The sequence below is a fragment of the Hirundo rustica genome, chromosome 8, assembly GCF_015227805.2.
Source record: "Hirundo rustica isolate bHirRus1 chromosome 8, bHirRus1.pri.v3, whole genome shotgun sequence".
NCBI classification, from domain to species: domain Eukaryota; kingdom Metazoa; phylum Chordata; class Aves; order Passeriformes; family Hirundinidae; genus Hirundo; species Hirundo rustica.
The window spans coordinates 29,246,718-29,318,806 of NC_053457.1; the positions used below are offsets into that span (position 1 = coordinate 29,246,718).

General features: G+C 41.5%; 1 protein-coding gene across 3 annotated transcripts; it reads right to left on the reverse strand.

The window, feature by feature from the left end:
* Positions 1-1,591: 1,591 nt before the first annotated feature.
* On the reverse strand, positions 1,592-54,493 carry HSPA12A (heat shock protein family A (Hsp70) member 12A). Of its 3 annotated transcripts, none has more exons than XM_040071087.2 (13): positions 54,415-54,493; positions 42,475-42,634; positions 40,642-40,727; positions 38,645-38,772; positions 32,145-32,331; positions 31,228-31,332; positions 29,247-29,363; positions 14,080-14,251; positions 11,018-11,104; positions 10,383-10,487; positions 9,704-9,962; positions 7,975-8,078; positions 1,592-6,730 (listed from the first exon to the last, which is right to left on the reverse strand). In XM_040071087.2, the coding sequence occupies exons 2-13, from the start codon at positions 42,488-42,490 to the stop codon at positions 6,096-6,098; spliced, it is 2,001 nt and encodes a 666-aa protein (XP_039927021.1). In that variant the 5' UTR covers positions 42,491-42,634; positions 54,415-54,493; the 3' UTR covers positions 1,592-6,095. The 3 variants fall into 3 exon arrangements, with proteins under 3 accessions (XP_039927021.1, XP_039927023.1, XP_039927022.1); XM_040071089.2 differs by lacking the exon at positions 54,415-54,493 and adding an exon at positions 49,148-49,166; XM_040071088.2 differs by lacking the exon at positions 54,415-54,493 and adding an exon at positions 47,655-47,673.
* Positions 54,494-72,089: the final 17,596 nt, after the last annotated feature.

Sequence of the window (72,089 nt, forward strand, 5' to 3'; positions counted from 1 at the left end):
AAAATGTTTGCAGTTAACTGACTCAATATATGGCATAAGGATGGCACAAGATGGTTTTTGCTGTAAGAAACTGACCTTTGCATCTGTGAACTGCATAGGCTGTGGTGGAAATTCCTTCCTTTTTTTGGAATTCTCACATTTAAGTCTCTAACTTGAAGGAAAAAATTACAATACCTTATCGTGACTCTGCATTGATTCCACCACAAAAATGTTTTTGATTGTTAGAAGACAGCAAGGCATGAATGAGAACTAATAAAACAGAATTTATTTAAAAAAAAAAAGGGTACGTACCAGACTGGCAAAAACCAGGCCTGAATTCCAGTCACACAAAGCATCTGCACTTCTCACTGATTTATCCACGCTGCACCTCTTGAAAATCAAACGGTTCTTGCACTGAGTAAATGAGCTCTGAATCCACGGTCCCTAAGACAGAGCTGGACATTGCTGTCAGGGAGGCACTGTTACAAGTTGTTTTATTCCACAGCTATTCACAGGAATACAAACTGCAGATTTCAGTAAGGACTGACGTGATTTTGTAGAACCAACAACTTACACAACACCCCTTCTATCAAGATGGGGCTGTAGCTTTAAATATAAACACACTTCCATGAGAAAGCCTCAAAATTTAGAAAAGTTCAGTGTAAGGACCAAATTCTGAATGCACACACATGAAACTCCCCTGGAATCTTCAGCAGTGTGGTAGAACACCGAAAGCAAAATTTGGTTCTTAATGTGTCTCTGAAGACTGTAATTATATTTCCCATTGTACTAGTAACATTAATTGAATGTTTAGCTGAAATCAAGTTCATTACAAGTTAAATACAGTACCTAGCCTATTAGGATGGTGTTTATAATTATAGTCATAAAGCACTTGTAAAACACCTTCATTGCAGCAAATAGGTGGAAGCTGGGTGTAGTGGCTGCTAAAGCATCTCAGTTCACTCTCTGCGTCTTTGCAGTATCGTGGACCAAGGTCACCTGTGCCACTGAATCACCCCCAGAGCTTGTGCCAACACTGCTGAATTTCAGAGGGATACTACCTACAGCTGATAGCAGAAAAATGTAATTCTGCACAAACTGCAATGCAAGGGTTTTTTTCTCAGTGCAGCTGGACCTTACTGAACATCCTGAGATCTATAAAGAGGAATATTCTCATGCTAATAGCTGGTTATTGGCCAGCTTCTCGGCCTGACAATGCAATTTTAACAATAAAACAGTTTTCAATAATACAAGACCTAAGACATTACAGTTCTCTTTGATATTTCAAATTTTGTGTTTGATTTCCTGGCTCTCTGAGAGCATCATTACAGAAAATACCTGATCTGCTTTTGGTATTGCCCAAATTCTTTCTCTGAACTCCACCAAACACCTTACTCAGAGAGAAACACTGGTTTTGCTGGAAGCTGAGTCATGAGCAGCAGTGAAATTCCAGCTTGGGCACACAGGTGAACTAAAGCTGTACAGATGGTTGGTGTCACACACATCACAACCACAGGCCAAGCACAACCACTTGGCCTGTCTCACTTTCATAATAAATTAGCTTTCTTTTTATGGCCGTTTTCGTAAGAATAGCAGCACCCAAAAAGAGAAATTTGGTTTTAAGGTATTTTATTTGACATGATTGAAGACACAAGAACACTCAAGATACAATCCAGACAAGTTGTGAACAGCTCCAAGTATCAGTGAAATCTGAATTTATCTTGCACAGAGGTGAACAAGACCACAATGGTTGGTTTTATAATATAGTTTAAGATTATTTCAAGCAGGTGAGTACTGTGACATTATGCCCAACAACTTTTATACTATTCATCTGCTTAAGCCACTTCGTATCATAAATATGCAGCTTAACTTGGCTATTAAATCTCTGCAATATATAATTAGCCTTCTCATAATAATGCATTAAAACTCCTGTATATGAATATTGGTATACTCATACCAGCACAAACTGTCCTAACCACCACTGCACATTTATCATATTCTAGCACAATTAATCATGCCATCACAATTAGCTGCTAAATTTCAGCCTAGAGTTCAGTAACTCAGACCCAAACTTGCAAGTTGCTGCTTAGAGCAAAACTCCTGCCAAGACCTTCTGCTTTCCCTATGGATAGCTGGCCTTGTTGTCTTTTCAACATTAGGTTGCACAATGTCATCTGAAACCCCTACCAAAAAAAAAAAAAAATGCTCTGCAGGGGAATGTCCTGCAAAAGTATCACAACTACAATTCTAAAAATGCCTCATTTCCTAGTAAATTTCATATAAATTTTACAGCCTAACATCCTTTATCGAAATGGGCATCCACATGCCTCTTACAGTGTGAAGTTGTTTAATTGGGTTATAGTCTACAGACCACAGCATAATATTCTACTTAACAATCCTAATTCCTTAGAGGGACGAGCTAATTTTCCACTCTGAAAGAGGGCAACAAGGACAGCTGGGAGTTTGTTCAGTAGTTCAGTGCTCTGCAAAGACAAGTGATAGTGTTCTCATCAGACTGAAGGAGGCAGTGCAAAAAATATGTAAACCACGTTTTACAGTTACAGGGATTTCAGCAACAAGCCCCTGCTTGGATCCGGATGGGATCTTACAAAAGGTGACTCAGAAAGGGCAGAGGATCGCTGCTGTGCTTCAGAAGAGCTGCAGAAGCCACCTGTAGCTTTCCCTGCAGACAGGCTGGAAACAGCACAGAAATCATGGGCCACCTGATCTTGCAGGTCACCTCCTCCTCACAGGGGAGTGGCAGCAATTTATTAGACCAAATCCTGTGTTAAGGCCACTGAAAACAAATCTGTGCAGAACTGGACAGATTCAGCTTAACATAGCATGCAAAGACAGCAAAGCCTATTTTTCTGTAAGAATTTTGTGTTTTGGCAGATGGAAGTAGTAGACAGACTGTGTCTTACCTGCAGCTACAATACAAGAGTGTTGCCTGGCTTTGGAAGGTAGTTTTTCATTTGTTGTTGTTGTTTTTTAAACTAGAGAAGATCCTTATCAAAACCCCAAAACCTAGTCAAGAAGCTGTACACCCAGATTTTACAATCTGATTTTTTGTTTTACAGGAGGATTCATCCATTATTATGAAGAATTGCTGGAGATGGAATGGTCACCATCTGAAACAAAGAAATTAAAACCCCAGCAACAGACAATTGCATTTGTGTGATGTGCTTGGCTGGCATGACTTGCATTGCAGGAAGAATGCTGTATTCTCAGACACACCAACCTTTCTTTCCTATTATTATGAGATCGGCCTTTTACATTTCATATCTTACCATCTTCAAAAGCCTATAATTACAGAAGCTGATTGAGAAACTGTGTTATTTAAAATTAACAGCTGAATGAAATCAACAGAGGCAAAGTGCATTTTTATACAAGAAAATAGCACTGTAGAAAGAAAGAGTCTGTACAATATTTAAATATTGTATATACATAAAATTATATTGTTCATAACTCATCTTAAAGTTTCTCTTGTTTGTAAACCATGGAAAGCAACACGCACAAAAAAATTCCCAGTATTTAGCTTTTAAAGCATTTAGCAGGCAGCAGGAAATCGACTGCTAGCAAGCACACTTTGTAATTATAGAAAGTATCCAGCAGGATACTGGGACTAGCATTCTCCATAGTCCTTCATTTATTTATTTATTTTAAAGCTGAATGCAGAACACATTTCCCATTCAACCAGGGAATTCTGCAGGAGACACAGAAAACTCAATGACAAAATGCAGTGGATCAGTTCTGCAGCTCTTCTACTGTGGCAAAACTCCAGGATAAACACAGAATGTTTAAGTGCAGGATGGGAACATGAATTAATGAAATAACTGATAAAGCTTTCATCTCCCAAAAGTGTCAGTAATGGATTTAACTCATGCTCAACTTTTTAGAAAGGAAGGTTTAGATTAATAATTAACACTGCAAAGTTTTGAACATGTCATGAATTCCAGCAGGTAATCAGGCATGCTTTGGAAAGTGTCAGCATTTCAGGGTGATTCTACAGGTTGGTACCAGTCTGCTAATTTGGAGTGGAATTAGGATTTGAATCTGAAACTGTCAGTTCATGGCAGACACAGAATGTAGGTTTCAGAAGATTTCCTCCTGTAGCATTTTGCAAAATAAAAACTATTCTAGTTACAAAAGAAATTTGCCAGGTGAGCATGCTTAAGGAAACATTTCCACAAAGTTGTTATTTGGAAAACAAGATGCTACCATGGCCATCAGTGCATTTCTCCTGTGTCAAGAGCTCTATGATCACTTCCAGGAAAGGTAAACTTTATTTAATGCTATTTGTAGTTTCATTCTATTCACTTCTGCCTTCCACTTCATTGGCCATTCAATTCAACCCAGCAATATATTTTACTGAATTAAAATGCTTGCTACAAAAAATATATTATGGTACTTTTGATCTGAAAGTTTTGTCACTTCTGAATTGTTTAAATGTTTCTGAACAGCCACCATCCAGCTGTTCTTTCAATCTTAACACAGGAATGAACAAGAAAAGAAATATAATCACTTGAGGGAAGTGCTTGATAAAGCAGATGGGTCAGAGGGATGTTTACAGGCTGGAGAAATGTGCAGACAGGAACTTCCTAAAGCCCAGCAAAGCCAAGTGCAAAGTCCTGACGCTGGGCAGGAATAACCCCACGCAGCAGGAGCAGCTGTGGCCCAGCTGTTTGGGAAGCAGCTTGGCAGCACAACAACGCCCTGGCATCGTGGCAGACACGAAGCACTGTGCCCCTGCCACACAGAACACCAACAGCCTGCTGGGCTGCACAGGGAACAGCACTGTCAGCAGGGCTGGCAAAGTGATTATTCCCCTGATTCAGCCCTGCTGAGACCACGTCTGAGCGCCAGGTCCAGTTCTGTGCTTCCCAGGACAAGAGAGACATGGACACACAGCACCGAGACCAGCAAAGGGTCATGGAGGGGATGAGGGGATTGGGGGATCTTCCATGTGAGGAGAGGCTGCGAGAGCTGGGGCTGCTGGGCTCAGGGAGGCTCAGAGGTGCTAGGAATGTGTACAAATGCCTGAGAGCAGACAGGGAAGAGGATGGAGCCAGACTTCTCAGAGGTATTCAGTGAAGGAGCAAGGAAGAGGCAACACGCACAAATTTGAACTCAAAAAATTCCTTTGAAGCTTAAGAAAAAAACTTTTGCAGCGAGGGTTTTCAAATAAGTTGCCTTGAGTTTAGGGATCTTCATTTTGGAGATAAGAAGAATTGGAAAAAGCAACTTGTTCTGACTGATACTGCTTAGAACAAAGAGGTTTTATCAGATAGTCAATGGATGTCCCCTTCAAGCTCAACTACTCTGTGATTCCGTGGTTTCAGATGGAGACTAATTAAAATAAGTTTAGAAGACCCAAAAGAGATATAGGTTTGTTCTTCATATTATTTCCCAAAGCATAATGCTAGCTAATTAATCTGACAGCTTGTTCTGAGGGCTTTGACAACAAAGGCCTTGTTTTCATACTGGAGCTATCAATATTAGGCCCCCAAAACACATCTGTATTTCCTAAATATAATTTTAAAGATTTCTGGGTATTTTCCTTGCTCAGAATTTAAGTAATTTAGATCCTATTTCTTTGAGTCATTCATTTTCAGCACTTTAAATTCTGAAAGCACTGGGCAAAAATCAAAATAATACAATAAGACTACTAATTTGTTCCCATTGCCAGAGGATGGTGCTGTTTAAACAGATTTCCCACACAGATACACCCCCTACAACAGCCACGTGGGTTAGTGAGTTTTCAGGAGGAAGACGAAGAAGAACAAGGCAAAGAGATTACATTTTGGTGTTTTTTTAACTAACTTTCAGGACCCAGCAATAATCAGTGTTTTACTTTATAAAGGTAGATCTTTAAGCATGCTTGAGTAACTTGGTAACTTTTACTACCTCTGGAACTTTTGCTCCCGAAACTTTTTAAAGGTCTTTCAATTTGCAGTCCTCGGTCACCAAAGGACACAAACAGAACCTACCCCACCTTGCTAGCTGTTCTCATATAGCCTGCTGAAATTCAAGGTGATGACACGACAGACGAAATCCAAAAAATGGGACAGTGGAATATCAGTCTCACAAACAGGCTGCGGTGGGGGAAAGGGCCGTTAGTAGTTTAAGAAATCAATACCGACTTTGACACTTTTAGAGGTCGCAACGTCAATGGCCACGGCCTTGATTTCAGTGTCCCCAAACTGCATCAGTGTTTTGATCTCGCGCCGGTTGGGCACGGAAGCGTCAGTTCCCGTGAGGTCCAAGCGCAGCGTGCCGCACTTCTTCACGCCGGGCTCGGTGATGAAGCTGACGTTGTCTTGCTCCGAGCTGTAGATGTTGATCACTATTACTAACTGAGAAGGCTTGGCAGGCGTGTAGCTGCGCGTCACAGTCTCTCCCAGGGCCACAGACTGGTCGGCTGAGATAAATTTGTCGAAGACGTCGGTGCACCAGCGCGTGCCGTCTTTGACGAGGAGCTTCTCCGCGGGATGCTTGCCCTCCACGAAGCGATTGAGCACCCCGACGCCGTAGGTGAGAGGGGAGCGCCGCACCTTGATGACAGCAGGGTCGAGGCCAAAGAGAACGGCTCCTTTGAGGATGGTCAGACCCACATCCTGGGGAATGATGACCCGGCACCGCGAGCCAAAAGCGCTCTGGACGGCTTGTTGGAGCAAGGGGGATTCGGCGAAGCCGCCCACCAGGAAGAGAAACTTCACATTGGTCACCTCCGGCTTATCAAACACTTCACCTGAACGGAAACAGAGACCATTCCATAAAATCCATTCTAACAAGGCAATGCGAGCGAAAATGCCAATGTCTGAGTGCACTGAGCGCTCCACGCACGTGATCTGAAACTGCCAGGTCTGTGCCCACACTGCCACCCTCAGCGTGCACCAGTCCCACTTCTGTTATCTCCAGTGTATTTCACTTTGAGTTCACTCACCTCAAGCCATACAACATTTCTGGAGTGGCATTTAAAACTGACCCTTTATTGCATTCCAGATAAATCACTCCATTTCAAATTCACGTATTATTTCTGACCCCAGCATCTTAACCACAATAAATGCCATCTGCAAAATAATCCCTCTTTACATTTTTACAGATTTTCCTTCTTAGCTTGAGCCCACATCTCCTACTTTCAAAAAAACCATGCAGTTAACTTATAGGCTCAATTTTAGCTCAAACAAGTGAGTTACCTATCCAACTGCTGCAGCCCTAGGTGTCTCCCTCCCTCCCTGCTCACATATAAGCTTCTCTATACTTGTCTTATTAAGTTCCAGAATTTAGCTAATAATCCCTCAGGTATGATTGAGCAAAGGTGGATATTTATTCCAGATAGTGCTTTGTAATGTGTAGAAAGCAACACTTTTCTCACCACAAGCGTTATACTCTACTTGATACAGATTTCATCTTCCGCCAGGAAGACCTTAAATAGTAACTCCCCCAATAAGCACATGCCATTTTCCATTACTGGACAAATAAATTCACTGCAGCTTAAGCCATGCCTGGAAGTACTTTTACCATGATGCATCATTTACTATTTGTGCTTTAGAGATGTCAGTGATTTGGATGGTCATGAACCAATGTGACCTTCCACTAGACAGGAATGAACTGGAGGTCTTAATAGCTGGAACAGTCAGAAACGAGTTACAGCTCTGGCATAACTTAATTGTTGTCTGAACCAGGAAAAAGAAAGGCAGGATCTGGGTTTCTCAGTGCATGTCAGCCCTCTGAATGCTTGCAGCCCTGGAAGCACAGAGTAATTGAAGCTTAGGCAGTAACCAGCACTAGAGCTGGGCAGGAACATGTGCCCAGGACAAATCCCTTACTTTTATTATTTTTCTAGCTGACTTGTAGAGAGCTGCAATTTTCAGAACTGAATTCCTTGTCCACAGCTGGTGCATACCAGGAGGGTTGTTACTGGGTTGAAATGGGTGAGCAAAGCTCCAGTTTCAGCTCAGCCAGGAAGTGGAATCACACAGAGATACGTACTCAGGTGCTCAACGATCTGGTCAATCGTAGGTTTGAAAAGAGCATTCATTGCATCCGGGCTCATCCTCAGCATTCCCTGGGAGGACCACTTCACAAAGTCCACACTGCAAAGGAACAGTGAGAAAAAACATTAAAGCACTGCAGCTGAGCTGCAAAACAACCACCATTAATTAAATCAATAAATGAGCTTACAGAATTCTGCATGAGTTTTCCTTGGAAGGAAGTGCCCCACCTCACCCTAGCCCCATACCAACTGCAGTTATGTAAAATTCGAAGGGAGAATTATTATTTTGGCTTGTCTAATTGTTGTTTTCTTTGCCTGATTGCCTTCTGCAGCATTAGCAATGCTCAACTGCTCTCTGAAACAGCTGGCAGCCAATGCAGTGCTCACTCATCTGAAACAGCACTGATTCATCCCCAGAAGGGCAACATTTAGATTATAGCAGTAGCAGGCCAAAGTCACTGGAAACACACAGGGAAAACTAGCAAGTTGGGAAGCCTCAGGAGGCAGAAGGGAGAACAGCATTTTTAATGAGGCATAACACTTATTAAGTGAACACAGGCATTATGCTATATACACATCTATATAGCTCAGTAATCTCCCTTTCATTCATGCACATTACATGTCAACCTTTACATTCTATCCTGTTATCCAAGTCATTTCATTTCATCTGAAGGAAGCATTTAGCATTTCCTGTAAGATTCACCATTAAGACTACTAATAAAAAGGAGATGGCCTCATGAGGGGGAGTATTTCAAGAGATTTTTAATGATTTCTGAACCTCAGATTCATTTAGAAAGTGACTTTTAACTGGAAGCCAAGCCATTTAATCTTAAGCAGTACATTTACCAATAACTTCTGAAAGAGATGCAGGAGTTCCAGCCTGAATACTACATTCAACACTGGCAAGTTTAAAAAATTAAGGTATAAGTACTAAATATCAAATCTTCTCCTCTCAGATCCTAAGCCTTTTGCCCCAGATTCACAGGTTCTCTTGTTCATTCTCTTTCACACCATTAAACTCCAGGTTTTCTGTAATATGTAACTTCAAAAGATACAAAATGTCCATTTATTTCTGCTCACTTCCTTTTCTACAGCAGCTCACAATCTTGTCATTCCGGGTGACTTCTTGATACTGAAAATCATAATTGAAATCTCTGGAGGGGATTGTGTCTCCCTGCCTATCAAGCAAACGATCAAATTTGTAAAATACTGTAAGAAGCAAAAGCCTGCCATCACTTCATAAGCTGAATGCTTCCCCCTTGTAAAGTTTTATGTAGCAGTGTATGTTTTCTCCAGTGATCTTATACTATTAACAACTTCCCTCAAGCCACGAACATGTTTAGACATCTCACAATCTTGGCTTTTTTCCACGATCCAGGCTACTAAAAATTAAGGTTCTAGGCAACAAATTCCGTGTTTGATCTGACATTCCTAATTAACATGCAAGAGACTCGCAATATCCAGTCAAAGAAAGCGATGCAGTGGAGGCCTAACAGAAGTGCAGAAATCAACACCGGAAGAGTGCAAGTCTGGTACAGAAAAGCTTTTTGCAAGAGATCGATCAGAACTCTTCATTCTGGAAACTGCACCAGGGGCAACCCCATTTTCTCATCCTTGCACTACACTTTTACGCCGTCACCTTTCAGTCCTAACGTAATCAGGACGTTTTAATTATTTGTTACCAGCAGTTGATCCCTCATGCATGTGTTTCAGCTGCCTACTCACTTGCTTTTCCTCAAGGCGTGCTCCACGCTGTGACCTCGGAACTTCTTGTAGTAGTCAATGAAGGAGAAGGGCAGGGTGATGTTCAGGGGGTTGGTCCTGTCGGGAGCTGCCGCCCGCTTGCGCGACTCGAAGGCGATCATCAGATCCACCCAGGCCGCGGGGCGCTTGATTTTAAACTGCTCAATGAAATCTTCCCCAAATATTTTACACAGCAGCTTTTCGAACTCGTAGTCCACACCTAGAGAACCGTATGGGCCACCTGTAGCCCGGGCAAAACACAGCTTTAATATTCTGGCTATTCTTTAATATTCTTATGACATTTCCAGCTGACCGCACACGCATCAGAACAACGCTACCAGGACTGTCACAGGAGAAGGTCCACAAAAAGAGGATGATGTTTCCTAAATGTGATAGTTTGTCTAATACACAACATGATCTCCCCTTTGCCTCGCTGTTTCTCCTGTATCCTCACAGCCACTGTAACACCACCACTATAAATGAGTGATTCAGCCAAGCAGCAGCTGGGTTATACAAATTCTGAGTGCTGGTCTCATTTCAGGAAGAACTGCCAGTAAAACGCAATAAAGGCAAACATTTCCTTCACTGACAAGCCAAAACATTACATAAATACATAATACACCATCTAACCACATAAAGCAAGCAGTGGAAGTGGCATTACCTGTTGCCTTGTAGAGCTCCTTCAGATGTCCTTCAGGGAGCCTGATCTGATGGACAGTCATATCCACTGTGCCCCCTCCGCTGTCAACCACGATGTAGCGATCACCTGGAATGCCAAGGGAGAGGCCAGGGGCATTTACACCGCTGTGTGCACACCAGGAGCAGCTCTCACTGCAAGGAGAGCTCCTGAGGGCACCAGGGGAGATAATGGCCAACAGCCAGCCAGCAACCGCCCTGCTGGACTTGATCTTTGCTAGTAATTATAACACAATGATTGATAACAGATATCAAAGTCACATGTCCAAAGCTACTGATGGGGCACAGCTGAAAAGGGGCACTGCTCATGCTGCTGGTGTACATCCTAGAGAGTTACCAAATATTATATCATATTTACAAAGTCTGTTCTGAGGAAAATATTCTAGTTGCACGGCTTTCCACCATCTCATTAATAAATCTTATTATGCCAGAGCATACAGAATTGCAATTCAGCACTTGTGACTAAGGGCAGCACACAGACTTGTGGTTTTTATCCTTTTTCCATTTATAAGCACTGTGCGAACAATGCAGTGCACAGCACCTTTTGTGGGAAACACAAAACCAGTGAGAGCAAAGTTTGTTCAAGGAAGTTTGTTGTACCTTCCTCCAGCTCAGACCAGATCTCTCCTATGACATTTTCCACCATGAAGGTCCGACTCTGCCGGTTCCGGCGCACGTGTTCCTTCCCTAGTGATTGACAGAAAAAAAAAAGTTACTGAAAATGAAAAAGCATGAAGAAATAAAATCACAAACTGCAGGAAACAAGCGCAAGCAGGCTGAAAGATCTGTATGTATCACTTCTTAACAAAACAAATGTACAAAAATTATTGCATTGGGACCAGGAACATTAGAATGTCACTCCTGGAAAGAAGGAAAAATGGTTTATAGCCACCCTAATCTCCCTTGATATTGTTATATATATTTGTCTTTTAATCTATATTAATTACCTAATACAAATAATGCAAACTAATCATATATAGTAATAATCTAATAAGAAAGCTATAAGCAGGTCTGACTTGCAGTTTTTTAATGCACTCTGGCTTGCAAAGTGTGTGCTGGCAGCAGGGTGGGGGGCTGGCAGCCAGCTGTGCTCACAGCAGCCTCACCAGCAGGTGACAGCCCCAGCCCTCTTCCCAGACAACCCCACAACACCCAGGATGGGAGAACATTCCCACATTTCCAAAGGCCACTGCTCATTTTGAGTGCTCAGGCAAATGCCTCCCAACCTCTCAGGATGTCAGTCTATCTCAAAACCAGCAGCCAGAGGCACCGCTGCTCAGATTAGTAACTGCTTAAGGACACAGTGATCTCCAGGGCTGACCCTCACAATACACCAATTAAAAATCAAGTGTAACCTTGCAGGGTTATTACAACAATCTGCTAACTTGCAAGACTTAACTGCTACTTAGGCATTTAAAAGATGCAGAACAGTCTGTCAAGAGAAAGCAGAGTAGTGAGAACCTCTGCTCTTTATGCTTGTGAATCAACCTCTCTAACTGAATGATCAAAAACCCTACGTTCCCTGTGTTATCATCACTCACCTTCAAAGGCACTTCATAAAACACTACAAGAGAGGCATCCTGGTTTTTTTCTCTGAAAATACCAGCACGCAAATCACAGAATGCACTCGCTTCCTGTTTCTATAGAATCTGAAAATACAGCATCAGCTCCACTTGCTCCTGCACCCTCCCCAAAAAGACCCCACGATGCAGAGAAGCTGCCCCAGCCCCAGTGCACTGACTTGGCAGCACAGGGAGAGCTCAGATGAAGCCTCCCACGACAGAACAAGCTCTAGGTCCAAGCAGGGCCTGTCAAGCCCACAGAAATCAATGGCAATCCTTTCATTCCTTCCTGTGGGCCAGAAGTGAACACAAGAGCCAGTCTTTAACTACAACTGAAGCAAGCTTATCCTTGCTACTATGAACACTAAAATTTTTGTTTTGACTTCACAGCAATAATATGGTCCTTGGAGTGCTTCTCTCTGTTTATATTTAAAGGGTTTTTCTCCTTAATCTGTTCTCAGCTTGTCTTGGGTGCTTGCCATGCCTTTATGAAATTTTAATTCCAACCCAAATTAATTCACTCCAAACTTTGTTTTCATTAATTTTGACATAAAACCTTTCTCATCCCCAATAGCTTTTTACCATACAAAGTCAAGAATGAGAGCAGTACCCCCACCCAAGAAAAAGCCCATTAGCAGAAATCCATGATCTGCCAGATTCTGCCCAGCTTCAAAACCCTAACCAGATAAACTCCTTTATTATTTTCCCAGAACCAAATTACTGTGTTGTCTGAAAGTGAGTTCATGTAAAATCACATGGAACTGGAATAGTTCAGGACACAAATGAGGGGAACAGAAGCCAAGGGGCCCTGAAGGGACTGAATCCTGAAAACAGATTGTGTCCTGTACTATGTGTGGGCTTCCAAACACTGAACACATCTGACAAGTGCTGGCTAGGAGAGCCATGGATTTGAGAGAATGATGCAGTCACTCTGCCTAACTAAAAAAAATGTGCTCTGCTAAGTGCAGGAATAGCTCTACTAGCTTAACCTCCCACTTGCCTCTACTGTTTTGACCTAGCAAATGTGATAAAATACAGACTCTTCTGAAAAACTCCTTCTAGGATAGATTGTCACACTACCATTGGTATCAGGGCAACTGTTACAATTCACAGAGACATAGAGAAATATGCACATTATGCAGCAATCAAATGTTACTGCTGCAGGCCATTTCCCTTTTTTGTTTCCTCTGACTCCCTCCAGTTTCAGTGGGCTACCAAGCTCAAAAAACTTCGGTGATGAAGGATCTTCTGTCAAGTGACTTACAGTGGTCCCATCTCTGTCCCTCCCCTTCAAACAGCGACAGTAGCAACAGATCCCAGCTCAATAAATCAGAATGGCATTATTCTGTTGCTCTTCAACATGCAGATAAATGTATTGCTTCATTCCAATGCCATGTGTTCCACTGAGTGTTGAAACTCATTAACAATATTCCATAAAGTTGACACCAAAAAGCATCTGCCAATACTTTGGAACACCTCAGACTGATTGTTTCACTGTAGATCCAGTTATTTAGCACTGCCTCAATAATGCAGATAATCAAACACATAATTGCTTCCAACAAATTAAATGAATAAAAAAGATCCAACATGAAGTACTAACATAAATTAGGGCAGAAAAATACCATTGTGAAAATACTAAAAGACTCCCACAGCATCCAAATAAAGGCAAGACAAGAAAACTACCTGCATGCTAAAATTCAAGTGTATATTAGAAGAATTGTTCCCTGTGAGGGTGGTGAGGCCCTGGTAGGGGTTACCCGGAGGAGCTGTGGGTGCCCCATTCCTGCAAGTGTTCCAGGCCAGGTTGGACAGGGCTTGGAGCAACCTGGGATAGTGGAAGGTGTCCCTGCCCATGGCAGAGGGTCAGAACTAGATGATTTTTAAGTTTCTTTCCAACTCAAATTATCCTGTGATGTCTGCTGGCTCATCAGCTAAACATGTCTAACTCTGGTTAAGCATCAAAACCGTTCATAAAAGCAAGCCGATGCCAGCCTGAAACGTTTCAAGAGAACAAGGACAACAAGAAATGGTGAGAAACCAGCACTTGGGGACAAAGCAAACTTAGGCATGAGGACGTGCAAAGCGAAGAAACAGAAGTACCCTGTGTAAATCCAGTTCCAATAGTGTCACTCGAGCTGTAGCCATTGACAGGTGCCCTACTACTCAGGTCTATCATCTGGTGCAGGCGCAGCTTTCGGCAGTAGATAGAGGCAGCCTCGGGTTCCAGGGCAATGATCAACTGCTCGGGGTTTTCAGGAGATGCCATTCCTGCCTGCGAGAGAGAAGGGATCAGAGAAGTGGGGTGGGGAAGGCCACAGCCCAGCAGACCCTCTCGGCACAAGGCTCTCCTCAGCTGGGTCACCCCGCAGAGCTCACCCCACAAAGGGGCTGCTGCCAGGGGCTAAAGGCCTGCATCTGGGAACTGTCCTGCCCACACTGTAAAGCACAACTCCACAGGCTCTGACAGGGAGGTTTGCATGCACTTACCATGCTAAGTGTCTAACCGAGCACTTGTGTACATGACAGGTGGAGAAACGAAGAAAATCGGTTTGACACCTGTGATAATTGGCCTAAAACCTGAACTCCTAATTAACCTGTGAATCTGCCAGCTAACAGGGGCCCCAGCCTCCTTTCAGCCTCCTTTCAGCCTCCTTATACCTCTCCTTGCCACAACAATATTTTAAGTATTTCTTTATGCCCCAGATATTCACAGTCCTTGCCAAAATGAAGTTCCTGCACTGTTTAACTGTATAGGAGTATACAATACACTTCACCAGTAATGCATCTTCTGTCTTACAACCAACATTTTCTATTTCAAAATGCATTGCTTAAAAGTATATTTGCTATTACAACGTCTTCAAAATGCTCAGTATACTCAAGGAGACAAAACACAACAGGACAGGTTCCCTAAAATGTAATGAGAACAAGCCTAAAAATAAAACCACATTACAAAATCAGCATTTGCTATTCTTTCGATTTTCTTACTGGATTTTCAGCCTTCAGACAAAGATATTTTCAAAAAGCCACAAGTTCTTATGTAACTACATTGCTCTCAGAACCAGGCTTAAAGAAAAATATTCAAAGAACAGTTCACAAAACTGTTTTAATTTCTTCTTCCCGGTACTTCTGCCTACTGAATGACATTCTGTTAAAACAGACATCTTTCAACTATTTCTGCCAACTTTTGGTGTTACATGCTATTACTTTTCAGTTAAGTGTCTCAGTACTAAAGCTTGCTAGCAAACAAATAAAAGCAAACATTTTTCTGCTTCCACAGTCAGTCTTCCAGCCTTCAACTCATACACACATATACTGTGGTGTCTCCAGAGCATGCCCAAAAGAAGGCAGACTCACATGGAAAGTCTGCAGACCTGGACTAGAATGTGGCTTCTTTCACACAGCCACATTGTGGACTGTGGGAATTGCTGCCTCATTGACACCTGCAGCCAGAAACTCCAAGTAAAGTTGGTTTAAAAAGTAGTACCAGGATAAGACTTGGAAACATGAAACTGTCCTTCATATTTACTGACTCATTTTACCCTCTCCATCCTAATAAGTAAGATAAACAGGTTCTTAAAGAAAGCATCTTCCTCATTGTTGGTAACCAACAAACAAAAAAAGGCAAAACAAGAACAAATAAGTTCTAAAATGAGAAAGAGTTAAACTCTTAAATCATGGTTGCTCATTATTTAAAAGCACACCATGACTGGGATTATGGTCACTTTGTAGCCTTTATTGCTGTTGGGCAAACCTTTCTGCTTCAGTTACATCCACTGGGCTAAACACCATGATCCGAAATTAGCAGAACTGTGTGGGAAAGAAAATATTGTGCAAATACTACAGAATATCAAACCTTGTCAGCTCTGCGGCAACAGATGTTGAAAAAATGCTATATTGAAAAGAATGTTTGCAACCAAACTTTCAAACTTTGGAAAATACAGATTTACAGCAAGGCAGAGTAACCCTAAAATGTATAAAAAGAGTATCAATTAAGCAGAGACTCTGCTGGCATCACAGCACTTGTATGTGAGCATGTTGGCAGATGCAGGCTTAGATAAAGCCCTGGAGCTGCACTGGGGATGAGGATGTGCCTTAGGACAACCCCTCTCCCTCCTGTGACCCATCTGGATGTAGCAGGCACAAGCAGGGCTGGTTTCACTCCAGCTCACTTCAACATCACTTTTCTCCAGCTGAGCTTTTCCACACAGGAAGCTTTGGTTTGCTCCATTGGAAAGAGCAACATTCCAGATCTGAATCAATACTCAGGTCCCTGACAAACTGATTTGTCTGATCTGCTTAAGAATTCCAAAAATTTCTGCACACAAACTGTCCTTGCCTTTGGAGAGTTTTGCTGAAAGCCTGATCCAGACCTTGCTGCATTTCTGAGTGCAACTTCCTGCTCTATCCAATAAGGGCTCGGAGAACAAATAGCTCCCAGCTACTCTGCTTCAGTTTCCACTTGTATTAAATCCATTATCATGTTGTGTGAGAGCTCTGAATCTGAGTAGCAAGTGGGTTTTTTTCCATATCTAGCTATGTGGATGAACCCAAGAGTGCTCAGTCTGCTCCTCGTACTGAGCATGCGCCAGCAGCACTGACAATTCTTAGTCTCAGACCTACACACTTAAAGACAAAATTGTATTTTAGGGAAAAAATAGTTTGTTGCTAAGGATATTAAAATCCAAAGGCTACAACGTAAAGCATTTGCAGAGGTGACAACTGAGTTGCACACACATGGAAAGCACTGGTGCTTCCTGACTGGAGGTGGTGGCGGGGAGAAGATTGTATTAATTGCCAAATCATCTGTTCTAGGGGGAATTTTAGTACTAACTCCCAAGGCTGGTTCTGCTAAAAGCCAACAGTAAACCATTTACAATAACATTTGCTTCCTCCCCTCCTCCAGCAGCAGCCTGAACCATGAACTTTTCACATTGCAGTCAGGAGAGAAGGCAGTGACCTGCAGCGGATGGACTCGGATCTGTGTTCTCAGACCCTCCACGCACAGCAGATGCTATTCTTGCTCCTTTTTTCTCTCTAGCTATGATTTTAACATACCCAAAATATCTCCTGAGGAAAACATCCAACAGAAATGACAGTTTTCAACAGTTCAAAGCACAGCTGATCCTGACAGAACCTCAAGAAGAAAGTGCTGAGGTTTTTAGTTTAAAAGATTTTCTTACAGAGTTTGAAGGTAACTGGTGTTACAATGAAGAATGTGTTGTTTCACATCATAAAAAGACCACAGAGAATCTTTTACAGTAAAAGGTACAAGGCAGCCAACACATATTTTTATATGCAGACACACATATATATGTACATATATGCACACATACATAATTATATATAAATATATATGTAGCAATCAATATTTCATACCTTCTGTATATAGTATTTCTACTTATGAAAGAGAGCACATTACATATATATCTATACATCTACACACAGCACAGAGAAAATGGGGGAAGGGGAGACGATAAAGAAACACGAGCACATAAATACTGCTGGGGAGGAATGGAGCAATGAGGTTGTTTTAATACAAGCTCCAAGAGGAGGACTTGGGCAGTACATCTGTCCCAACATTACGGCCAAGGGACAGATGGGAGAAAAATATTGAGCATGCAGAGAAAGAGGAGTGGAAACAGCAGGCAGCCAACATGAAGAAACAGTGATGCATTTGTTAAAATTATTAATTGCAGGCATTTGGGAATTTGCTGTATTTTACACTTTCTGCTTTCTGTCTGCCTCACTCCGTGTTCTTGCCCACTGCTGCCCAAGAACTGCTATAATAAAGACCAGGGATTGACAAGTTAACAGGCCCAAGCAGGACATATCTAAACAATGTCTCAATATTCAACATTCTAGAGATCATTCTGGCACTGGAACAGACACACCAATTTGCTTCTGCCCAGGGCAGCTTGTAGCAGACTTTAGAACAGAGCAGTGTCTTGATTTCAGCCTGCTAAGGAGATTTTCTTGCTCCCACAACAATCATTAGCAGTCATCACTTATGGAACATGAGGGAAGCAGACAGCAGCTTCCCCAAGAACACAAAAGCGGAAAACTCATCACAGGATTACAAAAATTCTTTGAGCACAAAAAAAATCTTAAATTAATTTGGAAGATATTGCCGCATTTATACACCTGGAAGAAGCAAAGAACACCATGAAAAGAACTGCTCTAAAATTCAGCTTTGCTCATATGCTTGAGGACTAGGATTTAATTTTTTGACAGGAGAACTCCAAAACCTCACTCCCTCCAGTAGCACAGGTCTGTGTGCTGGTGCCAGTGCATTGCTGTTCATTTGCCAAGATGCATCATCAACAGCAAACTTCAGAGTGCTGCAAAGTCTCATGAACTGGAGCATAAATAACTTCACATCCAGGTGCAGGTGAATTCTCACCCTGGCCACCAGCTCTGGTTTTATAGCCAAAGAGGTATCACCAGGAGAGAGTCACAGGTGACCACAACACCTACCTGACTCCCTGAACAGCATCAGCTGCCAATTGTTAGACTTATTCAACACTAGCAAAAATTGGACTGCAGCTCACTACAGCACTCTGAGCACTTAAGAGAACTGTTTTCACTCACTCCACATGCAGAATCACCATTACTACAGATTTAAAGATGCTGCTTTTAAAACCAGCCTCATGTGCCACAACACATAGAAAAAAATAAAGAAAAAAAATATCAATGCACTTTTAATTTTTTTTTAGTATTGTAAAGTATATGACACTAAAGACAGCATTATAACAGAATATTCCATGTAGTCAGTCTTTTTAAGGCAGGCCTAGATGAAAATGTCCCGTCTCAAAATGCTGCTGTAATTACAAGCATCAGCAATTAGCTGCAGTTCTCCACAGCCAGATAGAACACCAGCGTGTTCTTTATTTTTTACACCACAGTGACCTCAAAACAAGTACAATGTTAGGAAATACACCATCATTGACAAGGCACCTGTTTTCTATTTCTATTCTTGCAAAATATTGAAAGCAACAGGTAAAGTTCCTTTTTTGTTTTTTCAGAAAGACAGATCAGAAAAATTTTTAAAGGGGAAAAAAAAGCCTGACCACTGATTTGCAACACAAGGAACATGCCTTACATGGAATGCACCTCTTTTTTTGAGTTATAAAACTTATTAAAAGAACTGATTGGAGGAATTCTACTTTTTTTTTTCTGCTTTGATATATTTTTTAGTCATCTGAGACCAAATTCAGTACTGCTGCAGGGCTGTAGGTACTGCATTCAAAATGAATAAAGCATTTCCAGATACAAAAAATGTAGCATAAATAAAATAAACAGATAAACACGTGAGAGAAAGCCACCCTCATTACACAGTTGGAAAAACAAGGCACAGGAACTAAAAGGCTTTCCTTAGGGTTGCACAGGAACCCACAACAAGGTGGGAATTCCCTCCACAACCCCAGAACTCCAGTTCAGTGTCACAGCCAAATGCTACTCTTCCCCAACCAGCAAGGTTCCATTTCTGCCATGGAGCACATGCAGGAGCTGCAGGAACAGCTCCATCACAGCCTTGGGTCCCCATTCTTCTCTCCCAGTTTGTCACCTCAACAAGCTGCACTATTTTAATCACTTCTGAAGCAATGCTGCACACCAGATGAGTGCAAGGATCCATTTTTCAGTTAGTAGGAAAAAACCTTTTAGACCTGTTATACCGCTGAAGCCTCATTTGTAGGCACCAGAGATAAAATTTGGAAGTTGGATCCCATGAAACAGCTCAGTAAAGATGATGGGGTTCATTATGAAACCAAGCTCTGCAGGACATCGTTCAGCCAAAACAAGAGAAGCTGAGAATTAACATCAACATTTTTCTATTTTCCAAGATACTTATTATAATTAGTAACAATAGGAGAGGCATGATTGCAAGTTAAGCACTCTGCAGACTGCATGAAGAAAGTATTGTGAGGCTGAATCAAGGCAAGACAAAAACAGGGGCTGGAAATTAAGTGCCTTGTGAAACTTCCACTGTTTAAACTAATCAGTTCATTGTGTTAAGGGATTCGTGATAACACCATCCACTTAGAGCCTTGGTGAATGAGCTCCTCTAATCCTCCTCCTTCTTTCACTAGCTAGCACTTTCCCCAGTCCTATGGCATCAGGCTGGGATGTCACAAATCAATGACTGAGATCTAATTACGGAGGCAGAGCGTGCCAGGAAAGATGAGCAACATGGGAAAAGACTCCCAGCATTATCCCAAAGAGGCACTCGAGGGGAGGAGGCAGGGCTGGCAGGCAGTGGGGCGAGTGGGTACCACAAAGCTGCAGGAAAAGCACAGTGCATGCACTTTCGCTGGATCTTCAGCCTGGAGAAGCCGTCAAAAAAGATGTTTGAAAATCACTACACCATCACATACCCTGATGCTTTGCCCTTAGACTTCAAAATGATGGAGAGTGCTACAGTACAGGAAATATCGTGGCTGAAGAGAATAGGCTGAGGTCAGACAGCCCAGTTAGCTCTGCCCACTTATCTCTTCAAAGACAGATTCTTCGAATTGCTCAACAGCCACAAAATAAACAGGATTTTCAAAGATTCCTCTCAGTGACCACAGCGAAGAGGCTGGGTTTCCCAAAGGCAGGAGGAAGAGCTGTTCAGTGCTTCCCTCCTTTCAAAATTAAATATTCTGGATATAAGAGCCTAGATGAAAACTGAATATTGACTTTTTGTGTTTTTTAAATCAAATCAACACAATGTTTGGGTGGTGGCTGATGCTGCAAAGATCTGACATCTACAGCATCACAGAGGCACTTCTTGCTTTACAGAAACAAGAGCATTTTGCTTTCTCTTAACATTCACTAACAGATCTACATGAATGCCTGTATTTTCACACTGTTATTGCTGGTTGAACTAAAATCAGGCTCGTGGCACAGGCTGTCCTTCCTCCTAGTCTGATCAGGTGTCACTGATACTTTGCATCTCACAAGTGGGAACATTGTGGATAATTATCACAGCTGCAGAATTCTTTCAGTGTCAGCTTCCCCATCTGTGCAGCTCAGGGACAGCACAAAGATATTCTCATCTCTCTGTAAGAAAACTGCTTGAGAAAGCACAAAGGACATCTCAGGCTATGGTAAAATAGTAGTAACTTCATTTTTGCAGACAAGGGGAATACAAGCTGTGGAAGATGACAAAGCCACTGATGGACGGGCACAAACTGGAAGCTGAGACCCCTGCAATGGTTTTCATTTACTCACTTTGCATAAACATAAACAATGAAATAATATGAAAGGCATAAAAGGATGAAATCAAAGTAAAAATTAGCCTTTAAATCTTCCTTAGGATTTTGAGTTTATCCTGAGGGCTCTTTCGGGGTCTCAGACATTTTCTCTTCTGCCATGAGGAAGCAGACACTGTCACTAGATACTTATACACTATTTCCCAGCTTTTAAAATACCAGGGGGTAGGCTTGGCAGTGCTTTCTGAATTCCCAGGGCTTGCCCATACCAGAAGCCTGTATAAAGGAACTTAACCCATAGAAAATTCACAACCTTCCCACATTTTTCACCTGAGCCAAACCTACTGCTGCTCCCACTTCAAACAGGAAGCTCACAAGCTGTGAGCTCCTGTGAAAAGGGTTTTTGGGTGAAATCCTCTCATCTCCAGCCAGTCAGGATAGATGGTAACCAGGTACCTCACATTTGCACCTGTACAGCTGGTTTGGTGAACACCACTAGACAACACAGAAATTAATTCCAGTTAATAGTTACGCTACTCCCCCTTCAATAGTTGTGCATGATCACGTATGCTGAAGGATACCAGGAGGTTTAGATTAGCATTTTACTTAGTTAAAATTGGTTTTATGGGGGGAGAAACTCTTGGAGACCAAGGAGCAGGTGAACAGCGGCCTGCAGCTCTCTAAAGGGCAGGTCCAAGACACCAAAACACAATTTTTCTGAGTCTTGCCAGGATACACAAGGAGGGACAAAAGCCACACACTGCAGCTTGTGGGGTCCAAATTGGGTACTAAATCCCTTTTTTACTGCATGGTGATGCAGCACATGAACAGCTGCTCACAAAGACACCTCTGCCCTTGGAGAGTTTTAAAACTTGACTCAAGAAAGCCACTGCTGATGCAGTGTTGGCAACAACCCTGCTTCAACTGGCAGGTCAGGCTAGATGCTCTCCAACCAGCACTCCCACTTAATGCTTCCAAGACTCTAAAATGCTGCAGGTATTCTACACTGAGAAAGGCCAGGACTGCAGGAAGGAATCCTTCCCAAAGGATAATGACCTACACACTTTTGTCTCCCTGTCTTTGTGACTCTTGTGTCAAATCCTTGTGTGTATCAGTGAGAGGGAGCCCATCAGGGTGACAGCAGCACCAGCCCCACTGCTGCAAGCCTGCAGTTATTCAGGTCCTCACAGGTTTCTGTATGGATCGTAATTAGAACTTTTGTTCAAGTGTCTTGGAATCAAAAGGAAACATTTGTCATACCACTTTTTTTGTTGTTGTTTTTAAAGCTCAAAATATACGGAGCACAACATGCTCAAGCAGTCCTGTAATCCTAAACATCAGCCACGAATCCCGTTAGAAAGTGATGCAACGTATGGAAAGCAATTGGTTCAAAGCATCAGGGATGCACAAGCTGAGTTTACAGCACTAACACAATCTGCACTCGAAACTAATTATCTGCCTCAGTCCAGTGCCAGGTCAGAGAAGGAAATTCAGCTCCTAATTAATTCATTCCTTGGTTGCAGAGGTAAAAATGGTCTTTATGCTTAAAAACGTGAGGATACAAATAGCAGACATGGACTTGAAACCCAACGTTTGCATTCAGCTCTGCTACAAGCTTCCTATATAACATTTTGCAAATCACTAAGAATAAATTTTGTGAAACAAGCCACTAATGAAAAAGCACCCACTTCTGAGTATATAAATCAAAACTAAGGTTTTCAGAGGAGCTGTTGCTGAAGTGTGTTGGAATGAGGGGTGCTCAGGCTCTGAATAATCACCCTGGCTGTCTGTGAATGCACATACCTGATCATGTTACTTAGCAAGTTACTTTGGGCCGAAGCAGAATCCATTTGATATTCCACTTCTGTTTACTACTCTGTCACTAAAGTTATTCCTGTGGTAAGAAATGACATGGAACATTTCTCCCTCTTAATGGCTGCCTAGAAACTACGGCATCATCTCATTCTGAAAAGCAAGAAAACAAATGGGGCATCTGGAACCATAATGAAGTGTGACTTTTATTTTCAGCACACTTAAAATAATGAATGTGTGGAGCTGCACCGGCTACAGCCAGAACTGCTGCATTTGTGTGGCCACTGATTAGATGAACCAGTTTGTTACACACAGCCAGGCTGTCTGATTGAGACAAATGCCCTTGATAAGCACAGTCAGACTGCCTCAATTTATTTTTCTGGTGTTGCTATTACCCAGCTAAGAGTACAAATTTCTTTACCTGAGCATTTCCATACTCCATATTTTATACATTACTTTTGTTATCTATTCTTTTATTTTCCTCCTGAGCTTTGAATTCTTTGGGAGTGTGTAAACTGTTTGACTCTATTAATAAAATTTACACTTATTGGGTCTTTTGGATTTTGTATTAAAATTTTCCCTTTTTAATTTATAAAATCTTTTTTTTTCCCTCTTTAGGAAGGGAGGTGGAATATAAGACAGGAAATATCCAAATTATGATCACTGGCAGCAGCCATGATCATGAAGCAGCACTTTTGATCACAATCCATGGAGAAGGTTCTGCAGTTTACCTGTGCCTATCTGACAAAAAGCTTTTATTAACTGCTCATAAGAAAGATAATTTCTTGCTACACACAGGTGAGGCAGAAGCTTTTTGGGTCATCATGAGGGAGAAAAGGATTTCTTGTATTTGTGAGGCACAAAAGAATACCAGTAATTGCAGCAGACCTTCCTTAGGCCATTAGATCCAGTCTACCACATTTTGGTCTCAGAAGTAATAATCCCAGACACAACTTTCCAAGGACAAGAATCTTGGATCATTTATTAGGCAAGGAACACCCACAGGAGACTAAAATTTTTCTTTGCACAAACTGCTTGTTTTGTTGTGCCTCTGCTCTCTCATTCCTCAAGAAGTTTCTCAGGTATTGGGACCACAAATAAATCCAAATTAGCATTACTAAAGCTGAGTCACATTGCTGAATAACAAGCAGAAGTCATGTTTTTTGACAAGCTGAAGATAAATGGGACCACAGTGGCATTTGGTCCATATTTCTCCAGGGTGATGTTGCTGCAGCTCCTTCCCAAGGGACTCTTGTCACAGATCACATTTGGGCACTAACTGAAAGCTTAGCTCCAAGTGGCATCACCAAGAATTTTTTGCTGCATTACATTATATCCCCCAAGGTGCAGGAGAACATTACTTGCAAGTTTGATGAGTAGCTTGCATTAGAAAAATGAAGCCATTAAATTCTCATAAGCTTTTCAATTTTTCATGAAATAATACTCTAGAAGTGCTTTTTGTACCCGAGGCATGCACCAGTTACCACAACAGCAAAACCTGACTCTTCCTATTTAAGTCTCTTCCTAATGTCTCAGGCTCTCTCCTTCCCTTTATTTAGGAACATCCTTGTTGTGGGTGCTTATGGCTCAGGCTGATTTTACTAAAAAGGCACAAGTGGCCCTGACTGAGAAGGACTTGCACTGAGAAAAATACTTGCTTGCTATTTTCTGTAAGTTGCCTCCTGTTCCGTACCTCGGGCTTTCTGATTTTGCCTCAGTATTTTTCACTACAGTTCCAATTTCAGCTCATATTTCTTTTCTCTGTAACTGAATATTGGCATCTAAGATGTCTTTTAGACCAACCTATTGACCTTTTCTATGAATTTATTACAACCCAACCCATTAGTTTTAGACTGTGTCCACACTGAGTTACATTTGTGGATTTCTATCACTCCCTAATGATTGTAGTTTACAGCCTTTCAGACCATCATTTTCTTTTTGGGCTGGTAAATGCCATCTAGCACACCTAGTCTTTCCACCAGGCAGAATGAAGATTCTGGGTTTTTGCTATTTCTGTTGCTTTCAGGCAATTTCTAAGAACTTGAGAAATGTGTTTCCAAACTTTGTAAGACAGGCACAGATTCTCTCTTACACAGAATGTTATGAAAGCCTCTTGTTTTACTTGTTCAGTAAAAGAAAAAGCTCCGAATGCTCCCACTTGTGCCACAAGAGTGCACAAACAGAAATGTACAGAAGTGGATTAGCAGATGCCTCTGCCTTCATGTGAACCTGGCTGAGGAACTCAAGCGTGTGAGCAGAGATCAATTAGTGCACTTTTTCCACTCTGTAATCTTCACCTCTCAATTAGTTATCATTTCCTAATTCAACAGAGCTATAAGATGCAGAATCTTCTCCAACATCACCCGATAAACAATTTAATCTCCATGATTAAAAAGCTCTTAATATGACAAAAGTGACCCCCACAAGCTAAAAATAATCAGGATGGTTGCTGTATCAACACACTTCTGCCTCACTAACAAGTACTGTTCCAAAAAAAAACCCCCCAGCTTCCCAGTGCTGCTTACACCTTCTTATGCAGTTTATAGCAGAAGCCTGTCACACTCTCCCTACACAAATAAATTTTTGTTGCTTGTATTTTATGTACAGAACAACAGACATATGAGGGAATAAGAGTAGCTTGACAAATTTCAATCTGGTTACGCCTCCCAAGCCTCCCTTTAAAAATCAAGTACACTTCATGTCATGTTTTTATTAACAAGGAATTTCTTGTGCTGTCACATTATTCTTTCACCAAGTTTGTTTATTTTTCTCCGAAGGCTTCTCCAGAGTGAAGCAGTATTGATCAATGTAATGTCATTGACCACGGAACACAACGCGTTAAATAATTCTCATTGTGCACATTCCATGACCAAACTGATGTGAAAAAAATAACAAATGTTCAGCATAGGAGCTGGTAAAATAAAGCCTCTGGAATTTTAGGCTCACATGCTTTAATCCTATAACCTAGACTGCCTCTCTTTTTGTTTATATGAGCTTACCATGCAAATGATTTTATTTGCTATTTGTAATTGAAAAATAAATCTACTTCAGAGCTCTAGAACTCAATTTCAAAACTCAAAGAGTTCATATCAAAAAGAAAAGTACCCTTAGCATCTCAGACTAGACCAACTGACTGATGTTTAAAAGCCCAGAGAGTATTTTGGGCAAGCTTATGAAAATGTACCAGCCTTCCCTTTCCTTCACCCTGCCGCGAGTGCATTTGTTATGACGTATTTTACTTTCTTATCTTACAGCTTCTGCATTCACATATTCCTGTCACACTCCAAACTCTTCCTTAAGACCTTATTCCTATTAGTATGTTCAAGGAATTCCAGCCTGCAGATTCTGCTCTGCACTTCTGTGCACAAAGAATGTGAAGCAGAACAACCGGGACACAAAAACAAGAAAAGTTGATGCTATTTATGGTTTCTTCTATTTTACTAGCAAATATGGCTATAAACCCTAAAAGTCACTGCTAGGGATGTAGTGAATGCTGATGCAATGCACACAAACCCTGCAGACATGTTTTGGGAAAGGAAACTTAAAGCTAAGTGAGTTCTAGAGTTGACATTCTGCTCTTGCAACAGAGCTCTCTCCAGTTCTGACCAGACCTCAGCACGTGTCCCAGAGCTTTAAAACCATCTCTGGACAAATGGGAATTAAGCATGAGGGACAGGAAAAAGCATCTGTGAACTGTTATTAAGGAATAAAGTAATTTTGATTCAGCAAAATAGTCTGTAAAAATATGCAACTCTCAACAACCTCAGACTTAGTCCCTCAGAAGGCCCCAGAGAGAATAAACAAATACCTGCTTCAAAGAGGTAATAACTCAGCTATAAAAACTGTTAAGGATACAAAAAGCACAAAAGATGAATACAGATAGGGCAGGCAGAGTTACCAGCAAGAAGCAATGAGGGGTAGTTTTCCTATGTAAGTAGGTTAATCACAGTCAGGTTTTTGTAGGCATGAAAAAACCCAGCATTTTTAAAAGGGTTTCAGAAGAGGAAAATAAGTAAGCAATACAGATGTTCATGCAGCTTATGTCTGAGATGACACAGATGGAGTCAAATGCGGGCTGATTCCCTGTCAAATGCGAGGCTACAGAACTCTTCAGTGGCAGTATTGTGAAAAGTGAAAACCAGGCCAGACTGCAGCTGCTGAAGCCAAGGAAATGATGTTGCAGTAACCAAGATGCAAAATCACCGACAGCTTGGATGAAAGCTCAGCAGTGTGCAAAGACAGGAAAAGCTGTCATGCAGACAGAATTAGCAGGATTTTGATAGGCTGGATGGAAAGAGAGGAAGAACTGTGACTGAAGGGAGCAGGCAGATTACTCATTCAGGGAGAAAGCAGCACAGCTGGAAGGGGACAATGCAGGGGCCCTTGGGCAGATGAGGAGTTCCAGGTAAGCAATGTTTTGTTTAAGGCAAAGCAGAGATGAGGGGACATCAGAGGTGCACTGAGATCATAGGTTGGTCAAAAGCTGATGGACGTTGAGCACAGAGGCAGATTTCCAACACCTCTTACTTTACTTTATTAATTCCATTCGCTTTGCCTAGACAACTACTGAACCATTCCAGAAAGGCTGGGCTGTACACTGAACCAGTGACTGAAGCTGTTTTAGCACTTTAGTTCTCTTGGAGCTACCTCATTTGACATGGATTGCTCAGCAGATTTCCACAGCTCATTAACATTTTCTGCAAGTTAACTCTCAGCTCAGACTGGTGGTTGTACTTCAGTGTGCCTTCTGTTACAAGGTTTCTACACCACTGCCTTTTCACACTTTTCTCTACATGATGCCCCTCATTTTCAAGATGCTTCCATCTTCCAATAGCTAACAACAAGAGCTGCAACTTCTGATCCGTCCATGAGGAACATTTGGATCCAGCAAGAGGAATCTGAAAGACTGAATGGCAATTCAGAATTCTGTTTTCTGCACTTTTTTCTTCATCCCCACTGCTTTGAAAAAAAAAAAAAAAAAAAAATCAGCCATGTGTCAAGATAACATGAATTATTTCCCTAAACTCGTGTTTTCCTGCAGTGGATCACACACCTAGAGTTAAAAGCCTTGTCAAACTCTGCTGTTTGTCAAGCTTGCCCGTAGAAGTACACAATCACAGACACAACCACAGACACAGACACTAATTAACGACATTCCATTGTGCCACAAATGAGAAATGCCAAGAGATCTACCTGAACCCTGCCCTTGCTCCTTGCACAGCTCCCGCTTCACGAGCACACATGCACACAGACAGCAGGCAGACAACAATATACAGAGAAAATGAATGGGTCTCTAGTGTTTCAGATTTACCTACAACCGTGTCCTTCCATCAGAACTTTAAGAGTGTTTTGCTTCTGGCACTAGCATTAGCAATCCCACAATACAGACTGTTAAGAAAAACGTTGCTCAACATTAGAGATAGTTAGAAACAGAGGTAGAAAAATCTGGGTGCTTCCCAGGAGCACTCTGCAAATTACTCATGAACTAGAGGATATTTTACAAACTGTGCATTGCATAGCTGCTGCCAATGGGTTACGCGAGCCTCCGACCAAAAAAATTAAAAAAAACCACCCAAACTGAAAATGAATATCCTGATGAAAAGAAGAATGTGTACATCTCATGTATCAGAGACACAAACTGAATTTGAAATAAAGGACATGCATATGGAAACTGCACATATCTGAGGGGAGGTGGGGGGGGAAAGAGTTAAATGCAGATAAACCTCTTAGTGGCAAAAATAACATTTGAATTTAATTTTATATCCAGACTATCTGGTTCACAGTCCTTTCACTCCTACTATGGGAAAATGGGAACTGGGAAAAAAGTCCCACCAAGGAAGCTCTTTTCTTTCCCTCCTTTTCCCTTTTTTTTTTTTGTTTTTTTTTTTAACTTTAAAAGTCTGTGATGACCTAAAGAAAGTAACAAAACAAAACCGTGTCCAGTATTTTAAACTCAACTTTCCCTAGGGTCTCAAAACTGCATCTGTTCCATGTGCACTGAACTCAGCAGGAATACACTGTCCAAGATGACTGGAATATCAGAGTCTGCAGTGAGGGACACCAATACATAAAAGGAAATGGTAATAAAAAGACATTTAAGAGGTGAATATATATAACCTACAGCTACTGCTTGGTAGAGTTAACTCATCTTTCAGCATTTCTACACTGTATTTATACATTCTATACTAAATTGCCCCAAACACATTTTATCCCTATAAACTAGGGATTTAAAGAGGCATTTATACATTCAGCCTGTAATATTACCTTGTAGGCAGCTTGTCTCATAAACTGCTTTGCAGGCTGCTTCCAAATAGCAGGCACTGTAATGACCCATCTTACTTCAGTGTTTTCAAAGTCTGAGCCTCCTTGGTCACTGAGCTCCTAAAACAAAAAAAAAAAAAAACAAAAAAAAAAAAAAAGGAAGAAAAAGGAAAATAGAGGTGAATACAAAATGATGGGTGTCTACAGGAAAACATTCTTTTCTGCTGGCTCTGGTAACAGTAACCCTCTTTTCAAATTTTTCCTGTTACATCCATGCTACAAATCAGAATTACTTCCAACCTGCCAAGAATGCTTTACTGTGCCAAAAAGCTGGGATTAATGCTGAAGCCTTCTCAAGGAGGCCTACAGAAAAGTTTACTGCTCAATATAAAGTAGAAAAGTTGGCTTTTGCAAAAACAGCGATTTACAGAATATTACACCACATTTATGTACATTCTTAGCCATGGTGTGGGATTTGCTATTAGCTTGAAGAATTCACACTTACATCTTGATTAATACACGGAAAAATGTTTGGGGTATCACTGATGTTTTACAATCCAGATTTTTCAATGACTCCTTTATACACCACTTACCTTTAAATGAAATTTATATAATGCAGTTAGCAAGGGGAAGTTACAGTTAACCCCTTTAAAAAAATGACTGATTGGTCCTTCAAAATTTTGCTTTAAGCAATCATTCAATACTAGTTTAGTACTTTTATTGTCCTTTTTTTTTTTTCTCCCCTTAAAAAAGAGGAAAGTCTGTACTGCATTTGCAAATTAGGTGACATACTGACATGTTTTGGGCAAGGTTCCAAGTAAAATGTCATTACCATATGTCCTATCTAAATCTCCATCCAAACAGAGAAAGGTTCAGAAAGGTGGACAACAGGCCTTTAGAATGTAAAAAACCCATGTTTCTGCATGTGCTGAGCCAAGGTGTTGTGTTTGTTTAGCTATGCTGCAGCTCAAAAACCCACGCTGAAAAAGTAGCACCTTTATACTGCACAGGGCACCACAGACAGACACAGCACAGTCCAAAGTACCAGCTCGCTTACATGGCTTGTCTAATTAGTTCCAGGATTCACTCACAAATGCCAGGGATTTAGTTATTAACACCAGGAAAAGGATGTAGCCCTGAGCAGGCAGCACAGCAAATATGTGGGATTTTATCCAACATTCATATTTGCTAAGAATATCCCCAGTCTATGCACAGGTCCAAGGCTGTGACTCCACAACCATCCCCAAAAACATATAGTTGAAAATGTCTTTGACAAGATGAGGCATTTGAGTTGCAGGGGCAGGATTGTTTCTCTGCAGCCATAAGGAATAGATTGGGATCTCAGAGAAGATAAATTAAACCCATTCAAAAAGTGTAGGCTGACTTTTAACCACGAGGCTATTTTAAACAACACTTGCTTGGATGAATACTCTGATTTGACCCAGGAACTGCTCTGCCCACATTGACATTACAGTGGCACGTTGGAAGCCAGTGTTTACTTAACTCACAATTGGCTGTTTACACGAGATTTAAAATCTCAAAACCTGTTTACCGGGGACATGTGTTCCCTTGGAGAATAAGAAAAACAATCTTGTGATCCAAGAAGAACACTGTAAGAAATGAGCACTGCAACATTTCAAATCTGAAATGGAAAATAATAAGCTTTTAAATTTTCTTGTCAAATCTACCTTTTTTTTTCCCATTAAAAATGCAGTAGAAAATATCTAAGCCAGTAAAAAGCTACTCAGAACTCTGAATCACAGTGATGCTATTAGTGAATCAAGCCTGACCTGTGCAAGGGGAAATTACTTCAGGCTGTTGTGAGCCCTCCAGAGTCCACAGCCTGCCCAGAGTTTCTACACCTGCCTTGCTTTGTTTACATCAAATACAACTTAAGTCAAAGCTTGGCAAGGCCAAAAATATTAAGCTCATATTTATACCAGTTATAAATACAGAAAAGCTTGATAAGGAAGCATTATCCCACCTTTAATGCCTGTTCCTTAAAGAATTGCAGAGCATAAGCAAATATCTCAAGTGCTTTGACTTTTTTGCCATTTGCAGCTGTCAGGTCTGTCTCCATGGTAAGATTCTACATGAAAGAAAATAACTGGAAGTTATTAAAAGAAAAAGGCAAACATCAAATTAATTCCCACTGCTTGAGGACAGCGAACTCTTCAATATTCACCTGATCAGGAAAAAGTGACAAAACTATTCTGAAGAGGATTTAACTCATCACTTGAATTTCCTGGGGCATGACACTTTGCTGCTTATTTTAGACTTTGTTTTTAAACACTTACCATGCCTACAGAGAACTGCAGGCAGAGAAAGAAATATGCACTAAACACCAAACAATTGCAATAGATGCATCTGCAAATAACTGCAATAAAGTTGCAGATGCAAATATTGAATCCAAGTTAAGAGTTGAAAGTGCAGATTTTTGGTTTCCCACCAACAGATGAAACCAGAAAACACCTCAAAACAGAAAGTACTGGCTGATTCCCAAAGCTCTAGAATGGATTAAAGATAAAAACACAATCAGCAGGAATAATGTCAAATTAATGGCACTTGCAGTTCTGGCAATGAATTCAGGATGAATTTGCTCAGCTGCTCTAGGGCTCAGTCTGGCTCTTACATCCCATTTCTGCTGACCAGATTTATTGAACAAACCAATGAAGATCTAAGCAAAGCAGATACTGAACTTTCAAGATCTACAAGGAAGGCTAGCAAGATACAGCTGCCAAAAGCAGTGAGAAACAACACGAATCATAATGTTAACTGAAGAGTTTAATTTACTCAATTTACTCTCTAAAGGCGGAGATGCTTCACTTCCAACTGACAAAAATTCAGCAGTGTTCAGAGGAAAACAACTTGAGTAGCAAACACAATTTGGATATTACTCACACCAGTGGTATGCAGCTTCATCTTAAACTTTTCAAAGTACAGCCAGTGCTTTGATTCAGTGGGATCCAAGTCATGGTAGAAGTCTCTTGCTGCATAGCCAAAGCTATGGAACTTCCTCTCTGGTGTTAGGAGGATGGTGGTTGGGGTCTTCTGGTTGGAAACACCTGGATCTCCACCTTCCCATCGTCTGGCCAAAAAGTGAAACAGCTCCAGTAAGTGACGCTCAAGGTTAGAGCAGCAGGAAGAAACAAGTGTAACACGAGAAAAAGCCGCATGGTGACAAATTGTACAGATTGCTTTCCCCCCAAAGATAGTCATTTCAAACCTTATAATACCAAAAATCAAGTGCTTTTATTCTCACCTAAATAAAAAAGAGTGCAATTCTCATTTCAGTAATTCAACACATTTTTGTGATTAGTGTATTCCTTAAGGATATATCACACTCAGATAAGAACAAAGGGTCCTGAAGCAAGCCATACACAATTAAGGAAATACTTTTGTACTTAAAATTTCTACTTAAGCCAACACATGTAACAAATATTGTAGAGAAAAAACAATAAATCAGTAATTATCCAAGAATCCAGTAATTATCCAAGAATCCAGTAATTATCCAAGAATCCAGAAATAGCCAAGAATTTATTAATAAAACCCCAAATATGGCCTTTCCAACTGTGATTCAGACTTCATGAATGGTTACTTGCTAGGGATATTTTTCTCATTTTGAAATTAGGGACCTGCTTAAGTCATCTAACATCACCATGGGGAGGTTGACTAAATCCCCATCTCCGACCCAGAATATTCTCTGAAACAAGACAAGCCAGTTCAACCAACATCTGATCATGTGCTTCATTTCCTAGACACCTGAAACTCTGAAGGCATCCATGCCTGCAGATGCTGAGCTCTCTGCGCTGCACTTTCGACTCCACACTGTGAAGTTGATGGATTTTGTGTTTCAAATGCCCAAAATGCTGTACAAGTTTTAAACTCGAAAATGAAGAAGACTCCCCCAACCTCCAAGGATCTTAAAGGCACCAAAATATTTCTGGTGAATAAAACTGTCCCATTTCATCAAGATTGTGAAGGAATGTTTGGGGGACACCCATGAAAGTATTAAGGCGAAAGTAACCCAATGCTGCTTTCACAGAACGGATAAGGAAATAAATAAGGAAATAAATAAGAACATTGAATATGGGAACACCCAGCAGCAGGAACTGAAGGGGGGCATGGCAGGACAAAAAGGTCAGACAGTAGAAAGCTGTAGAAACAGCTGTGAGCATTCCTGTCTCCTCATTTCTCTATCACAAAAAAAACCCAAAAAAAACCAACGCAGAATGGAAGAAACTCACATTACTGCTCCTCCCCCCACCATATACAAGTACTTTCTGTATGAGAAACAAACATTTACCAGAAAATATTTTCTTAAAAAGGCATCAGTGGAAAATCTGTTTATGCTCTCAGACATAATCATAACACAGCTCAAACAGGAGCCAAGTTAAGATCACACAGGCAACTGCATTCATTATTAAACTCCACGTCGATTGCTTTTTCTAAAGATAGCAGAACGCACTTTCAGAACACACTCCTGCCAGAGCCCTCGTTCTGAAGCATAAAAATCTGCCTTGCTCTGTGGTAGCTGCTTATGTGGCATAGGAAGAGTATGTAGAAAAAAATAATTTCCATTTCACTCTCAGAAACAGTTGAATCAATTGAGAATTAATTGACCTCCAGACCAAGGCAGAAAACTGACACAGAAAACTGCAATCTAGGGGTTGGTACTTGGCAAAGTAACAAGGAACGTGATCTTCTGAAGTGCTGGGACCCCTTCAGACCATTGCTCCGGATCAAACAGAGCAAAATCTCTTTTTTGCACAAGCAGAATAACATGTCTGAACTTCCTTCAGTGCAGAGGGCAATCCCACTGTCCTGAAAGCACAAACAGCATGATGAGGAGTGGAATGATTTCCACATTCATCCACTTGAATAAACTTTCCTAAATCTGCCTAGTTCCGCTGCTCGGCCTCTGCGCTATGATCAGCTGGCAAGGGCTCTGCCACAGGTCATTTCTTCTAACCTGCTGCTAGAAATGCACTTGGTCAACTCCAAAATCTTTGAGTAGGTGTTACAGCAAACATATGGTCCCAATGTGAAGAAGCTGGGATCTCACAGCTCATGAACGGAAAGCACTGCAATTCCACCAGATTGTTAAATCCCACACACCCGCTGCAGGCAGAGAGGAGACAGACCGATATCGTTTTTGCTTGGAAGCATTAATGATTCATTCTGAGTCACTGGTGGGAAATGCCATAAATAGGCTGTGGCTAATAACAATGCTTCTTTGTTTTTCATTACGGCCAGGCACATTTTCTCTTTCCGGAATAAGCACACTGAAGGTGCAGCTTAAATGAAGACAAATTTATGTTCAATGCTGCGAAATCAAATTTTCAAAGCCACCTGGAGAATTGGATGTTCGCTTCCTGATGAGTTTCTGATGGAAACTGGACACGGTAATTGCTCAGCACGTTCTAAAGCCCTCAGCTTGTATTACTGTTCAGTCACAGAAAGGACAGTAAGGAAGGAGAAGGAGAAGCATGACTCTACCATTTGCAATCAGAGATTTTAAAATACTGCTGTGTGATGTTTTTCTAGGGAGGAGCAGATGCAAAAGCATGGGAATGGTAACTCCTGGCTGCAGTACTCTTGCCAGGTGGAGCCCTGGCCTCACTCCAGTAAGGGGAGGATTTTAGTCAGTAGGACCAGGACTGCAACACTTTTCGTTTGCAGCTTCCTTTCATGGCACCAAAACAGGCAAAATCATGGTAGTAATTAGGAGAAAGAAAAAGAAAATTGCTATCAAAAGCATAAACCTATACAAGCCAGAATTGCTGTAAATGCACATGGGGGACATTTTTGCAGCGCAGAATCACAGTTAAAAGATCTATTCAAACAGAACCAAGGTAGATTTCTTTCAAATGCAGACATATATGAGTTCCTAGGCTGATATAAAGTGGAGTATCTGAACAGAAGTATAAATAATATAGACCTGTTTACAGGCACAGAGCATCTGACTGTATACTAGAAGTGAAAATAGAGACAAGAAAGTCAGTGAGGAAAGAAGCACAAGGTTATACAAAGGTTAGAGAAATGCCCTTACTCACACTTAGTCTGGCTAAGACAGACCAAAGAGTGACTTTTGCAGAGTGATGAGAATTTGATCCAGGGCTGCAGCACCACAGTCAAGGAAATGAAACACTGGGGTCATCAAAATGCAGCTGAATGCCACCAGCAGTGTGTACGCAGAAAAAAGGCAAATGTGTGTCTCCCAATAATTAGTCAGGGAAGAGAGGGAAAGGGAAAAAACCTTAAGGTTGAAGTTGCACTGAAAAGAGACCACATTCTCCCTCCTTCCAAAGACAGACTGTGATTTGTTTCACAGCCACATGCATTTTTTCATTTATTCTTCTCCATTTGTGAAATACTCCCATTCAGTTGGATGCTATTTAGCCAGCAGCCAAAACATCTGTAATTTCATGTAAGTGCATATAAATCAAGAGGAGCATTTTCAGAACTGGGTAATATCTCATGTTTCCCTCCAAATGAGATGTTATTAACATTCTCCAGCAGCAAATTTTCTGTGTGGCTCTGGCACTGCCCTGCTCACTGAAGTGCTGAGCTCATGGTCAAGGCAGCTCAGATGCCTTTACTCCAGTCTCAAGTTATGCTGCAAACAGCACTCACTGTAACACATTCACTCTGCAAAGAGAATCTGAACCTCAGCTACCTGTAACAGAAGCTGAAGGCAACCATCAAGAGTTGTCAGCACAACCTGAAACTGATAAAACACTAACCAAATATTGTGCAATCCAAGTGAAGTCATTTGCTGAAAATTTACAAACCCACACCCAACTCCAAACACGCTGAGTGAGGCCACTCAGACATTTAAATATGTGCTTAAAGAACTTTGTTCAGTCAATGCTTATAAACTCTTTTTTTTTTTTTTTTTTTTTTTTTTTTTTAAGCACTGGGCATCACAGCAAATAAACACAGTCAAAAACATGACTTTGTTTGCCTCTTAATTACAGGAATCATGGCACTGTTGGCACTACCCTCAAACCTGGTGCTAGAGCTCTGTGTGTTCACTCTTTTCCAAAACGGGACCTTCTAAATAAACCCATCTTACCCTTTTAGAGAAAAGCAGCTTTGTTAAAAGGCAGTCAGAAATCTAAGTATCTGGAAAGGATCAACACCAAGGAGGGAAGGTGGAAAAAATGTTAGGAAATAGAGAGGACCATGCATCACTGGTATGCTTTATTTTAATGTAAACATTCTCGAGTGCCGGCGGGAAGTTACATTTACTCTGCTGAAATATTTGTAAGTTATCCTATATGTAAGCCTCATTATATACACAGTTTGAGCCCCTTAATACCTTCTGAACTACTGAAGACTTATTTTAATAAATACACCATTCTTTTAATTGGATTTCATGATTTTAGGAGTATTAATATATGTAAAAATATTGCATATATTATTTGATAAGTCTGTTTCAATTATATCTTGCCAAAATCCTTCCCAGACAGAAATATCTATTAAAAAAAAATTAAAATCGTTCTTGGTATTAAAATATTTTCCATGGTTTGAAATACCTGTTGGAAATATAAATGCAACACCCCCTGCCCCCCAAAAAAGTTCCTCCCCTCTGGTTGGAAATACATGAAGTAATTTATTTAATTTCTTTCAGCAGGAATATCTCATATAGCTACAGAGGTCTGAAATCACAGTCATGCTGCTATTATTGTATAAGGAAGCAAATGTCATGTTTTGAACCAGAAATAGCAAAATGTCTATTAGGATTTGGAATATACTCTCAGCACCTGGATTGCAATGTGCCAGTGACTGACAGCAGGAATCCTGGCAGGGAGAACCCTAATTTGGAATGTGAATCCAACAGCAAAACCAGGTCCTAAGGTAAAACTTCAGTCCAAGGCACCTCAAGGACTTCCCCAGAAACAGCAGTGACTCCACACAGTAAAATCTCCAGCGTTTATAGGAACAGTAAACGTTCTCAACACGATTTAGGCTTGCTCAGATACAGCTTCAGAGATGTTTTCCCTCATCCCATCCAACTTCTTTAAGAACTTTAGTTAATTACTTGCTGCCAAAAGAGAATAGGAATTGATAAACATGGGCTCCAACTTGCCCACTCTGAGAGCTGGCTGAGACAGCCACACAGGGTGTGTGCTTTGACTTCCAGCCTTGTGCACTTTCCCCTGCTGCTCAGAGAACAAGAGATGGCTGAAATGCAGAGAAGACCTGGGAAGCATTACCTGTCCATCCTGCAAATGGTAGATATCTTTGCAACTGGATGGCAGAATACCAGTCCTAAATTTACCTCCCTTTAGACAGTATTTCAAACCCCTCAGTTGAGGCAGATCTTTTAAATTCTTTGCAGCCATACACACACCAGCTATGAAGACTGACTGCACAATCAATAGTGTCTGCTGAGATTTAGGGAGCTGCATTCTGCTACTGCCTTAGCTTAGGAAAAAAATGCAGTATATCACACTGGACTGCAGCATATTAGGCTTTTTGACCTTTTGTTCTCAGCATTACAGCACAGTACTTCGGTAACAGCAGCGTTGTTTACAAGAACCCCTGTGGCTGAGCTTTTCATATAAACTTTATGTCTAAAATTATTCTATGTCTTGCTCTTGTTACAATATAGTAATTTAAAATATATTTTATTAAGAAATGTGTATGTTTTAGGCTATAAATAACTTTAAAGAAAGACTAAAAAATATTATGACAGGTTTGCAGGGCAAACCTTTCAGGTAGCTGCCATAGCAGTTTTTGCATTTGTGACTGCATAGACTTATATTGGGCTGATTTAATCAAGAAATAAAAAATAAAACTCCCAACATCACAGCATCTAAAGCCTGTCCTTTGCATACATATAACACACACAGACAGTTTTCACATCAAACCTTCATTTTCACATTCATGCCTTTTGACTGCTTATTTCCCAATATCAATGGATCATTATCATAGATTTGATTCAGAATTAATGCCACAAAGATTAAATCAGCCAAAAGAACTCCCAGAGCAAGTAACCAGGTGTTGTACACCCAGCTATACACAGTGGGATTCCAGGGGATGGGCAGCTCCTGGATGCCATGACCCTTAGAAAATCAGTCTCTGAGATAAGGGCATCCCAATTTAATTATTAACTCTGCTCCCTGAACAATTCTGAATACTCAGATTCCTCCTCTTATTCTGTCATCTGGTAAACTCAGCAAAATAAGAGAGGGGATGTGCTCCCGTTGACCAATAAAACAAATCAGAATACAATAAGATGCATCAAAAAGCCATAACCATGAGAAATCTGCACACTGTGGTAATGCCAGACAAATCCAGACACTTCAGGCTCCTGTAGAAAAGATCTATGGCTACTGCAGGCAACCCTTGTTAACACAGCCACAAACTAAATGCTGCATTGCAGCCCTTACCTCATTACATGAATACATTCTGGCTCCTTGGTGAAGCTGTAGGCGTAGCCACTGGATGTTGTGCCAAAATCAATAGCCACAACAACAAGAAATAACTGTTCTACAGCATCGTCTGCATCAGAGTCCTTCTGTTAAACAGCAGAAGCAGAATACACACTGAGTCACTGGTCAGAATCATTGTCACCTGTCAGAAGTCTTGCTCTGCAAGACCTGCATTCAGTGAAAATGAGGACTTTCCTAAATTTGCCTTTGTGGCCAAGTTGATTCCAGAAAGCTGCACGTTCCGATGGAATTGGAAATTCAATACATGACTCAACATATATGCTGGAGCCTTTTATACACCATTTTCTAATCAAAGCTTCCTTCATAATCATTTTTGGAATACTTCTTATCTTGTATTATTAAAACTTACGGATTTGGGGCTGGTTTTTGTTGTTTTTTTCTTAAACTGATCAACTGAAGAATATGTCCATCAATGTGATATATTTGGGACTTGGCGGTTTTAGGAGTTAACTATATCATAAGGAGGAACATGAAATACTACTACCATTCAAAAATAACAGAGACAGACCCACCCAAAATACAGCATTAAGCTTTATATCCCATGTTATAAAGAAGAATTTATATAACACCAATTTAGCCAGCACTACATGCTGCATTCCTCCTGTGATAGCATGTGGGCACCTGTTCAGCTGCTTATGATGAATTTCAATCCTTCTCCCTGCTTTTTACCTGTAATCCTGCAATCCCTGAAAAGCACAGTCAAGGGCAATATGCTCCAGACCCTTCACCAGCCTTGTTGCCCTAAATGCACCAGGGCTGCTCAGCCTGTACTCCCAGAAACACTTGGAAGCAACTGCTGTTATCCTTCACAGAGGAGCTGCCACATGGTCTCACTCTATGGGCAGTGCTCCACTATATTCCTCACAGATCTCTCTAAATTCCACACCTCCCACTTCCTGCACATTTCTGTTTTATCCCTACATTTTCCAAGATCACTCCATATACCTGCTACTTGAAATGGAGAAAGAAGAGCAAAGAGTTTTGGTCTCCAGTCATAAAAGACTTGTTTGGATTCTCCTAATAAAGTTTTTCAACTAGGACAATGTCTTCCTCAAAGAGTTTTAAGGAGCAAATCTAACTGAAATATCACGTAATTCATCAGTATGACAGAAGAAAAAGAGGATATAGAGAAGAGTATATAGAGAAAGAAGGGAATAAGAGCAAACAACTATGGGAGAGAGCACTAGAAATCCTGAAGATGGGTTTTTGCACAATTCTGAACTTGAATTAGAAAGTTAAGACAGAAGGCTGACAAGGATAAAAATGTGCTCTGAACACAATCCCTTGCAATAACATGAAATACACGTGCATGTACTGTGTTACAAATCATACAGCTGATCTTAAAAATGGCTGGGGGTTAGTTTTAATAGGAGCTTATCAACAATATCAGCATGAAGTACAAGAGATTGAAACACACTACCTATGGGACATGCTCTTGGTTCTAAAAGCTTACAGAAGTTGCTATTTTCCCTAAGAAATAAAACCAGCTCTATTTTGAGCTTCTACCCCTCCCTCTCTCTCACTCACAGCGGATTCTTTTCCCTGATAATTTTGGTTTTACTGTTGAGTACCCTATATATCCTTCTTTTCTTCTGAAAGGAAGACTTTTCAGGGGCTGCCTAAACAAATAAGTGATAAAGACAGGGACAGACCTTGGGAACCCTGAGGATCAAGAAGCCCCTGTGTTTGATATAAAAATATGCAGGAGCAAGTCTATGAGTTCAGCAAATAAAAAACAGCAAAACCAGGAGCCCAATTAAAGGAATCAGAGCTCTGTAACAACTCCAGTGTGACCAAAATCTCACTAAATGCTATGGATAGCATGAAGGAGATCAGTATGGAGGGAATGACAACTCTAAAGAAATTATGTCCCACTAAACAGGCAGAAGAAGGTAATGTAAGCATGCAGTATATGCTAAGAGTGCATTTCTTACCACAATGTGTGACGGAGACAGTGGAGTTATTCCAGGGTCTCCCAAACTTTTGGCTGGTGATGAGTAAGCAGATGTGGAAACGGCATCTGAAAGGAAACAAACACCCAAGCAGAATGAGTAGGTACAACAGTTACTTTGCACACTGCTAAACTGTTTTCCAGTTGTACAGAATCCGCTAAAACACAAAGCAAATTCCACAGCTGCCATCTAAAACACATACTTCGCCCGTGAAACGTGCTAAGACACAACTGCTGTTTGGATTTTGAAATGTTTGTCTGACCTTCATGACTATTACCATTCTTTTATTACGTTATCATGTACAATCTTAAAAGTCTTCCTAAATATATTCAAAAATCATAGATGGTACAAGCAGCTTGAGCACCACATGCCTAGGATTTAAATGTATGAATGCAGAAACTAAATGCAAGCTGTGAGATCCAAAAAGACACACCCATTTACAAGAAAAAGAGGAGCTGAGAGCAACTGGAGAAAGCAGGAAGAGTAAGTTGCAATTTGTCCATCCTGAGCCTTTATTCTGAAACTTGCCCAATACTGTCTCTGTTTTTATCCCTCACTACACTCTGCACTGAACATCTTGCAGCTGTTAATACTACTGCAGGACAGAATCCAGCTGGGAAAAAGCAAAGCATTATTAACAAGTCATCAAAGAAATATTTCTACCCGGCATACAATAGTAAAACTTCATTTAAAGGCACAGACCAAGTGAGTGACAAATACTGTAATGCTTTTTTTTTTTTTTTTTAATTCTTTTATTTACCTCGTTGATAATAGAAAGGGAAATGGCTTAAAACAATTAAGCACTGATGGCTTAGATGGATTTATATATAATCTGTACTCTTATGAAGAATGCAATGGTTTATCAAAATAGAATGTAGAAAAGGTACCACACGCCCTGTCCATGCTTATACCCCTCTGCTCCAAAATTTAAACCCTGAACACTTACTGAATTCTCTTCCACAGAATACAAGCTATAATTAGATGCAAAGCAGAATGATGTAACAGACCTCTGAACATTAATTAAATAATAAATAATACATTTCAATGTATTTTTATCACCTACTTGGATGCATCACACATCCGTAGCATGTAATTCCTAGACAGGACTGAACTCAGAGCATCCCTCCAAGATGATGCTGGAGCTGCTCTCCAAGACCTTAGAATTACGTAGTGAAGAATGGTAATCAAATGTGTGTTGTTTCCCAGGGAAGATTCAAAACCCCTGCACTGGGCAAGTATGAGATAATTCGCCCGCAGGAAATAAAAAAAAATCTTCCTCCAAATCTTAATATTGCTCTTGTAACTTCATTTATTTCTTGAAGTTATAACATGCATGTTCATCCTGATTTTCCGAAGCACAGTATTTGCATTTTCTACACAAGTTCTCCAGGAATATATTAAGTCACTCCTTTTGCAGTGAAGTACAAAGAGTCACAGGCCAAATGTGACCAGCACACAATCTGCTCGGTTCATTAAGGTATCTTTGGAACAGACGCTGTTATCAGCCTCCTTTGTGCAATTTTTGCCTCTTAATTTTTTGCACCAGAGACCTGCTACTTACTTTAGAATTGAAGAACAGTATTTCAACACAGGGGGGGAAAAAAAAAAAAAAAAAATAAAATATATTCCTTGCATCCTGCTGTCATTCCTGGCTGGACCTATACCAGTACTTCCTGAGCAGACCAGGACACTGACTCAACACCTTTGGAAACCGGCACTCTACCCACACTCAGGATGCTGATTTGAAGCACAAAATGTAGACACCAAGCCACGTGTTTTCACTGTTTCACTTTGGCACCTGGTTCTTCTGGTTACCTGTTTCGGCACTCATGTTTCAGAGATGTGCTCTCAGAGGAGCAGGTCCAGAGGAGGCCACAGGGATGATCAGAGGGCTGCAGCACCTCTGCTGTGGAGACAGGCTGGGAGAGAAGGCTGCAGGGAGACCTCAGAGCACCTTCCAGGACCTAAAGGGCACCTACAAAGAGTCAGAGAGGGACATTTTATAAGGGCATGTAAGGACAGGACAAAGGGGAAAGGCTTTAAAATGAAAAAGGGTAGATTTCCATTAGACATCAGGATGAAATTCTTTACTTTGACAGTGGAGATGCACTGGCACACGCTGTCCAGAGAAGCTGTGGCTGCCCCATCCTTTGAGCAAGTGCTCAAAGGCAGGTTGGATGGGGCTTGGAGTAACCTGGGATAGTGGAAGGTGTCCCTGCTCATGGCAGGGGGTTGAAACGAGATGATCTTTAAGGTCCTTTCCCACCCCCCAAACTATTCTGTGTTTCTAAGATGCATTTTCCAACCTGTCTTCAGCTATCAGCCTTGACAAGCTATTTATATCTCTGTGTGCAACTCAGAAAATTCTGTGTGACACGATACACATTTTTATATCTCACAGAGCAGCGAATAAATATCCAGAGCAATATTCACATCCATCCAACGAAACCACTAAGTTGGGTGGTGTCCTACCCAAGAATTGATACAAGTTAATTCATAAAAACGACCCCTCCAAACCCATGACCATCCTGCACTGCATTCACAGCTCCCCCTGCAAACATCTAGCTAAATAAAACAATTCTACAAGGCATCCTGGATCTAATGCCAAAATTTCTCAAGAGGTAGTGAAATGGCTGTTAAAAGCAAATTAAATTAGGATATTTTGTAACATTATACTATCTACCCTCTGAACTGCAAGGTGTTAAAATATATTTGTCCATGTGGGAGCTTTCATATTTTGTTGACTTAGTGTTTCCTTGGTGAAAAAAATGTGCATTCGTAACAATTTTTACAGCTGTGTTCTGAAGAGCAGCAAATGGATGGATTTTCCAGAATATTTAAAAATCCTTATCTCTAAAGCACGTTGATTGGTTGATCTGACAGAAACAAAAGCATCTGTTCCAAGCCAGAGAATGGGAAAAGGGTTGCAAGGAACCTGATTTGCAATCATGAAACTGAAAAATGATGCCTAGACTGTCCTGGATAGGATCAGGGTATTTGGAACAGTTCTAAAAGGCAGAATGACTTAGAATGACTTATTATGTCTTCTGCAACAAAAAAACATAATCAAATAATGTTCTACATAGCTCAAGTTCCAGCTTTATCTCCATGTTTACTAAGGATCATTATCTCTGTCAAACTACATTCTATAACAAAAACACAGCTAAACAGTATGCATTAAAGAAACACCTAAATTCTTGCCAATTTACACAACAAATTAAATGGAGGAATGTGATTTAGAATCCACATTAAGTCCTCAAACAAACAAGCATTTAAAATAATATTTTTTTAAATATGATGCAAACGTCTTGAATAAGAATCCTTATATTTACTTCTGACATGAATATTAACCTGGAATATGGCTTGGGTAATTTCAATCAATGTGTATAGACTAAATTTGAACACATTAGGATTTCTGACTTTAGTCCTAACCTAAGCAATTGCCAAAGAACACCTTGTGCATTTTTAAGGTGATCAGAAGCTGAAGGGAAAACAGAGAAGGCTCCCATTTTCAGACCTTTTTTTTTTTCTTTTTTTTTAACAATTTTTAATAATTTTAAGGTTTTTTTAACAATTCAAAGGGCCCTCATTTGTGCAGATTCCCAAACAATTACAGAACTGGCGAAATTATGAGATCAGAAGATATTGTATTAATAATGAAATCATGTCTATTATCACATTAGCTCCAACTGCTATTTTAGCAGATTTAATTTAAATTATTCCTTCTTTTCATCTAAACAGATGCAAGAGTTTATTTTCTGTGGTTTCCTGCAATGCCTAATCTGTTTAGCTCTTTCCGTTTCCCAGTACGTGATCAGCAACACTGTAGATTTTGACAAAATGCAACGAAGGATTAAACTTTAAGTGTCAAAGAATGCAGACTAAAAGCAAAGTCCAGAACATTTATAAAAACTTTGCTGATGCAGAGTGGATATTTCACTGACTTCGTGTTCTGCTGAATCTGATTTTCTGATAGATCTGGAGAGCAGGACCAAGCTCATTATTTAATTAGAAAGATCAGTTAAGGGCAGCTGGAAGACCATCACTCTGCTCTGAATATTTGAGAGCCCCTGCCACACATTCCTATTCAGGACTGGATAAATGAACTTTAGGGAACCACTAAAAAAGCCAGACCTGGAGCAATACAGTCCCAGATAATCAGTTTCAAGCCAGCAGCCTATAGAAGGGTGACTGCTGGACCTCCCAGTCACAAACCACTGACGTGGCACTCAAACAAAGTTCAGCTGCCACACAAAATCTTCTCTTTTCTATTAAATATTTCATCTGTTCATAATTCGACTGCATAAGGCATCAGTAAAATTTTCTGCTTCACATATTATGGAACTTGTTCATTTCTCCAGTGAAGCAGATGCCAGAGCAGTGGATTCTGTCTAACAGAAGGTTCTCTGCAACCCAAGTGCCATAAACAATGGATAAGCTACAGTGGGCTTTGTCTCCAGTCAGAATTTATCAGGACAAGTAAATCAGGAACCTGGGAATCAGGGGTTTTTTTGCAGCATAACACCCAGAAATGCTGTCACACCAGGGAAGGTGGGACATCTCTGAACGTGCCTCATGTCACCAGTTCTAGGTATGGAAAAGAAACAACTTTTTAAAAAAGAAGAAGTAAGGATTTAAGTCCCAAGTCTGCCATCAGAAACCATTTCAGGAACATTCTGCACTACTTTAGAGTGATGGCTACAAAAGCAAAAGCTTCACCAGAGAAGCTGCACTTTCCAAACCTTCTCAGACCTCACTCCCATGTGACTGGCTCTCTCTCCTACAGCTATTTCACAAATCAGAGAATAACAAAGGAGCATCACCATGATAGCACCTCTGTAAGAACATCCCTGAACACCAGTGTGTGTTATATCCCAATCAACACAATTTATATTTCTATCCCAACAGAGTGGTCACAAACCCAACACGAACTCTTCCCACAATTTTCTGATTCAACAAGAGGATCAACACCATTCCCCACTTCAGATCATAGTTCCAGTATTTTAATAAGTGCTCACACAATAAAGACACCACTGGGTCCCAGCACAGCTTTTTCCAGGCTCTCCCAAATTCCCAGCTGAGAGCAGCTGCAGGACACCAACCTGGCTCAAAAGGAAAGTTGAAATAACTCTTTTTGATTTCTATAATGCACATTAACCATTCCAAGTGCGAAATCATCCCAGTGCTCAGCTATTTGTAGGCTGATGAACCAGGTGCACGGGGAAGTTGGGATGCATTAGACCTACTAAAAATGTCACTACGGCAGCTGATCTTTGTGGCTCCAATAAATCCATGTTAACTGAATTCACCACGAAGACGCTGAACACTTCACAAGTCAAACGCTTGCACAATATCTCGTGGCCATTCTTCTGGAATTTCCAGCCATCCAGCATGTGGTAAAGGTGACTGCTGCTATGTGTATTTATGCTGCCCTGCTCTCAGTCAGGTTGCTGTTAATACCAAAATCTTAGCCAAATTCTTTCCTTCCCATTCAGGTACGATATCTGGATTTAAAATTTAGGAAAAAAGAAGGGAAAAAGGAAAAAGAAGGATGTACTGAACTAAACATGGGTATCGAGTAGCCATCAGGCAATAAAAGAATGGAATGAACCCATAATATTTCATTCAAAAGATAATAACCCTTTGAGCATCAAAATAATTTTGACACAAGCAAACCTTCCTAATGATGTTTGCACAAGAAAAGAAGGGTTTTACCACACTGCTACTAGCTGGCAACTGCTGCACTGATGAAGAAAACCTTATTCAGCTTTTCCTGTTGCTGAGATTTTCCTTTGCATTAAGCACGAAATGCCAGAGCTTCCAAATGTAACGTGACAACCTAGAGCATTTTACTGAAAATACAAAGATGGCCTTTTAAAACAATTACAGAACAATAAAAAAAAAAGGATGGAGAGAAGCAAACACAAAAAAAAAATCCACTTGAAATATTCTTATGCATAATAAAAAGATCCCATATTTCAAATCAGAAGTAAGAACTTTCTGTTTCTACTGAAACCAATGGCACCACTGTTACGACCATCAATGGAATTAGAGTTCTTTGTTTTAAAATGCCACTAGGCATCCAGCTGGTTTGCTGAAGACTGCAATACACTTCTCTTCCATGAATACGGCCATAGCTAATCTCTGATACAAATCCAAGTTTCCTGATACCCTTTCATAATATCTGGCCCCCCAAAGAACTGGAATTCATTGCACTGATACCAATTAGAGCACAAGGATTTCCTAAGTTAAAAAATAAAAGCAACTCCCGATCCTTTGCATAGAACTTTAAAAATAAGGCATGTTTTTCATTACAACTTTGACCTTTTCCATTTATTGCTTTTATATTGTCTCCCATCACGATTATGCTTTGACTAGAGGAATTACATTTTGACTACGCTACGAACGCATGAATGCTTTCTAGGGTAATTTTAAGATTTTACCATTATTGTTAAAGAGTATCAAAAACCGACCCCAGTTTCATCCCACCACTCACTCTGTGGACAATATTCACTTCCCTGAGCCTCAGCAGCAAAGGGAGACCAAAAGACGCCACCAATTTTCTGTGAACCTAATCTGAGATGAAAGAAACACGCAAGAACTCGCAATAACCTTCTGAAAACGACACACGGGTTATGTTCACTTCTCCTCTATTTGACAGGACATAGGCTAAACTACCTACATTTGATCTGACCTCATTAATGCTTGGTAAGACGGACTGAAGCTGAGCAATCACACTTCCCTGTACACCGGGTCTGTAATGCCCCAGCACGTCCTCACCAACAGCTACATCTGCCCTAAGCTACCTTCTACTCAAACCCTTTCACCATCTACTCCGTACGGTCTCAAATCCAGCTTCACCCTGAATGACCTGAGAGTTTTCCAGCCTCTGTGATCAGTCAGCTCCCTTTTCCCTCCCATCTCCTTCCCCTGATGCAATTCCAGTGTTCTCAAAACCTGCTCATGCACCAGAGCTTGGGGTTAGGGGAACTCACCAGCAGTGCCCTGCAAGTGATCCCTCTCTTCCCACATTCCAGCTCTTCCATAGCCATGCACTACTGCCAGGAGAGACAACTCTGATCCTGCTTTATCTGTTGCAAAAGGCAGGCTACCACAATGTTGTGATAAAGGTGGGTTAACAACAAATTTGGCAGCTCAGAGTGGTAAAAGACAATTTTCTGTGATCTTCCTAAATACTCCTCAATACAGTTCTGTAAGAGACACCTTCAGTGCATGCTGACTAAACTTTTTTTCAACAAGCTCTCCTTTCAACTTGCTTCCTTCACACTTCTTTGCACTATTTGCCTCTGAGCAAGCACTGTCTGCCTGTTATCTCTCACCTCCTCTGTCTGCCTGTATCTCTGCCTCCTCCCTCATTGCTTCTGGGAACACATAAAGAACAGAAAACAAAACACAAGGTGTACAGAACTTAGGTCCTGTGAAAAGATGCCTTCCTGGAAAAGGCTTCCTGCTGCTTCTCCTTTATCATCATGTCTGTCCTCATCTACCTCCTCTGCAATGTTGTCAGGAATGGCACTACTAAGACTATGCTCTAATTTCCAGGACCATACTCATAAAAGAGAATATTTGTGATGTTCATGACTGTCTTTGACAAAAACACCATTTCCCAGCTCAAACTGCTCATTGTTTTTTCATTTTAAAAAACAAGATCAAATTATTATAGTTACAAACCCGTTTTACTACAAGTTTCTATTTAAGAACCATCTCAAGACGCAATTGTATCCTGAAAAGAACGCAATCCTACCCTTCTCAATCAAGATATTCAAAGGGATATCACTAGAAGAACAAGAACCACTGTTCAGCTTTTCAGACTGTGCATCCAGCACACAGGAAGAAGTACATTTTGGGGGCATTTGTTTACTTAGAAGGGGGATTATTTAGCTTTCAAGCATTCCTAGATTCAAACAGTATCTCACAATGCATCAAGCTGGATGAATGTAGTGACACCTTTTTCTCAGAACATGAATTGGGAAAAAATTTGAATATGTTTGTCTTCATTTTGACAATCTTCTGGAAGGCTTAACATGATTCACACATTTATAGAGTCTTGACAAGAGAAAACCAACCACTCTCATCAATTCACAGGGGAAAAAAAAAACCAAACAGATAAGCAGGGGGCAGGGTAAAAAGAAAAGCCAAACTAGAATGGCCATTATTTATAGTAGTCAGCGTGAGTGATCCCTAAATATTCTTCAAGCCTATTAAATCCAATTTTGTCCAAATATGGAAAAATAAAAGAATAGTAACTGCAACAAAACTGCAAAAATTGGTATCACGTTTGACAAGTCGTTAGCAAAGTCATCTATGAAACCATAGTCTATGGCTATTGATTTAACTTCAAAGCAACATTTTCATAGTTATATCAAAAACCAGATTTTCTTTTTTTTTTATTTGATGGCCTTGAAAACACACAGTTACCGGCTTAAAGGAAAGCTTAAAGAAAAAATACCTTATAAGAAGAAATTACCTGATTAGTATTTGTAGAGTAGATCCTAAAATCACGGGTTCACCAACCAAAATCCACTTCCAGAGGTTTTTATACTAACATCCATCAGGGTTACGTTCAAGCGCCGTGACAGTGCATCCACAGAGGCCACAGTGACCAGCCAGAAAACGAACGGCAAATTTACACTGTCACAGTGACAAGCCCCTGGCACAACCTTCAAAGGAGTTCCCGTGGCTAAAATCATAACAGGAGCGTAGCTGAGTAAGCCAGAGAGCTCCTACAAAAGGTTGATTTCTGAATGCAGCCCTTCCATAGTGACGGTACTGAACGCTTTTGTAAATGGCATGCCCTGCCGTTCTGATTACTGCCAGTGCTCCACTCAGGTATCCATGGAAACTTGAGAAATAGATGTTATATTTGTTGGATCTGTTTGGCACCAGGGGATGGGGCTAGTTGCCAGTCAGCCCTGTGGTTCGCCACAGGTAGTTTGATCTTTAATCATAGAGAAGGCATCAAGAGTCCTCATATGATGACGAAAACCACCAAATGGTCACATTTCCCAAACAATGACAAAAGGAGGAGGCAAGGATGCACTAAGAACTGTTATTTTAATGCTGTTATTATCTCTTGAGAGAGAAAAATATCCCAATCCCTGTAATGGGGAAAGACACATCCAAATATCCACTCTCCCAACCTCACAGGGAACAGGAAAAAAAAAGAAAGCATGGATACAAATGCACAGAACCTGATAGGGACAGGTGGACATGGAGTACTCAGGACTGTAAAACCCTTTGAGAGAAACTGCTTCAACCCTAGAGAATGATCCTGAATAACACTGAGAACTAGGGATGTATCCAGAAATGGACAAATTGAAGTTTTGTTCCCAGATCATTCCCTCTGGGAGAAGGAAGTAGCAAACAGAGAGTGATTTCTCTCTGCTTCCTTCCCCAAGGAAACTAGTGTAGGTTGGGCAATCTTCTGTAATAGGAACTGATTTTCTTCAGAGAGAGAATATGGATTAACTCCCTCAGACAAAATGGAACTGCTATTATTGAACTACATTCACATCCAGACTTTTCTGAACTCCAGCTGGTAATGATTACCAGAAATCTCTCTCAATATTCCTGCAAAGCACAGCCTGAGTGTTGAGTTAAAAGCTAAAAGCAAAATCCTCTCCAGGTCTCATATCCTTGCAAATTTAGGTGCCCTTGGAACCGATTCATGTGCCCAGAGCCTGCAAATCTGTAACAGAGCTCCTGATCTGGGCCAGGGAGCACCAGTGATCCACAGGGCAGTGGAGAGCAGGGAGCCAGGGAGCACCAACACAGCTCACAAAGCCACTCTGGTGTCCTTGACACATGCTCATGCAGTCCTGAGTGGAGAACAAAGGCATTCTAGGCTTTCTGGCCATCATACTCTGAGGAGTTTCGTTTATTTATTTGCTTATTTCTTAGAACTGACTGCATTTTCCTCTTCATTTACATGAAAACGTTTCTCAAATCCCTCTGAGACAGCCTTCGAAGGAATTTCCTGTTTTAATACTGATTACTGACACAGATCACCACTGCCATGCTAATTTTAAAACACTGCAAAGTCGCTGTTTTAATAGCGGCCATGGCAAAATTTTAAACTTGCATTTGTTTATTTTAAATGCATATCACTATGATTCTTAACAGCACGGCACAAGGGTCAAAGCTGACACACTTTGAATAATGAGAGCTATGGAATGTTCTTTCAATATCAAAAATGTGCCTGGTCACTGAGAAAAGGCAGATTGGATGTAATGACCCAGGAGCCAGGACACTTGTCACAGTGAGGCAGATGAAGCCTGCAGATCTGTCACAGGCATTTCAGATCACCAGGGCACAGCCTTGGCAGCAGCATTCCCTCAGTGCAACACCAACATCTGTGACCTTACAGCACCAAACAGCTGCACACTCTGCAGTGGAACATCTGTGGAGCAAGTGTACCATTTACAGCCATGGCTGATGGACTTCAGAGCTCATCCCTGAAACGGGCTCCAAGTCCTCCTGGCAACTCTCTCTCCACTGCAGAAACAACAGCTTGATGCAACCTGGAGCTTCACCCATCCTTGTTTTCAACCAGCCAGGCTGTTTAATAAAAATGTGACAAGTGCCATACAGAAGCTGAGTAATTATGTAAAAAGCCATCTATGGATAGACAAAGATTTCACTAAAGCTGCACAAGGAAAATATCAACGGCTGGTTCACTTAAGGAAAATAAAAAAAAAAAAAGGAACAGATGCAAAGTCCCTAAAAAGGTCATGTTGCTTCATACCAAATTAAGGTCACAACTGTTCTCCTTCTCCTAATTGAAAGTAGCAGTGTTTGCGTGCATTGTTTGCATGCACTGTTTTTTATTCCTTTCACATTTTCCATTATCATTTACTGGGAGCCAGCACAGCTTTTTTAAATATCCAAAAAAGCCAATTTGCTTCTTTGCAATGCCCACAGACTAAAACAGCCACAGGGAGAAGTTTCTAAAATCATAAATGGTGTGCTCTTTGAAGTCAAATACTTGTGAAATCCCATCTGACACATCGTCAAAAGGCAGAACCAATTCAGGTACAGAAAACTGACACAATGGGATCTTTTAATATTATAGTTTTAAAGTTACAAGTATATTCTTAAGATTTTTTTTTTTTTTTTTAAGAAAGGAATGGTTGTTTTGTGCATTTATAGCGAGAACTGGTGAAATCATAGTAGAGGGGAGCAAAAAGGAATTAATCTCCTGGAACAGTTTAGAAGAATAACTGGGAATTTTAAAATATTTGACCAGATCTGTAACTTCAAAGGGAAAATAAATCCAGACTTAATTGCAACAGCATATATGATGTCCAGAAGGGGCTTAAAAAATTTCAACAGCATTGCCACAAAAGTGGGAGAAGTCGGCCACGGCAGGTCACATCAACTCAGCCAACAAAAGAAGCACTTGGCAGAAAAGAGCACAAGATGAGACACCAGTCAAGTCCCATATAACCCCAACCACCAGTGACACAGTTAGAAAGCAAAACATATCCTAAACCTGGATATGTTCATGATGGGATCAGGTCTTTCATAGCTGAGGCAGCATTCTGGTCTTGCTGCACAGAACTGGCCTCCCAGAGGCTGCTTTAACTTGAGCTGACATCCAAGGCTGCAGCATCCTTTTCCAGCTCCTGGTGACAGTTGTATTTGACAGAAATCCTGGTCACTCCCTGCAGACCAGGATAAAGCCCCTTTACCCAGAAATGCATCAGCTGAAAATGCCTCTGGACAGAACAGACCTCTTGGGGCCTCTCTTCAGCTGACTGAAGCTTTGGGGAGACTTTGCAGGTACAGAGCAGGGCAGATCTGTTGAACACCAACTGCTGTCCCCATGGGAATGAACCAAACATTCACACTGAAAGCTTACTGGGTGCCTATCATAAAGGAAAACTTGTCAGCTCAACCAGCATTACCCAATTACAAGGCAAAGGTGTTAAAAATGCCAAAAATCAGTATAATTAGAAGCTTTCCATGCAATAGCTCCTGGGTATGAACAATTTCACTAAGCAGGCTGCAGCTACCGCAGTGCTGTGCTAAGTGAAGCTATAAGGATGATGGGCAGGCACTGCATACAGCATTCAGCTATTTTACAAACAGACATTTCTTTTACGCATTGTACTGTGCTGCAAGAAGTGGCTGCAGCTTCAGTACTGTCAATATAACACACACTAAATCACGGTTTATCCCTGAAGCCTTTTTTCCCTCTGACAGCCTCAGCATTCCAGTGCATGGAAAGAACATAAAGATTCCTGGCATCACAAATCATTGCTTTACTACCTGGTCTTCTGTCTTCTAACCAAATCCCTCCTGCACAGATTCCCCCTATATCACAAGTTACTTCATTCCAGTATTGCATTGCACCAACCTTGTGACTTGGCAGAAAACAAAACGTGATACCCTGACATCAGAAAGACAAATGAATCTGTCAGTCTACTCTTCCCTTTGTCAGCTGCGTGCTAGAAAATTGTTACAGGTTACTTCAAACAAAACACACATTAGAGACTTCATTTAGAAGGCACTGAGAGAACATTCAGATGCGGGGAGAGGGAAGAACTCAGTAGAGCATCTTGAAGATTCAACTAGTTTCTAAGTAGTGTTTTCTGGTTTAGTTTGGGGTTTTTTTTAATGAATACTTTATGACCCTTTTATTCCACTTGCACTGAAATCGAGTTGTGTCATTCAAAATGTTCCCTGAATCCTACTATAATGAACCTCGACCTTTTAAGTTTCCCACACATTTCTGCCAGCAACCTTGGCTCAGCATTACAGCTTCCTCAAGCCTTTGCAGCACAGTGAGGAAGAAGGCATGGAGAGATCGACCGCAATCAGGCTGAGTCTGCATTTCCCTTAGGGTTATTCACCCATATCATTTGTATCCTAGGAACCCTCTTCCCTCCCGCAGCTCCGTTCCCACACAAGGAGAGACCACCCCGTCCTGCAAAGGCTGTGCTGTTTTTATCAGGCACAGCGAAACCCCAAAGGGATCAAACCACAGGATCCCTCTTTCAGGCAAAACAAGATTCAGCTCAGCTAGAGACAAGTTCGCAGAACCGGAGACATGTGGCCCCCTTAATGTGGTAAAACGGCTCCGGTGGGGGATTTCCCCCACCCCTACACCTCGCCGGGAGCTCCCTGGTCCCCGGGGCTGCGCCAGGATGCTCAGGCGCTCAGCGCAGACAGCGCTGTCTCTCCCACCCGGCTGCCAGCTCTTTCTTTTCCAGCGCATCAGGCTTCTCGCTATTCAGGGCTGCTGCCTCTATGTCAGCAGCAGCCCCTGAGCTCCGGTCCGAGCCCTCCTCCCTCTGGCCGCCGCTGGGAAAGGGACGGTCCCCGACGCGCGGGGAGCACGGAGCCACAAAGGCCCGTCCGGCGGGGATGCCGCGCCCGCCGCAGCGCCCCGGCCCGGCCGTGCGGCCGCATTGTTCTGCCACCTGGGCGCCCCCGCGGTGCGGCACCGGCTGCCCGGGCCCCGCACGTGCTGGAGGAGCGGCGGCGCTGCCCGGCGGGCGGGGGCTCCGCGCCGAGCCGCCGCCACAGCCGGCCCTGCCCGCCGGGCATCCCCCGAGCCGGGGCGCCGCCGGCCCTGCCCTGCCCCGCCCCGCCCCTGCGCTGCCGGCACACGGTCCGCCGCCTCCCCCTGCTCCGGACGGGGCTCCCTCCGGCTCCGCATGGCTTCCCTCCGCGGGCCGCGCCGCGTCCGCCGCCGGCGGCGCTCCCGCATTGCGGCGGGGCCCCCCTCACCTGCGGCACCGCTCTCCGCCTCCGACATGGCCCGGAGCCGCCGCGCTCGCCGGGGCGCGGGCCGGCGGAGCTGCGCTGCCCACCCCGGGGGAGGCTCCGCCGCTTTCTCTAGTCCCCGCCCCGCTGCGCCTTCCTGCGGCCGGTGCGGAGCCGAGGGGAAGAGGCTGCGCGCCCGGGCCGGCGCTGACGGGCTGCCCGCGCCGGCTGCGGGGCCGCGCCGCCCCTCCCCGCCCGCTCCTCCCGCAGCCGCACAAGCAAAGCACCGGCGGGGGGGCCGCTGCCAGGGGAGGCCCGGCCCCAGATGCGGATTTCACGGCCGCTGAAGCGGAAACCCCTCCGCGGTGACAGCCGTAGAAAGAGACCCCTCTCCGTGGCCGGAGGTGACACCCCGGCTCGGCCCTGAGCGCCTGGAAAGGGTGCGGGAGTCCCGCAGAGACGGAGCGTGAGAAGGCTGCGGAGGTTGCGGCAGCTGTTCCCCGGGTTGTCAGGGGAGTGTAGGTACAGCTAAGCCGAGCTTTCAGAAATCACGGACGGGTGGTCCCCCGACACCATGAATTGCGGGGTGGCTTGTACGGCATGGGATTCTTTGTATTTGTTTTCGGAGCGAACTCTCCCCCGTGGTTCTGCAGTGCTGTCAGGCCAAGAACTTGTTTCCAGTGATTTTTAGCTACTTGTCTCCAGGACCTGGGAGAGAGACACCCCTACTGCCACTTGATCCATGATGAAGTTAAAGAGTTTTGCAAACTAAGTGAGAAGCCATTACGAACTCAAGAGGATAAAAATAAGGCTGGTACCCTCCCATGAACAATCCTGAAGCCAGAAAAGTTTTTTTCCTCTTGTCCACCCATGCTTCATGGTGTAATTCTCCTTTGCTTGCCACCCTCAGCAGCCGTTCATATTTTGAAAACAGTGGTAGCATTTCACGTGAAATAAATAAGGGCATTCACTCCGAGAGCAGCCTCGGTTCCCTGCTGACTCCTGAGCTCAGGAGGTCACTGATATTCATGACAGTGATTATCAGCTGGTCTAAAATCCACCCAAAGTTCTCCCAAGTCCCCTCACCAAAGCTGTTCACACAAGGTGGGATCCCTGTGAAACCCCTGAGGAGCAGGAGATTTTGAAGCAAAGCCCCCGGCACTGCAGGTGCTTACCCAGCACCTCCCTCTATTTGTTCCCTGGTTTCTTTCTCTCATGGCTTTTGCTCTGTTCCCTGTAAGCTTTATCGCCTCTGAGGACTGAAGGTGTGGCACAAAAGTTAAAGCAGTAAATTTCTCACATTTGCACACCTGACTCATCTCAAAAGCCTTCACCCACCCTGGTACACGCTTAAAACACTGTCTCATCCTGAATTCCACTGCCTCATCCAGGGGAAATGCAGAACTCATTTCTCCCGCATCCCAGAATCAGCTGCACAAAGGGATTTTCTAAACTGTTGAGGAGGAGAGAGGGAAGGAGCACGCTGGGATGGTGGGACAGCAGCTCATTCCACTGCTCACATCCGAATAACCCGTTCTTGGGGACACTCATTAACGTGGGGATCCCTCATGCAATTAACAAAGCCAAGGACAGCTTGGGACAGCAGGCACTGGAATTGCCGCTTCCTGCTCTTCCCTCAGCTCCACACCAGGCAACAAAGGGGAACATCTGGCCAAGAGTCAGCTTTAATTACCTATTCAGAGTCAGGCTGAATATTTACGCTGTCATTAAACAGCCTCGGAAACAAGAAACCAAACAACTTTAATACTTGGTTTCCTGACAAGGGACTTAAATAGCAGAAACTTTTGCTTCAGATTAAATGCACTTCAATAGCAATTAATGGTAGGCTTTAAACATGCATTGAGGTAATTAACAAAGGCAGAGGAAAAGAAAAGAAGCAACCAAGAAACTCGTAAACACATTTCCAAATACTTTGGGTTGGGGGGGAATATAGTACTCAGGCTAGTTTTCCATGATCCCTCAAGAAACAAGACAGCACACAAAAATAGCATTTACTGGGCACAGCCATCTTTCCGAATGTCACGGCAGTGACTACATTATTCAATATCAAGCCAGGTTGCCTAAGTTACACACTCAGCTGTAGGTGTTCTGAATAATGCAGAAGGAGAATATTTGAAGGCATGTGACTGACTGCTAGTTTCAGAAATTAGACCCTTTTCCAGTGAGCTTGGAATGTCCTTTTAAAACCAAATAAGAGGAACTACCTTAAAAAAAAAAAAATAAGCATTTGAAGTAAAATCAGATTCTCAACCTGAAATATAAAATTAAGAACTAAAGCTCTTTAAATTTAACTTGTTTTATAAAGACAAAAAAAAAAAAAAAAAAAAAAAAAAAACAGAAAAATTAATAATAGAACAATAAAATGTTGCATTTTTTTTTCTCTTGGCATCTCTCTCCCCCTTGGAAATTAAAAAAAAAGGTACATTTCATGTGAAAGAAAAACACTTTTTGAAAAGGTCACCGTCTCAAGTGAGCCTGCCCTGGGGTTGAAGAGGCTTAATTTTTGTTACTTACTCCATAGGGAGTTTGTCATTCTTATTGTCATTTTGCAAGGTTGTTTGGAACCTGTGGTTTTAAAGATTATCTTATAAGCATAACAGAAAATTATTCAAAATACAGTCAAGATGTAAAAATGGATGGTCAGCTTTTGAAAAGGTTGCCACAAATAGTCATCTACATCCTCTGAACACCTGTTCCTACAAGCACCTTAGCTTGTCCCTTGCACAAGAGTCAATTTTAGTGTGGGTAGGGAAAGAATTTCCTTCCTTCTCAGGGAACTGACATCAGCTGGCTTGGTACACTACAGGGGAGTAGCAGCAGAAAGGAAGAACCCTTTTTTCACCCTGAAACATCAAAGTGGTTTTGTGTCAGACAAGCAAGGCACCACCAGTGTTCAACTCAAGCACCAACTCAGTTGTTATGGTTTTACTCTGACATGCTGGGGAAAAGCATGAGTTGTGCAGAAGCTTGGTGAAGTGTCTGCTGTTAATTCCCCCTTGCATCTGCTTGGGAATGAACACCTCAGGAGCAATCAAGAAGTGATTTAATACACTGTGCTCTTCGTCTGCAGCCTAGGTGATCCCCAGAAAGCTGCAGCCTCAAACCATTCCATTCATCACACAAAGGGTTCAGATACACTGGCATCAACTGACAGTGAAGAAAAATAGCTGCTTGACCTAGCCCTGATTTTAGCAGAGCTACCACATGCATGTTCTCCATTAGCATTAGAATAAAAAATTCATGAGAGAACTGGAGATCACCACAGTTTCCTCTCAGGGCCGTTCCCACACGTTGTAAGAGCTGCACAAAACTGTCTGGTCAGTGAAAAGAGCTATGTGCTTCTCCCTCCTGAGTACCAGAGTCTAAGTGAGGCACTGACGGGGTAGCACTGAGAATCAGTGAGCTGGAAACACCAGGCACAGAGATCTGGAAGAAATATAGTTATTTGAATATTGTTTTCAATGCACCTGGCAACAAGATGTGCAGACATTATCACAGACACAGAAACCAGTGAGCCACTGAAGCCCAACACCCAGTTCAGTACTGGCACCAGGGAGAGTGGAATCTTTAAATAAACTACACCACATTTAAAATAAAAGAATAGAAAGCAGGTAAGCATGCCTTGCATCTTGGCAGCTCAGGAACCCTTCATCAAGCACTGTGTTCAACTGCTCAATTAAAATTCCTAGAGTAATGGTTTCTGACTTCAAAATTTCCTCTTATGTAGTTTCTGGAGCATCACTAAACATACAACACCTGGTTTTTGTTTGTCACCTGTATAACTGTTATTGCAATCTCCTCCTTCATTCCAGCTGTTCAATTTTTCACCTTTGCAGCACTTTAACCTCTCCATTTCTGCTTATTCCTTGGATAAAAACTTAGAAATTATTTTTATTACAGAGCCAACTGGCAATCTGTTTCCCTAGATGCAATTTTATCTTCCCCCTCCCTAAAACCAGCCTTTTATTTTAATACTCAAGAAATCTCTATAAAGATCAGAAGAAGGCAAAACTATTCATCACTGTCACAGCCTTTCAATTAAGAAGCTTATTGTGCATGAGGGAACACGAAGGGTTTCTTCAAAAGGAACAGGTTATGTAATTTTCACCTGTCTTTTATACATTTCTCATTCCCAATATCCCGACATGTGTCAGAAGTGTATCACTCTGGAAACACTGCCTGCAAAGAATTCTCCAGCATTTCCCAGCAGGATGGTTTTTCAGGGAAACTGCTGGGCTGGAGGCACTGAAAGTGTGGTGTGCTCACAGATCTCTGCCTCACTTACTTATCTCAAGTCCTCACACTGTCTGGGTGCGACCAGCACTCCCAAAAGATAAATATTCCATAGTCTTCTTGTGGACCCAGTGGCCTGTGGTAGCTGCTGTGTGCACAGAACTAAAAGATAAGTTCAGTCCCAAAAATCTCCCCTCATACCGTATGTCCTGAACACCATTTTTTCCTTAAATTCATTGCCCTTCCTCTAACTTGTATTAAAGATGTATTAAAGCCAGAGGGGAAAAAAAAAAAACCAACCCCACAACCCCAAAACCCCCCCCCCCCCCCTCCCCCCAAAAAAAGGAAAAAAAACCAACAAAACAACCACCCACACAAATCTTCAACAAACAAACAAAATCCCAGCAGAAACAGATTAATTATATAACAACATTGTCACTCCATCATCTATTACTCTCCAAATGTGCACCCATCCATATACAGTAAAAAATGTTGTTCCGTCAAGGCATTTTTAAAATATCAACCAGATTGTGCATCCATATTTGCTTGTTTCACCACTCATTTCTCATCACTCTAAAAGAAAAAAAGCATCTAAATGCATAAAACAATTAACTTAGTTTTGTGGCATGGCTCCTGTGAACATGTACACTGCTTAAGTAAGTGATGAGCATGTTGGTCTCCACTGAAGTCAATAAAAGTGGCAGATGGCTCACCACCTCTGAAACCAAGGAACTACAGTTGGGGAGGACAAAATTCTGCAGAATCATCTGCCTGCTTTATGTTTTATTTCTCAGTTCCAAAGAAAGATGTACCGACCCCTCAGGAGGCAAGGTTGGGTAGCATTGTTCACACCTTGCAGACTGCTTCACTGAATTACACAGCATTAGCAAAACTTCAGGGTTATTTGCAGTGTAAGGAAAAGTTCTTTCCTTTGAAAAGATCCCACAGCAGCTCAAGAATACAGATATTTGCCAATGTAAAGGGGAAAGGACTCGACAAATTATCAGACTCATCAAGTGACATGGGTGTCTGTTCTCTCACTGTGCACCTATGACAGATAAAAATGTCATCACGAAAATGCACTGAACGTGAGAGCTACCAGGCTCCTTCCTAACTGCTTTCAGGAGCTTCCTGTGGGCCAGTTGGGTACCAGAAAGAAAAGGCAGAATGCTGAAAGACAAGCAACACATGATTGACATGATACCCAAACGAAATTGAATCCGAGGGGAAAATCTGAATCTAGAATGATATGTAGTCTTCACAGCTTGATTGCTCGTAAACAGACATTTAGGTTTTATGTGGTTTGGGGGATTTTTCCCTAAGATCTTTGAGAAACTGTGTGGAGAATATCCAAATCTAATAAAAATGTCATCCAGATCCTCCAGATTAGTACAGAATAAACTGGAAAAGTGGGAACTGGGATGCACATCATATTTCATCCATCTCACCCTCTGTCTGGGGCGTCTCAGTGATCCCACTGAGACACACACGTACAGAGGAATGAAAGAAGTTTAAAGGGAAGCTGCAGAAATGGAGGTGAGCAAAGCCACAGAGTAAATGAGAAATAACAGCAGAAGCTACTTGCAGTATACAGAGGAATCTGTGGCTCCACCTAAGGCTGGACAAACTGATTACTTACTGGAGTAAATCCTGAGGAGTTCCACTGACCTCCACCTTCCATCTGACATTTAAATGCAGCAGGGACATTTTAGATTTTGCAGGGAAATGAAAAATAAGCAAAAACCCTCTGACATTCTTAAGAAGTGCCTGGTAAATGTTGATTTCTTCTCTTTTCTTACAAATATATTTTGATAGGTTTTACAACCTTTAACATTTCACATATATGAACATCATCTCTATGAATATTTTTTTAATTTGAATTTTACTTCTAAGAATATTATTCAAAAATAAAAAGCTAAGCTCTTGTAACAGATGTTTTACAAAGATATGTCTTAGGAATGCTCGTGAAATATAAATCTGCAGATATAAGTAATGTTGGATATTTTCAGAGCATAACTTCTTTTAAAAAATATTTGGTAGAAAAATAAATTTAGAACATCAAATGGTACTATTTATTCAGTCAGGGGCAGAAATAGCACAGTAAATCACACACAGGAATGAAAAATAGAAATGCTCCTAGACACGACGGGGATAGATATTTTCGCATGAATCTACTGGTTGAAGTATGTTCTTACAAAACATTTGAAAAAATTCTGGTAACTAACACATTTGTAAGAATTAAAAGGCTAAATTATCAGTCAGTCACCACTGTGAGTCGTTTATTTACTCTTGGTTAAAACATCTGAAATGAATGGTGTCATGAGCATCACTGACATTTTCTCAAAACCTTGATGTGCTACTCCTCTCTGCACATTCTCTTTTAATCCCACATAGTTCTATTTTTGGAATCTTTAATGAGGGCATACACATATAAATGGAAGTACAGAATATCCCCAATGAACTGAGGGAGGTTTTCCACTCAATGTCTAATTTATCTCACCATAGGTTGCACGAGCGCTATGATAATTTTTTTCCTCCCTAATCACTAAAGGCATGCAAATTCCATGAGATTATACCAGTCTATCTCTTGTTTTAAAATCTCCCTGGGGAGAGACATCAATACCATTTTTTTTTACAGTTTCTAAACATGGAGTATAGTATGTTAAAATAAAGGCTATGAATCAGTAAGTTGTATTATTCCTGCAAAGAGGAGGGAATACCATGAGTAGTAGCAAGTAAGTAAAAAGTCAAATTACACAAGTAATAATCCAACAGTCATCTATTAACATGACTATTTTTAAGGAAAGTTGTTCATTTTACAAGATTAGGATCACTGAAACATCCAATATACTTTGCTTCTATAAATGAATATTGAATTAATTGCAACAGCTATATAAAAAATGGAAGCAAAAATAAGCCATTTCCTGTATTTACACAAATGTAAATGAGAATACAATTTGTCTCTGATTTCAGAATTCAGTAATTTAAAAAAAAAAAAAAAAGAAAAGCATAACTCTACTGCCTTAAAACGTCTTTGCAATCAGAAACCATGACTCAAATCTTGCTTTGGTGAAGCATAAAGCTGTGAGTTGGAGAAGTCCTTTATATTTTCCTTCTCATTTAATTACAACAACCTGCACCAAAATCTTTAAACTGACACATACAATGAAAGAAACATCCTTCCTCCTATTAAATCTGTTGGATTAGCTGGAGGTATTTTCAATAATGATTTATTATTTTGGTCTTCTTTTCCAGCAGAAAAGAATGTTGTTGACATTCCTCTAAGTGTTTAGCCTAATTATTACTAAACCGCTCAGGTCTGGTAATTCAATAAACCAAGAATTTTTCCAGGAGAAAAACTAATACTTGTTTAAATGTTGTCACTTTCTGAAACTTAACTACCAGAAAAATGATGCTTTGATTCCTTGAAAAAACATAATGAACATTAAAAATAATAAAATACTAATTTTCTTTTTCATTGATGAAGGAAGAATCCCATAACATCAACCCCATTAGCTGCAGTAAAAATCTGGGTTTTATTTCTTTTACTTCTTATTTTATTAAGAAGAAGACATAGATTATTTTTATTATTTTACTACTCTGTGTACACGTGTGCCTTATGAAACTGGGATTTTCACTGAGCACCAGAATACTGCAGGCCTTTTTGTACTTGAGACATCAGAGTGACCCTGGTTACAGCTTCTTTCCTCTGGCTCCAAAGTCTTTTTAAATCAATGGAAAATCTCCCAGTGATTTTTTTTTTTTTTTTAATTGTTTGATGTTATTAATCTTGCATCAGGTTAGGTGACAGCTGCCTTGGTGGCTGGGGATTGTATAATAGAGGTGTAATGTGTGCTGATGTTTTTAATGCAGATGTTCTATAGGCAGCACATCCTTCACCTGTGCTGTTACACAGGAACTGTGTGTACATCCCCACAACGGCTGGCACAGAATTTGCATTCAGGTTTTTCAAGAAGGCCGCTACACATTAGGAATTTGGATTTAAAAAACCGGGGAGAGGTCAAGCTGGAAAGGAGACTGGATTGCTCTCAGGATCCTGTAACAGCAGCAGATCTCAGGAAGGCCAAGCAGAGGGAACGCGCTCAGATCAGTGCATTCACACCTCAGATGATCTTTGTCCATCCAAGGTCTCCTGGCTTCGAAACACAGGGCAATGAAAGTAAATGCAGGGGCGTCTTTAAATCAGTTCTGCAAAAAGGATCTGTCATATGGCCAGGGTGGAGGCACAATAAAAAAGCCATCACCACAGGAGCCTGCATTTGGTTCGTTTAGAATGGCAGCATAACATTTCTTATAAAAAGAAATGCTTGACAGTGTTTGTGAAGAGTGAAATATGTGTAAAAACACTCCTCAAATCTATTTGACATCTCTCTTCCAAAGGACTATATTTTCAATGTTTTGCTTTAAGCTTGCATATGACTGCTCTGTTATTTAGAAAGTAGTGACCTTCTTTTTACTAATATAAAGAATGGGCAATTTTAAATTGAAATGTACAAAACTACTGCCATTAAATTATAATTTAGTGCTGTGCTCAATGCAGAAGCAGTCCTCCTCCTGGAATAGCCTTCTTCCAAAGAAATGGAAAAGAAACAGTCAGAGATGACAAGTTTCAATCATATCAAATGGTTCACTAACATAATTCTGGTGCTAGCATAAAAGTAGGCCTTCGGATTGCGTGCCTTAAACAAAAATGAGTAGTAAACAGAAAAATAGCTATGAAGATACTGCTCAAGAAACAGAAGGAGCACATGGTGAGGAATTTACAGCGAGGAGTCATGGCCTGGAGAAGAATAAGCATGAGGAGATAAGAATAGTATTTTTGAAAACAAGGTCATTGCAGAAAAGGTTTCAGATTCCAGACTATGTTTATAGCCTTTGGTGTCAAGCTGCCTAAGAAGAGATTCAAGACTGACTTTGTAAAAGTAAATTTTCTCTGTCATCCTTTTTCTCACCCAAGGTGCTATCTGTCAAGGCCTATAAACCTCACTGTAGATAGATTATGTTAATAAGACATGAAATAATGTATATGGCTACAGGGAAAAACAGGGTGCTTGGATCAAGTACATTTTCCTGTTCACCGATGCAAGATGTGAGGGGCACTTTCTGCAGATAAATGGGCCTGGAATTATGTTAAGTTAAAACAGTGTTCCCAGTTTTAAAGAGATCATGCAGGCAATGGACACGTAAGCAATCTGAACGTGGCCATAAATAACTTTTCATAGTTACCCTTCCTTCTCGGAACTATTCAATACCGGATATCTAATCCATACAAGAGCAATTAACTCTCATCATCTCAATTTTGCACTTGAGGTAACTTAAACAAGGGGTTATAAAGTCAGATTTCACAGGAATCTATAACTCATTTTCAATAGCACTGCATGGGAGCTGCGAGGGTTCTGTATCCCTCAAGACTTAAGGTCGGGGCAGCAATAGTTCAGAAGTGCTCACTACTTCTGAATGGTTCTGACGATTTTCAAAGAGCCAAACTCACTGCTGCTTCCTCTGAGCTGCAGCTGCTGAACATCTGAATGCTGAAAGAGCATTTAGAGGACTCAGATATAGCTAGATCCCTGTCTTGATTTTCAAACCCACAGAGGCATCGAGTCCTTTTGTGAAAATCACAGGAGGTAATTGTAAAATTGCTTTTCAAAGCCAGTTGTAAAGTCATCTCCACTTCCAGGTCCTTTAACAACTTTACTGGCACAAGCGTCTTTCCCTGTAATAGACATTTTTGTGTACTCGTGTTTGCAAGATTTTAGAGTCTGCTAGCAATTACAAGGATTTTTGCTGGAAAGAAAATTAGGTTTGCCTTGAATTAGCACTCTTAAATCCGTGACTTCCTACAGGAATTTGCAGTTTTAAGGGTCTTGAATGGCTGGATACATACAGTTATCACAGACAAAGAAGGGAAGCAGTTGTACTTACACTTGAAATCTCGTGTGTTATGCATAAACAAGTTTTATGTGGATACCTATAATAATTACCCATCAATGTGGTAAAGTTTATATGAAAAAATCCAATTTTAGATGAGTAATTACAATCATTATTCATTTCAATCCACTTCCAAGTCTCCTCCTTATAGACTCTTCTGTTTGTAATGTTTCTTTAGATGTGGCTCCCCTTCTCAACCAGTGCAGCTGAGCAGGAGCACCAGGTGAGAGTGATGGACTGGCCTCTTTCTAGGCACCTTTGGTCACCAGTCAGGGACCACTGCTCTCACCAAGTGCTGCTGTAGCATATTCCTAAGTCTGCAGGTACCTGAATTTCTGCCAGCTGGCAGATGCTGATACTCCTGTGCAGCCAAATAGCTGCCTGGAGCTTCAGAAGCAGGATTATGAAAGTGTGGCTTTCTGTGTTTTCACTGCCTGTGCTTTCTGATCCTTTTAGATGCTCTGAGCACACCTAAGCCAAAAGCTGTCCAGATGTGTATGGTGGGAGAGAGAGGTGCCTGTCAAACGAGTGTTCTGGTGTTCTAACATGGAGACTCGAACTTGCTAGCAAGATGTGCAGGTTCAGGACCTTTCCAAATCATGCTGAGGAAATGCCAGCATTCTGCAGGCGTATCTAGCACTTCCTTCACATCTCCTGTTCACTCGTGGTGTGTTCACACAACATGATTTAGACATGCCCTTAATTCTAGAAAATCCCCATGTGTTTAGGAATCCAAATGGAAGTGTCTGCTTGCTCCAAGACCATCTTGGTTCTCCTCACAGTTCTTGATGTTCCTGTCTCGTTCAGTCAGGTTTTCTCTCCACACAGCTGACAAGTGTGGGGCTGCTCTGGGTTACCCAGCCCTTCCCTACAAATTGAGGGAACTCTGGAACTGAGGACTTGGTTTAGCTACAAGGCTCACTGGAGACATGGAGAAAGGCAGTGCCAGGGACTGAAGTGTTCAAATACCTTTAAAGGTCTAGGTTGAAGCCAGTTGGATTTCTTTTTATCCCAGCAAGAGGTCTTTTGAATACCTTCATGTAAGTAATGTCACTTGTCACAATAAATAAATCACAACAATAAGCCTGGAAAGCATTTTAAATTTTAAATCTTCAAGGGAAAGATCACCTAAACTCTCTCTAAAATACAAAATCTAATGAGAATTCAGAAGAGTTTGTTAGTGTCAATTTGAGACACGCTCCCTGAATATGAAGAGATGCAACAGTATGAATCCATGAGGGATGAATTTCTGCTTAGTGTCTTTGTTTGCAGGTAACCAACAGGTAGACTCCAGACTTGTTTGTCTTACAGCCATCCCCACAAACCAGCAGGCATTCCACCCCCAGTAAACTAAAAACCTACAAAGCTCAGCTAGATAGGCCCAAATTAAATTCTTTGCAGAGTTTTCCTGCTCCTTCCTACTGAAAAAAAAGCCATTTCTGCAGAAAAATTCATGAGAACAGAAAAATATGCTCAATATCAAAAGCTCAAAAGCTGCCCAACATGCAAGTTAAACACATGCCCATTGGCTCAAAGTTCTCTGAATCCTTGTATCCAACCCCCTCAAGGTTTAAAGTAGGGAAAGGATGCTCATGAGCCTCTAAGCCTGTACTCTTACTGTAACGTCAACTTCTGCAGTGAGAAGTCACCCAGACAGATGACTTCAAAATCATGCTGAATCCAAACTCTTCAGGACTTTGGACACTTGAATCATTCTCTTTAAATAAGGCAGCAACCACTTTCCACAGCAGCCAAAGTTTCCAATGCCTGCAGTGTGTTACTCCAGATACCATGTGCTGCACTAATCTCCTCAGGAGGTGATGGAGGCACAGAAAACCCTGTAAGGCCAACCCCTGAAAGGAAAGGTTGCAGACTCCTGGGCAAACAGGGATGATAAAAGCATTCCTGGCAGCTGTTGCTATCTAAGCATTCTGGAACAGTCAAGGACATCTTCAGAATGGCACAATATCATCTTCAGAAATCCACTCCCATTATCTATTTTGTTTGTGCAGTGCTTGCTTTGCCCCTCAGCACCCTTGTGTGACCCTCTTTAAAGCTAATGGATGTTAAACATACTCAGGCAAGAAGAAAATGGAAATCAGCACCTTGCAAAACACACATACATGATCTTTGGGTTGAAAGGCAAACCTGAACCCAGTAACGTTTTTGGATAAACATCACATTGATTTGCCCCTCCACACCCAAACATGTAACATAGAACCAAAACCACAACTGCCAACACATTGGCAATGAACTGAACATATGCTAAAAACAGAAACAAAACCACACACAAAATCCAAATTGAAGGTCAACAAAAATTCGAACAAAAAGCTGAACTAATCTGAGAGAGCGTAAGTTTGAGATCATGGCCTTACATTTCACAAAAGACACAATGCTCAGACCAAACCCTCTTGGTCCCAAGGCCTGAAATTTACAGTAAATTTGTATCCTTGGGTTACCTTTCCTTCTCAGGCATAAATGAAGCAGCCTGGAGGTTTCACTCAGTGCTCTCTACAAAACCTGTAAGCACTCAACCACTGACAAAAATACTCATGCCTTTTCAGTGTTACTCTCACTGGATCTGCTTTCGGACATCCCATGATTGGCATTAAACGTGCCCAAAAAGTGTTAGGAGCTCCAGAAACACAGAGCCAGGGCTTTCTTAATAGCCAATGGCAGTGTTCCAGCTGATTATTCTGTGCCCTACTATGTGATCTTTTTCTTTCAGCCAAGTTGATATGCAAGCTTACCTTTCCTGGAGGAAATCAGTCAAGTTCTGCCTGCAATTCCAGCAGTGTGAACCTGAAGCCTGTTCACTGTTCCATTCCCAGTGTCCCATTTTAGACCTACAGCACTGTGAAAGGCGATGCATATCTAGAGTTAGACACTGGTAATGCAGAAAGATTACATTTTGGATAAGCAACACTGTCCCAATGGTACACAAGGAGAACAAATGCAAAGAAGATTCAGGAAGAATAATTTGCATATCCTGTACATACAGTAAATTCCAAATGAAAGGTGTTGAACTCTCCTACTGCCTGCAAACTCTGAGCAGTCAGAGTCAATGAGCAAGGAGTTCTCAAACAACTGTAGTGAACGGCTTCCAGCTGCACATCAGTGGGACAAATCTGACCTTTCCTTTCCCAAACTGACCCAAAAGATCCCATGTATTTAATACATAAATATATACATAAACACACATCATTTAAGAACTGCATTGATTGCTCCTTGCTGTCTTTTCACATAGAAAAGATTTTCAGAAGCAAAAGGACAGAGGAGCCCCAAATTCTCACCTTCTTTTGGAAAATCTCTGCTGAAATAACATCACTGGAAAGTCCGTACTTTTATCATGTATTTGTTTTGCATATCTTGTTAAATATCCCATAGATTTAGGTTGTTGAAAATTCTTAATGTCATTTTGATGCTATGAAACACACCAGCACTGGTGTTTTCCCTGGATGGCTCTCTTAATCCTCTCCTAGTGGCCCTTCAGTTTTATTTTTCTGAAGAAGTTTACAGCTTATTCAGAATCATGCTGCTCTTTTAATCTCTCGCTGAACCTGCTGTTCTCTTTGTGATAACTATGTTATGTCTTGAGCTACATTAAGATGACTTGGAAATTGAGAAACAGGATTAAATCTTTGTCGCTAATCTTTATGACTGTAACAAAGCCTAATGGGAAATTGGAAGGGATTCAGAGAAGAGTGAAAATTATTAAGGTGCTTGGGTAGTACATATTTAATTACCTTCAGAAGGCAGCAGCTCACTAATGTGGGTGTAACCAGTGTTACCCAACCTTTGACACGAATCCAAGGACTATGGGGCCAGACTCAGTAGTGGGAGATCATTTTTTACTGTTAAAAAAAGTGTAATGGGATAAAAGGATGAAAACTGTTTATACTAAATACCAGGAAGTATCTTAAAACTTTAAAATCTGATGTTATGAACAGATGATGTCACCTAGGAAATAGTTTGAAGATGGAAGTGGGTGGCTGTTGTAAACTGCCCACCCAGGCTGCAGCCTGTCCCTAAGGCACTCTCAAGAAAAGCATGGCCCAAGCAGCTCCTGGACTTTGTGACCTGCTCTGCTGCACAGCTGGTATCCCACTGGCTGGAAATCGTGTTCACTGTAAGGTGCTGCACATACTGGCTGCACCTGTGCAAGCTCTCCTTAATGTCTGTTTGCATAATTGCCTGTAAACCCACAGAGCCGGGATTTTTCTACAGCTCCTAAAAAAGCTGGGATACACAACCCAGCAGAGTTTAAAGCTCAAACATTTTTGCCCACCTTTGAAAATCTCAGCCAAAATGAGCAGTTTGGTTTCCTCAGAAACAGCCCCTCTCACCAATGTGTGTAACAGCTCTAAGATTCATCAGGCCTTAAGCTACAACACTGGAACCATTCAGAACTGCTTAGGGGAAGGGAAGGAGTCTTAATTCTGGAGTTTGTTCTGCCTCTAATCTAGCAGAACTCAACTATCAAACCACACTGTGACACTCCTTCATTACACATTGGAAGAATGTTAAATTTCAACAAATGTGAGAGGAGGGAGGGGTGGGCTGTTCCCCGCTGAAAGCTCTGTCACACTTTTTGCATACTGTATTTTGCAATTGTTTTAAAACTATGCTGAGGATTATGGATAAGAATAGTTTAGGCCAAATAAATAAATGAGACAGAGCAATTTTTCAGTGTCGTTCTCCCCACTCTTTCTTTTTTGTGCTTTGAACAGATAAGCCCATTGCAGAGAATATTTAACTTGGCAGTTAATCACCAAGACAAAAAGGTCATATTCAAAATCTTAGCTTCCAAGAAACACTCAGTTTAACAGTTGCCACTAATTGACACCAAGAAAAGATCAGACTCCAAACACTCAGACACTCCATCATTTCTCTCCATCTGTCAGTAAGTTAATTGCTGCCTCTTTCTGCACCTCAGGAGAGGCACTGGCCTCTGAAATAAGTGTGCCCAACTTTTGAAGGGTCACACACATTGACTCAGACTTTTGCAAATGGCCCTTCAAAAGCCGTTCTCTGGTGCTTCTTAGAAAACACATTAAAATTATGATCTTCCTTTGCTGTCTCTAATTATAAGGCTAATCTAATTCTAAGTAAATGTTACAACAGTTTTAATATTAGCTCCAGCAGGAGTGGAAATGTGGAGTTATATTTAGCATCTAAAGATGATCTAGTGTACACAAGGTCATGGAGCCTGGAACCGAGAAGAAGCTGCCGTTTCTTTAGGTTACTCTCATGCCCCAGGGTTTATTGCAAAGAAGCTTCTGGTGTTTTTCCAAAAAGCTTCTTTGTGAATATATTTAACCAGATCCTTGGGGAAATCCTCCCAGTGCTAAAATTAAGATGCCATGAGCCTAAAAGACAGACGTTTCAGTGACCCTAGGTAAAAGTACATGAAGCAAAGTTGGTGTCCAGCCCGGTTCCGCAGAGTCCGTGTCTTTAGCCAACAGCGCACTGCCATCGTGTGGTTCGGGCTGTCACCGGCAGCTGCTGGAATACCGCGATGTTTTCACAGAGCTTCCCGAGTTTTAACTTCCATTGTGCTAATAATGTAGCAACTTTATAGCTTAAGGGTATTTATTGAAAGATTTTTTTGTTAATGAAGCAATTAATGTGATTCCCTCTTCAGGCTAGAAGAGTCAGAAATGTTCAATAACATTATTCAAAATTAATTGTATTTTGTTTGCTTTATCCTAATAGTGGGTTATTTCTAATGCAGACCACTGCAATCCTTCCATTTCCTTCAACTGATCCAAAAATTTGTGGGTTATTTAAATAATTACATTATTTTTTTTTTATATAAGTGTCTTCACGCACAGATCTGATCTGTTCAGTTGCTTCTCTAAACTGAGAAAGAACAAATGGCTTTCTAGTCATTCCCTCAATCTGGATCAGTATTTTAATAATAGCTTGCACTCTTCTCCTAATTTATATTCGTGCCTGGTTTTAATCCATCCTAGGTGCAGAATCCAGCATTTGGGATTGTCAAATCCCATTAACTATTGCCCAATGCTCCAATCTATCGAGATCCCTATGCAAGGTGTCTTGGTCCCTCAAGAGGGATAACAGCACCTCCTAGTTTGGTACCAGCAAATGTGCCCATGATGCATCCCACTCTTACATCCAGATCATTGATAATCAACATATTCAACAGAACTGGCCCTAAAACTGAGCTCTGAGAAACACTGATGATACTCTGGTCTGGTGTTTTTTAGGAATTTGAGTTTGAGAAGGTAGGCTGCCACCAGTTATCACTCATAACTGGTATTGCACAGTGAACTAGCAACAGCTCACTCTAAAAGGCTGGCTTTATTTTTATTCAGAAGGATTGCAGCAGCTCCTCCAAGGGACACTCCGTTGTTACTATCAAATAAACAGCTTGCTTGGAGAAGATAGCATTCAAAGCTCATACCAGGTATTTTTTATCGCATGTCCATGGGGAAAAAAATCTTCCTAACTCTGTCACTACCACAATTACATGATATCCTGGAATATATTAACAAATATTTTTCTGAGATAAAGTCAATAATACATCAAATTTGCTTTCCCTCTGGCACTTCTGTATTCAATCGTGTAAAACTCATTTATGTGCATACGGTTGTGTATATATAAGCATACACATTTACATTACCCCTCTATATACTCAGTTCCCTTTTTTTATAGCGCAGCCCTCAGCTGTCGTACTGGGAGGACAGATACACCGGAATATCCTCACGGGTTGCTCAGTACGTTATGCCATACACTGTATGACAATTTTCCGTTATGTTCCAGAAAACAGAGTTTACGAAGAGGTCTTTCACAGTCCCCCTTCCCTTCCCTTCCCTTCCCTTCCCTTCCCTTCCCTTCCCTTCCCTTCCCTTCCCTTCCCTTCCCTTCCCTTCCCTTCCCTTCCCTTCCCTTCCCTTCCCTTCCCTTCCCTTCCCTTCCCTTCCCTTCCCTTCCCTTCCCTTCCCTTCCCTTCCCTTCCCTTCCCTTCCCTTCCCTTCCCTTCCCTTCCCCCGCGCAGTTCCGATGCCTGCCCGCTGGACGCGGCGATCCAGAGGAGGGCGTGCTGTGGCTTTGGGAAGTGACCGTGTCCCTGGAGCCCAGAGCCGGCGCGGATCGGGGTGAACGGCCCCACCCCAGCAGCGGCACATCCCATCGGTGCAAGGGGAGGCAGGACGGGGCATTCGCCCCTCCCGGGCACACGGAGCGCTCGCTGTGCCCGGGCTCTGCGGGCGGCTGCCCTCCGCATCCCTGCGCTCCCCGGCGGCCGGGAGCTCTCCCACCGCCTGCTCTCCCCGCCTTTCCCTTGCCCTTCCTTGGGCTTCTCCAAGCAAATCGTCGCACAACTCTTTGGGTTTCAAGAAGTTTTGTAGCGTGGGAGGTCTGGAGCGAAAGGTGAAGATTTTAATCCTGGGCAGTCGTCTGAGCTGCTAAACGCCAATGGCTTCTCAGAATTTTAAGCTGAACTCGCTGGAAACACATATTTAATAATG

What these genes read in the sequence shown, in the direction of transcription:
- HSPA12A (XM_040071087.2), bottom strand. An exon ending in GAATGTATTCATGTAATGAG is followed by an intron (nt 32,332 to 38,644) that starts GTAAGGGCTGCA and finishes CTTTTTGGCCAG; the next exon opens with ACGATGGGAAGGTGGAGATC. An exon ending in TGGAACTGGATTTACACAGG is followed by an intron (nt 11,105 to 14,079) that starts GTACTTCTGTTT and finishes GTCAATCACTAG; the next exon opens with GGAAGGAACACGTGCGCCGG.